Source organism: Lolium rigidum, chromosome 3 (genome assembly GCF_022539505.1).
Source record: "Lolium rigidum isolate FL_2022 chromosome 3, APGP_CSIRO_Lrig_0.1, whole genome shotgun sequence".
NCBI lineage: Eukaryota > Viridiplantae > Streptophyta > Magnoliopsida > Poales > Poaceae > Lolium > Lolium rigidum.
The window spans coordinates 64235504-64306816 of NC_061510.1; the positions used below are offsets into that span (position 1 = coordinate 64235504).

General features: G+C 46.7%; 3 protein-coding genes across 5 annotated transcripts; all 3 read right to left on the reverse strand.

Moving 5' to 3' along the window:
* Positions 1-30132: 30132 nt before the first annotated feature.
* LOC124696471 (BTB/POZ domain-containing protein NPY4-like) lies at positions 30133-33636 on the reverse strand. The gene is made up of 5 exons (XM_047229199.1): positions 33575-33636; positions 32393-32462; positions 31106-32078; positions 30921-31069; positions 30133-30664 (listed from the first exon to the last, which is right to left on the reverse strand). The coding sequence occupies exons 1-5, from the start codon at positions 33634-33636 to the stop codon at positions 30140-30142; spliced, it is 1779 nt and encodes a 592-aa protein (XP_047085155.1). The 3' UTR covers positions 30133-30139.
* Positions 33637-44086: 10450 nt separating this feature from the next.
* LOC124696472 (membrane-associated progesterone-binding protein 4-like) lies at positions 44087-48859 on the reverse strand. Of its 3 annotated transcripts, XM_047229200.1 has the most exons (8): positions 48590-48859; positions 48121-48197; positions 47810-47881; positions 47338-47375; positions 46313-46356; positions 45666-45712; positions 45160-45334; positions 44087-44483 (listed from the first exon to the last, which is right to left on the reverse strand). In XM_047229200.1, the coding sequence occupies exons 1-8, from the start codon at positions 48677-48679 to the stop codon at positions 44307-44309; spliced, it is 720 nt and encodes a 239-aa protein (XP_047085156.1). In that variant the 5' UTR covers positions 48680-48859; the 3' UTR covers positions 44087-44306. The 3 variants fall into 3 exon arrangements, 2 of the variants coding, with proteins under 2 accessions (XP_047085156.1, XP_047085157.1); XR_007000689.1 differs by lacking the exon at positions 44087-44483 and having other exon boundaries at positions 45267-45334; positions 47338-47389; XM_047229201.1 differs by lacking the exons at positions 44087-44483; positions 45666-45712 and having other exon boundaries at positions 45231-45298; positions 47338-47389.
* A 614-nt stretch (positions 48860-49473) lies between these two features.
* On the reverse strand, positions 49474-57535 carry LOC124701705 (DNA repair protein UVH3-like). The gene is made up of 14 exons (XM_047233798.1): positions 57197-57535; positions 56207-56403; positions 55991-56126; positions 55762-55839; positions 55590-55643; positions 55151-55335; positions 53441-55046; positions 53110-53304; positions 52842-52927; positions 52001-52274; positions 51748-51884; positions 51215-51299; positions 50181-50681; positions 49474-49977 (listed from the first exon to the last, which is right to left on the reverse strand). Exons 1-14 carry the CDS (start codon positions 57533-57535, stop codon positions 49474-49476), a joined length of 4377 nt encoding a protein of 1458 aa, XP_047089754.1.
* Between the last annotated feature and the right edge of the window lie 13778 nt (positions 57536-71313).

Genomic DNA, 71313 nt, shown 5'->3' on the forward strand with positions numbered 1-71313 from the left:
CATGAGCTGCCTTACATGATTGAGATCCATATGATGTAATCCGTGTTGTGTTTGTTGGGATCTGATAAATTATGGAATTGTGATCAGATTGTTCATCATATTATCATACTACTATTATTTAAGATCTTGCATGCTCTCTGGTACTTGTAGTTACCATGATCAAGTAGTTGTTTGTATCTTCAAGAGGGAGTATTTATGCTCGACAGTGGGTTCATGCCTCTAGTTTCCTGGGAGACTGACTTTATAACTTCTAAGGTTGTAGATGTGTTGTTGCTACTAGGGAGAAAAAGTCAATGTTTTATCCGAGGGTAATTCTATTGTTTACTTTACACACATTGCTTAATGCGATAGTCTGTTGCTTGCAACTTAATACTGGAAGTGGTTCGGATGATAACCTGAAGGTGGATTATTAGTCATAGAAGCAGTTGGATTACGGTCTATGTATTATGTTGTAATGCCCAATTAAATACTACAGTAACCTTTATCTATCGCCGCATGCATTGTCATGCCCCCACATTATCAATTGCCCAACTGTAATTTGTTCACCCAACACTTGTTATTTGGAGTTACCACTAGTGTAGATAGCTAGGAACCCCGGTCCTTCTGTCATCATCATTGCTCTACAGTCAACTATGCACTGGAATATTTTCCGATTCCATATCCTCTGTGTTACTACTACTGCTGTTGTGTTACTCTTGCTCTCATATTACTGCTGCTTTCACATCATCCATGTTACTAGTGTTTTTCCAGGTGCAGCTGAATTGACAGCTCCGTTGTTAAGGCTTATAAGTATTCTTTACCTCCCCTTGTGTCGAGTCAATAAATTTGGGTTTTACTTCCCTCGAAGACTGTTGCGATCCCCTATACTTGTGGGTCATCATATTGTCATAGCATGAACTAGAGATATACATCGGACTACATGTCTAGCTCGAGGCTAAAAGCCCTAATGATCTCCTGGGAAAAGCGGTATGTCGAAACCGAGCTCGTCACGGTTGAACTGAGGCGTAGAAGGGCGATATTGCGCTGCAGTAGAAGCTGCAGAAGAACCATCAGGAGAAGTACCGGGAGAAGCACCAATAGAATAGCCAGGAGAAGGACCACCATGATGAGCCGGTGTGATATCACGCCCACCCTCCGAGGCATGACCAAAACCCTGGTTCCCGTAACATCCCGTTCCCTACATACATGTTCCCTAGATGTTACCAACTTGTGAGGCAAAGGAAAGCCGTAACCAATGGTTTGACGAAGAACTTACCGGTGTCGCTTCGTAGTATGTCACAGTGAAATTTTACCTCGAAGGCATCAATGGCGTCTGATACACCTCAAACGTATCTATATTTTTTGATGCTCCGAGCTTGTTTTACAGCAATTCATATGTATTTTGTTTACACTTCATTGCACTTTTACATGATTTCCGGCACTAACCTATTAACAAGATGCCACAGTGTCAGTTCCCTGTTTTCTGTTATTTTTGTATTTTAGAAAAGTTGTACAGGAAATATTCTCAAACTTAGACGAAACAAAAGCCAAAGTCAATATTTTACCGAAATGAAGACGAAGTCCAGAGGGGGGGTCGAAGAGACGCAGCAGGTCGGCCAGACCTACCCTAGGCGCGGCCTGGACCTGGCCCACGCCTAGGAGTGGTCTGGGCCCACCAGGCGCCCCACCGACCTAAATCCTCCGCCTATTTATACATCTTCTCGGGAAAACCCTGGATACCCGAGCCTCCATCCACGAAAAGTTCCGTCGTGGCCGCCATCGCAGAACCCATCTCGAGGGTTCTGAAGCTCTTCCCAGCACCCTACCGGAGGGGGAAATCATCACTTGAGGCATCTACATCGCCATGCCCGTCTCCAGAGTGATGCGTGAGTAGTTCATCCCTGGATTATGGGTCCATAGCAGTAGCTAGATGGTTGTCTTCTCCACTTTGTGCTTCATGTATCGATCTTGTGAGCTTCCCTACATGATCATGATCATCTTTATGTAATCTTATATGTTTACTTTGCTGGGATCCGATGAATATTTAATACTATGTTGAGATTGATTATATATTCATTTCATATGTAATTTCTGATCTTGCATGCTCTCCGTTGCTAGTAGAAACTCTGGCCAAGTGGACACATGTGACTCCAAGAGGGGGTATTTATGCTCGATAGTAGGTTCATGCCTCTAGTTTTCTAGGAGAGTGACTTTATAACTTCTAAGATTGTAGATGTGTTGTTGCTACTAGGGAGAAAACAACAATGTTTTATCCAAGGGTGATTCTATTGTTACTTTACACACATTGCTTAATGTGATAGTATGTGATGTCTACGTGTGCTTCTATTCTTGTAGACAGTGTTGGGCCTCCAAGAGCAGAGGTTTGTAGAACAGCAGCAAGTTTCCCTTAAGTGAATCACCCAAGGTTTATCGAACTCAGGGAGGTAGTGGTCAAAGATAGTCCTCTCAAGCAACCCTGCAATTAAGATACAAGAAGTCTCTTGTGTCCCCAACACACCTAATACACTTGTCAGATGTATAGGTGCACTAGTTCGGCGAAGAGATAGTGAAATACAAGTAATATGGATGATTGTAAGTAGCAATTGCAATCTGAAATAAATATGGCAGCAAGCAAACATGTAGCAGAACTTGTTGGAAACGGTGTTTCAATACTTAGAAACAAGGCCTAGGGATCATACTTTCACTAGTGGACACTCTCAACATTGCAATCATAATTGAATATAAATATAAGCACTTCACTATGCTATTCTGAATTACTCTCCGGCGGGATAACGAACACTAATTCACCGTGTAGGGCTGCAAAAGCAAACCTTAAAGATGTATTCCCAAGTACTAATAAACACCCCACGCTGTCACTGTGAGCATTCATAGGAGGTACTAACACACCACAATTTCATAGAGACATCCAACTCAAATCATAACCCGGTGAACAAGTATTCGTGAAATATAGCCTAAGAGACCCACACGGTGCACACACCTGTCACCTTTACACACGTGGGACAAGGAGTCTCCGGAGATCACATAAGTAAAATCCACTTGAATAGCATAACGACATCTAGATTACAAAGCTCATCATATGGATCTCAATCATGTAAGGCAGCTCATGAGATCATTGTATTGAAGTACATGGGAGAGAGAGATTAACCACATAGCTACCGGTAAAGCCCTCAGCCTCGGGGGAGAACTACTCCCTCCTCATCATGGGAGACAACAGCGGCGATGAAGATGGCGGTGGTGTCGATGGAGATGGCTTCCGGGGGCAATTCCCCATCCCGGTGGCGTGCCGGAACAGAGACTTCTGTCCCCCGAACTTGGCTTCGCGATGGCGGCGGCTGCGTAACTTTTCTCGTCTCGTGGCTTATCTTTTTAGGGTTTTCGCGACGCAGGTAATATATAGGCGGAAGGGCAGCCTCGGAGGGGTCCCGAGGGACCCACACCATAGGGGGCGCCCCCCCCCTTGGCCGCGCCGCCATGTGGGGTGGGGCCCCTTGGCTCCCCTCTGGCCCCTCTTCGGTGCTCTGGAACCTTCCGTGAAATTTAAGATCGTGGGCTTTTGTTTCGTCCAATTCCGAGAATATTTCCTGTGTAAGATTTCTGAAACCAAAAACAGCAGAAAACAGGAACTGGCGCTTCGGCATCTTGTTAATAGGTTAGTTCCGGAAAATGCATAGAAATGATATAAAGTATGAATAAAACATGTAGGTATTGTCATAAAACTAGCATGGAACATCAGAAATTATAGATACGTTGGAGACGTATCAAGCATCCCCAAGCTTAGTTCCTACTCGCCCTCGAGTAGGTAAACGATAACAAGGATAATTTCTGAAGTCACATGCTACTATCATAATCTTGATCAATACTATTGTAAAGCATATGAGATGAATGAAGTGATTCGAAGCAATGGTAAAGACAATGACTAAACAACTGAATCATATAGCAAAGACTTTTCATGAATAGTACTTTCAAGACAAGCATCAATAAGACTTGCATAGGAGTTAACTCATAAAGCAATAAATTCTTAATAGAAGGTTTTGAAGCAACACAAAGGATGATTAAGTTTCAGCAATTGCTTTCAACTTGTAACATGTATATCTCATGGATAGTTGTCAACATAAAGCAATATAACAAGTGCAATAGGTAAACATGTAAGAATCAATGCACACAGTTGCCACAAGTGTTTGCTTCTAAGATAGAAGGAAGTAGGTAAACTGACTCAACATAAAGTAAAAGAAAGGCCCTTCGCAGAGGGAAGCATGGATTACTATTTTTGTGCTAGAGCTTTTATTTTGAAAACATAGAAACAATTTTGTCAACGGTAGTAATAATTCATATGTGTTATGCATAAGACATCCTATAAGTTGCAAGCCTCATGCATAGAATACCAATAGTGCTCGCACCTTGTCCTAATTAGCTTGGATTTACATGGATTATCATTGCATAACATATGTTTCAACCAAGTGTCACAAAGGGGTACCTCTATGCCGCCTGTACAAAGGTCCAAGGAGATAAATCGCATTTGATTTCTCGTTTTTGATAGATCTCAACTAAGGATATCCATACTGGGACAACATAGAAAACAGATAATGGATTCCTCTTTAATGCATAAGCATTCAACAACGAGATAATATTCTCATAAGAGATTGAGGATTAGTGTCCAAACTGAAACTTCCACCATGATTCATGGCTTTAGTTAGCGGCCCAATGTTCTTCTCTAACAATATGCATACTCAAACCATTTGATCATGATAAATCGCCCTTACTTCAGACAAGACGAACATGCATAGAAACTCACATGATATTCAACAAAGGTGTAACAGTTGATGGCATCCCCAGAAACATGGTTACCGCTCAACAAGCAACTTATAAGAAATAAGATACATAAGCGACATATTCAATACCACAATAGTTTTTAAGGCTATTTTCCCATGAGCTATATATTGCAAAGACAAGGAATGAAATTTTAAAGGTAGCACTCAAGTAATTTACTTTGCAATGGCAGAGAAATACCACATAGTAGGTAGGTATGGTGGATACAAATGGCATAGATTTTGGCTCAAGGATTTGGATGCACGAGAAGTATTCCCTCTCAGTACAAGGCTTTGGCTAGCAAGGTTGTTTGAAGCAAACACAAGTATGAACCGGTACAGCAAAACTTACATAAGAACATATTGCAAGCATTATAAGACTCTACACTGTCTTCCTTGTTGTTCAAACACTTCACCAGAAAATATCTAGACTTTAGAGAGACCAATCATGCAAACCAAATTTCAACAAGCTCTATGGTAGTTCTTCATTAATAGGTGCAAAGTACATGATGCAAGAGCTTAAACATGATCTATTTGAGCACAACAATTGCCAAGTATCAAATTATTCAAGACAATATACCAATTACCACATGAAGCATTTTCTGTTTCCAACCAAATAACAATGAACGAAGCAGTTTCAACCTTCGCCATGAACATTAAAAGTAAAGCTAAGAACACCAGTGTTCATATGAAACAGCGGAGCGTGTCTTTCTCCCACACAAAGAATGCTAGGATCCGAGTTTATTCAAACAAAAACAAAAACAAAAACAAACAGACGCTCCAAGTAAAGCACATAAGATGTGACTGAATAAAAATATAGTTTCACTAGAGGTGACCTGATAAGTTGTCGATGAAGAAGGGGATGTCTTGGGCATCCCCAAGCTTAGATGCTTGAGTCTTCTTGAAATATGCAGGGATGAACCACGGGGGCATCCCCAAGCTTAGACTTTTCACTCTTCTTGATCATATTGTATCATCCTCCTCTCTTGATCCTTGAAAACTTCCTCCACACCGAACTCCAAACAAACTCATTAGAGGGTTAGTGCATAATCAAAAATTCACATATTCAGAGGTGACATAATCATTCTTAACACTTCTGGACATCACGCAAAGCTACTGAAAGTTAATGGAACAAAGAAATCCATTCAACATAGCAAAAGAGGCAATGTGAAATAAAAGGCAGAATCTGTCAAAACAGAACAGTCCGTAAAGACGAATTTTTTAGAGGCACTTAACATGCTCAGATGAAAAAGCTCAAAACTAATAAAAGTTGCGTACATATCTGAGGATCACGCATGTAAATTGGCAGATTTTTTTTTATTCTTCTACAGAGAGATCTATTCAAATTCGTGACAGGTAGAAATATGTTTCTGCGCAGCAATCCAAATCTAGTATCAACTTTACTATTAGAGACTTTACTTGGCACAACAATGTAATAAAATAAAGATAAGGAGAGGTTGCTACAGTAGTAACAACTTCCAAGACACAACAAAACAGTAGTAAAATAAAAACATGGGTTATCTCCCAAGAAGTGCTTTCTTTATAGCCATTAAGATGGGCTCAGTGATTTTAATGCTCGCGCAAGAAATAAGAGTTGAAGCAAAAGAGAGCATCAAAAGCAAATAAGAAACACTTTTAAGCCTAACCCACTTCCTATGAAAAGGAATCTTGTAAATAAACAAGTCATGTAAGCACAATGCAACAAGCATAGAAAGGCAACACAAGCGCAACTTCAAGATTCTCAACATAAAGAGGGGAACTTAATATTATTAAGATGCATATAACCATGTTTCCCTCTCTCATAATAACTTTCAGTAGCAGCATGAACAAACTCAACAATATAACTATCACATAAAGCATTCTTATTCACATGCATAAAAGTATCATTACTCTCCACATAAGCATAATCAATTTTATTAGTAATAGTGGGAGTAAAACTATCACAACCATCATTGTAATCATCATAAATTGCAGGCATGGTATAATCATAATAAACTTTATCCTCCATAGTAGGTGGCACCAAAATACCACTATCATTATAATCATCATAAATGGGAGGCAAAGTATCATCAAAGAAAATTTTCTCCTCAAAACTTGGGGGACTAAAAATATCACAACCAGCTTCCCCAAGCTTAAATTCTTCCATAGCATTAGCAATAATAGTATTCAAAGTGTTCATGCTAATAACATTGCCACAACTATTTTGCAAACAAAGTTCCATGGGTTTTTTAATTCTCTCTTCAAAGTTCAAACACATCATGTCCTAATTCAATATAAATACTATAAAGATCTCTAACATTTTTGTTGTTTTCCATTAAGCCTAACTAGTGAAAAATAAAAACAAGAAACAAAAAGATGCAATTGCAGGATCTAAAGGAAATAGCTTCGAGCACTCACACACCGGCAACAGTGCTAGGAAATAGCTTAGTAGTCGGAGGATGTGAATACCTTTTACCTTACCTCCCCGGCAACGGCGCCAGAAAATAGCTTGATGTCTACGTGGGCTTCTATTCTTGTAGAAAGTGTTGGGCCTCCAAGAGCAGAGGTTTGTAGAATAGCAGCAAGTTTCCCTTAAGTGAATCACCCAAGGTTTATCGAACTCAGGGAGGTAGAGGTCAAAGATAGTCCTCTCAAGCAACCCTGCAATTAAGATACAAGAAGTCTCTTGTGTCCCCAACACACCTAATACACTTGTCAGATGTATAGGTGCACTAGTTCGGCGAAGAGATAGTGAAATACAAGTAATATGGATGATTGTAAGTAGCAATTGCAATCTGAAATAAATATGGCAGCAAGCAAACATGTAGCAGAACTTGTTGGAAACGGTGTTTCAATGCTTAGAAACAAGGCCTAGGGATCATACTTTCACTAGTGGACACTCTCAACATTGCAATCATAATTGAATATAAATATAAGCACTTCACTATGCTATTCTGAATTACTCTCTGGCAGGATAACGAACACTAATTCACCGTGTAGGGCTGCAAAAACAAACCTTAAAGATGTATTCCCAAGTACTAATAAACACCCCACGCTATCACTGTGAGCATTCATAGGAGGTACTAACACACCACAATTTCATAGAGACATCCAACTCAAATCATAACCCGGTGAACAAGTATTCGTGAAATATAGCCTAAGAGACCCACACGGTGCACACACTCGTCACCTTTACACACGTGGGACAAGGAGTCTCCGGAGATCACATAAGTAAAATCCACTTGAATAGCATAACGACATCTAGATTACAAAGCTCATCATATGGATCTCAATCATGTAAGGCAGCTCATGAGATCATTGTATTGAAGTACATGGGAGAGAGAGATTAACCACATAGCTACCGGTAAAGCCCTCAGCCTCGGGGGAGAACTACTCCCTCCTCATCATGGGAGACAACAGCGGCGATAAAGATGGCGGTGGTGTCGATGGAGATGGCTTCCGGGGGCAATTCCCCGTCCCGGCGGCGTGCCGGAACAGAGACTTCTGTCCCCCGAACTTGGCTTCGCGATGGCGGCGGCTGCGTAACTTTTCTCGTCTCGTGGCTTATCTTTTTAGGGTTTTCGCGACGCAGGTAATATATAGGCGGAAGGGCAGCCTCGGAGGGGTCCCGAGGGACCCACACCATAGGGCCCCCCCCCTTGGCCGCGCCGCCATGTGGGGTGGGGCCCCCTTGGCTCCCCTCTGGCCCCTCTTCGGTGCTCTGGAACCTTCCGTGAAATTTAAGATCGTGGGCTTTTGTTTCGTCCAATTCCAAGAATATTTCCTGTGTAAGATTTCTGAAACCAAAAACAGCAGAAAACAGGAACTGGCGCTTCGGCATCTTGTTAATAGGTTAGTTCCGGAAAATGCATAGAAATGATATAAAGTATGAATAAAACATGTAGGTATTGTCATAAAACTAGCATGGAACATCAGAAATTATAGATACGTTGGAGACGTATCAAGCATCCCCAAGCTTAGTTCCTACTCGCCCTCGAGTAGGTAAACGATAACAAGGATAATTTCTGAAGTCACATGCTACTATCATAATCTTGATCAATACTATTGTAAAGCATATGAGATGAATGAAGTGATTCGAAGCAATGGTAAAGACAATGACTAAACAAGCTGAATCATATAGCAAAGACTTTTCATGAATAGTACTTTCAAGACAAGCATCAATAAGACTTGCATAGGAGTTAACTCATAAAGCAATAAATTCTTAATAGAAGGTTTTGAAGCAACACAAAGGATGATTAAGTTTCAGCAATTGCTTTCAACTTGTAACATGTATATCTCATGGATAGTTGTCAACATAAAGCAATATAACAAGTGCAATAGGTAAACATGTAAGAATCAATGCACACAGTTGCCACAAGTGTTTGCTTCTAAGATAGAAGGAAGTAGGTAAACTGACTCAACATAAAGTAAAAGAAAGGCCCTTCGCAGAGGGAAGCATGGATTACTATTTTTGTGCTAGAGCTTTTATTTTGTAAACATAGAAACAATTTTGTCAACGGTAGTAATAATTCATATGTGTTATGCATAAGACATCCTATAAGTTGCAAGCCTCATGCAAAGAATACCAATAGTGCTCGCACCTTGTCCTAATTAGCTTGGATTTACATGGATTATCATTGCATAACATATGTTTCAACCAAGTGTCACAAAGGGGTACCTCTATGCCGCTCTGTACAAAGGTCCAAGGAGATAAATCGCATTTGATTTCTCGTTTTTGATAGATCTCAACTAAGGACATCCATACCGGGACAACATAGAAAACAGATAATGGACTCCTCTTTAATGCATAAGCATTCAACAACGAGATAATATTCTCATAAGAGATTGAGGATTAGTGTCCAAACTGAAACTTCCACCATGATTCATGGCTTTAGTTAGCGGCCCAATGTTCTTCTCTAACAATATGCATACTCAAACCATTTGATCATGATAAATCGCCCTTACTTCAGACAAGACGAACATGCATAGAAACTCACATGATATTCAACAAAGGTGTAACAGTTGATGGCGTCCCCAGAAACATGGTTACCGCTCAACAAGCAACTTATAAGAAATAAGATACATAAGCGACATATTCAATACCACAATAGTTTTTAAGGCTATTTTCCCATGAGCTATATATTGCAAAGACAAGGAATGAAATTTTAAAGGTAGCACTCAAGTAATTTACTTTGCAATGGCAGAGAAATACCACATAGTAGGTAGGTATGGTGGACACAAATGGCATAGATTTTGGCTCAAGGATTTGGATGCACGAGAAGTATTCCCTCTCAGTACAAGGCTTTGGCTAGCAAGGTTGTTTGAAGCAAACACAAGTATAAACCGGTATAGCAAAACTTACATAAGAACATATTGCAAGCATTATAAGACTCTACATTGTCTTCCTTGTTGTTCAAACACTTCACCAGAAAATATCTAGACTTTAGAGAGACCAATCATGCAAACCAAATTTCAACAAGCTCTATGGTAGTTCTTCATTAATAGGTGCAAAGTACATGATGCAAGAGCTTAAACATGATCCCCTTGGCTCCCCTCTGGCCCCTCTTCGGTGCTCTGGAACCTTCCGTGAAATATAAGATCGTGGGCTTTTGTTTCGTCCAATTCCGAGAATATTTCCTGTGTAAGATTTCTAAAACCAAAAACAGCAGAAAACAGGAACTGACGCTTCGGCATCTTATTAATAGGTTAGTTCCGGAAAATGCATAAAAATGATATAAAGTATGAATAAAACATGTAGGTATTGTCATAAAACTAGCATGGAACATCAGAAATTATAGATACGTTGGAGAACTAGCAAGTCATGCTAAAGGAATTTATTGGTAAACAAACTGCTTTCTATAAAATTGTTGAGGAAAAGCTTGGCAAAATTGATATTCTTGCTTCTAAAGTTGATAGCCTTGCTCATGATGTTGATTTTCTCAAATTAAAAGTGTTACCTCATGATGTTAAAGAAAGTAAAACTTTGAATGCCATTCAAGTTATAATTGATGAAAATGTTAGGATGTTGGCGGAATTGCATGCTAGGTGGGAAAGAGAAGACGAAATTGCTAGAAACAATAATTTGACTAAAGTTTATACCATCCCCACCACCAGTAGTAATGAAGTTTCAAATGCTAGTCACTCTCCTACTATTAATGGTAAAGTAAATGGTGTAGTAAAAGTTTCCGCTCCTTCTACAAAAGTGCCTAGTACAACTGAAACTGCTCCTGATAAGTGTGCTGAAATTTTTTGGAGTATGGGAGACAAGATTCCTTTTACCTTTGATAATAATGAGTTTGATTTTCATGATTGCAATATCTCTGAAGTAATTAAATTGTTCCAAAATCTTGCTAGAAGTTCTAATGCTAGTGCTATAAATATGGCTTTTACAAAGCACATTACAAATGCTCTTATGCAAATGAGAGAGGACAAATGAAAACACGAAGCCTCTATTCCTAAAAAGTTAGAAGATGGCTGGGATCCCATCATTAAGATGAAAATAGATGGTTTTGATTGCAATGCTTTATGCGATCTTGGTGCAAGTATTTCTGTTATGCCTAGAAAAATTTATGATATGCTTGAATTGCCACCGTTGGAAAAATGTTATTTGGATGTTCATCTTGTATATATTGCTGCAAAGAAGTCTTTGGAAAAAGTTGATAATGTTTTTACTATGGTTAACAATAACCTGGTCCCCATTGATTTTGTTGTTTTTGATATTGAATGAAATGCTTTTTTGTCCAATTATTTTGGGAAGACCGTTCCTTAGAACTGTTGGTGCTGCTATTGATATGAGAGATGTGATTATTAAATATCAATTCCCACTCAAGAAAGGTATGGAACACTTCCTTAGAAAGGGAAAGAAGTTATCTTATGACTCTATCATTAGAATAAATTATGATCTTGATGCTTCTTCATTTGATAATACTTGATGCTTGCATTTTTTACTGCGTCTAGCTGAAAGGCGTTAAAGAAAAGCGCTTACGGGATACAACTCATGTTTTATTTACAGTAATTTTTTTTGTTGGGTATTGGAAGTTATTACTACTGTAATGACCGCTCCTTATCATTTTTATTTCGTTTTTTGTGCAAGAATAGCCTCTAATAGGAAGATAGTAATGTTTGGGGAAGTTGTTGTCCTGAAAAAATAGATTTTGTTCTGTTACCATAAAAATTCGTAAAAATAACTAGAGCGTAATTTTGAGCTGTCGTTTTTTATGCATATGACCCAGGTTATTATATAACTTTCGTTAGTTGACCACTTTTCGAGATGAGCAACAGAGGATTTTAAAAAAAATGACGTTTACCTGTTGTTCTGTTTTGACAGATTTGCATTTGTATTTGCCTCTTAAATCTCTTTATTTTTGAGTTCTTTTGATCAGAGAACTATTTAAAAGGTTGCTACATTAGCTTATGATTTAATAGATGTTTGATATATGTTAGTACTGAATATAAGTGAATTTGTTTATTTTGATTGTACTAATGATGCTAATGAAGAATTGTGTTAAGTTTTTGTATGGAGGAAGTTTTCAAGTGTAGGGAAAGAAGAATGATGTGATGGGATGAAGAATGAACAAAAGCTCAAACTTGGGGATGCCCCTGCACCCCAAGACATATTCAAGAGTTACAAGCGTCACCCTCTTCATCAACAAAGCAACATGTCATCTCTTTATATATGCGCTATATTTTTATTGCTTCATACGCTATGTGTTATTCTTGGAGCGTGTTTATTTTTATTTTTTGTTTTGTTTTGTTTTGTTTGTTGTAGCATATGTTGGATACCTACACATTTTTTTATAGAAAGACCTGCTCCTTTTTACTTACATAGAACGCTCTAGTTTTCGCTATTATTGTTCTGTGAGTGTTCTAGTTTTTTGGTATTGCGTTTAGCTCTTGTTCTTTCACTTGAATTTTGTTCAGAGAATGTTAGTATTCGTTATTTGTGTATGATTAGCTCTCTGGTCCATAATGCATTTCATCTCTGATATTTATTTCAAATAGGTTGATTGGTGTTGGATACAAGTAAAATATTTCATGACTATAGTGATGCAAAAGGAAGCTTGTCTAGACTGTGGCATAGACTTTGGCATGTAATGTTGGATGTTATTTTTGTCATATGCTTAGTATTTATTGTTTTATCATAACTTATTTCAAATAGCTGAGAGTGCATAATGTGTCATTGAAATAATCATGTGTTGTTTCTATCATAAAAGCATAGTATTGTGGTATTCTCCTTTGATGCTTTATTGGGTTGACTTGGCACATGCTTATACCATGTTATGACTATAACCAGTCAACTAAAGCCTCTATGATCATTTAGTTTTTGATTTGTAATATCACTTTATGCTTTGATTGATAATATTTTGTCGCTATGCATGATTATGGTCATTATTGCTCTCTTAGTTGGTCGCTTCCAGTCTTTTTTGCTAGCCTTCACCTGTACCACCAAAAAACCAAAGTTGCCAATTGTGTTCACCATATCTACCTATATGTAGTATTTCACTGCCACTTCAAAGTAAATTAATTGTGTGCTAACTTTAAACCTTCAAAAATTATCACCTGTTTTGTGTAAATTATAGCTCATGGGAAAGTAGTCTAAAAACTATTTTGGTAGTCATTATGTCCTATGAATTTTTAGTTCTTATAAGTTGCTTGTTGTGTGATAACCATGCTGTCATGGGGAACACCATCAATACGCTTTTGTTGAATATCATGTGAAATACTATGCATGCTCATCTTGTTTGAAGTAAGGGAAATTTACCATGAGTTTAAAAGATTGGAGTATGCATATTGTTAGAGAGGAACATTGGGCCGCCAACTAAAGCCATGTTCACATGGTGGAAGTTTCAGCTGGGCAAAAGTCCAAATATCTGTTGTACTTGTTTTCCCGGTATGGATGTCCAAAAAGTTGAGATACATCAAAATTGAGAAATAAAATGAGATTCATCTCCTAGGACCTTTGTACAGGAGGCAAGGAGGTACCCCTTTGTGACACTTGGTTAAAACATATGTATGTGATAAAAATCCATGAAAGTCCAAGCTAATTAGGACAAGGTGTGAGAACTATTGATATATTATGCATGAGGCAAGCAAACTTATAGGAAGTAATTATGCATAAGCCATACTATTTATCACTACCGTTGACATAAGTAGCACCTCTCAAAATAAATATTTTCAGCGTTCCTATTGCTTTCAAAATAAAAAGTTCTAGCACATGGGTAATCCTTGCTTCCCTCTACGAAGGACCTTTCTTTTACTTTCATGTTGAGTCTTCATCTTCTACTTTATGCACCGATTAAGAGAGCATATTTTTCATTCTTAGTGCAATGTGCATAGTCCCAAAATTATTATTGATTGATTCATGATTGTGCTATTGCTTGCTCTTAATTTTTTTATCTAGTCACCCTTTGAACTTTGAAGGTGTCCTTGCATTTCTGTTTTGCTATTCCATAAGGACATGTTGAGTACCACTTTATTATGTTTACTCTATGATCATAAACACACAGTTGCTTTCAATGCACTATTATTCATGATCCTTTATTTGAGTTACTCTTCATGTTATAACATAGTTGCTAAGTTTTATTGAATCATATCTATCATGCCTATGTTAGAGTACTGATATCCCAACTCACAATGCTTTACATGCTTGATCAAGATTGTGTTGGCTTCATGTCACCTCAAAAATTATTTTGTTATCACTTACCTACTCGACGACGAGTAGGAGTTAAGCTTGGGGATACTGATACGTCTCAAACGTATCTATAATTTTTGATGATCCATACTTGTTTTACACTAATTCATATGTGTTTTGTTTACACTTCGTTGCACTTTTATATGATTTCTGGCACTAACCTATTAACAACATGCCACTGTGACAGTTCCCTGTTTTCTGTTGTTTTTGTATTTCTGAAAAGCTGTATAGGAAATATTCTCGGAATTGGACGAAACAAAAACCGAAGTCAATATTTTACCGAAACAAAGACGAAGTCCAGAGGGGGTCGAAGAGACGCAGCAGGTCGGCCAGACCTACCCTACGCGCGGCCTGGACCTAGCCCGCGCCTAGGGGTGGTCTGGGCCCACCAGACGCCCCACCGACCTAAATCCTCTACCTATTTATACATCTTCTCGGGAAAACTCTGGATACCCGAGCCTCCATCTACGAAAAGTTCCGTCGTGGCCGCCATCGTAGAACCCATCTCGGGGGGTTCTGAAGCTCTTCCCGGAAATCATCGTCGGAAGCATCTACATCACCATGCCCGCCTTCGAAGTGATGCGTGAGTAGTTCATCCCTGGACTATCGGTCCATAGCAGTAGCTAGATGGTTGTCTTCTCCACTTTGTGCTTCAAGTATCGATCTTGTGAATTGCCCTACATGATCAAGATCATCTTTATGTAATCCTATATGTTTGGTTTGTAGGGATCAGATGAATATTGAATACTAGGTTGAGATTGATTATATATTCATGTTATATGTTATTTGTGATCTTGCACGCTCTTTGTTGCTAGTAGAAACTCTGGCCAAGTGAACACTTGTGACTCCAAGAGGGGGTATTTATGCTCGATAGTAGGTTCATGCCTCTAGTTTTCTCGGAGAGTGACTTTATAACTTTTAAGATTGTAGATGTGTTATTGCTACTAGAGAGAAAACGACAATGTTTTATCCATGGGTAATTCTATTGTTTATTTTACACACATTGCTTAATGTGATAGTCTGTTGCGTGCAACTTTATACTGGAAGGGGTGCGGACAACCTGAAGGTGGATTATTAGTCATAGACGGAGTTGGATTACGGTCTATGTATTATATTGTAATGCCCAATACCAAATCTCATAGTAATCATCTTGTCATGTATGGTCGATATTCTGCCAATTGCCCAGCTATAATTTGTTTATCCAACATGCTATTTTATTTATGGAGAGACGCCTCTAGTGAACTGTGGACCTGGTCCTATTTCCTTTACTGATAAATTGAACTGCAATCCTGCTATGTTTACTTTCTGCAAACATCTCCTTTCATTCGATACGTCTAATCCTTTGTGTTCAACAAACCGGTGAGATTGACAACCTCACTGTAAGTTGGGGCAAAGTACTTCGGTTGTGTTGTGTGCATGTTCCATGTTGTTGCTGACGCCAGTAGTGCGCCCTGCCACTAGTCAACCAGCAACACCTTCAGAAGTCACGCCTTTCTCCCACTGGTCGATTAAACCTTTGTTTCGTACTGATGGAAAATTTGTTGTTGTACTCATCACACCTTCCTCTTGGGGTTCCCCAACAGCCTGTCTGCGTATTACGAGCACACGCCATCAACGTCGGCGCTTACTCCACTCTCTGTCCAGTTTGAACGGCCATCATCGTCGCATCCAAGCTAGTTTACATGTCACGCTTTGCAGAAATAAATCATCAAACTAGGGAAAAGTGAGACTTATCATCATTTGCGAAAAGAAAGGTTCAAACTTACATTTACATCCATCATGTTGTCCTGGAACACCGACTGGTGCTGCTGAAAGGACACATGATATTCTTCATAAACGGCCGCGAAGGCCGCCTTGAAGTCAGGCTACAATTTCACAAACAATGAACCTCGTCAGTACTTAGCCATGCATGAATGGAAGTCGGAAAGAGGATGAAAATGAGGAAAACTTACATCGTATGTGGGTCGCAGAGGCGGGATAGGGGCTGTCTTTGGTGAGGCCCGCCTTGAGACGCGTGAAGGTCGTGGTGAGGGGTATGCTTGACCTTTGTGTTAAGCACCTTGAAACGGCCATGCGGCAACCCTCGGACGGCAGGACCAACGACTTGTCGTCGATCTCCACGCTCATGGGGTCATCCACCTCCGGGTGACGATGCTTCACCATCGTGCGGTAGTTCTCGGCGTCCTCGGCGTAGGTGTCGAAGTACTTGGGGAGCGAGGGCTGAGGCTTCGAGAGATCGGGCTTCTTCATATGCATCTTGTTACATACCTGGATGTCAAGAATATCCTCCCAGGTTCTGCCTTGGCCCTCTGCATCGCGAAAAGAAATGTTATGCGTATCAAGTATGAACATGATGGAATAAATGTATACATATAGTCTTTCCCTCGTAGCCCTCATAGTTGCGGTTTCCCGTGCAGTGTGCGCCATTGTCGTCTCGGTTCTCCGCGTTCCGCCTCACCATGGCTGCAAAGTCCTCGTCCTGCCTGAGCCACCTCGTCCTAACCACCTCCTCCCATGCGTCGGCATGCTGCTCAACCCACTCGGGGGTAATTTGAAAATGCAATGCTCAACTCAATATAATGCAATTGCAACTTAGCAGCAATGTAGAATCTCATTGACATTTTACTCACCGACATGTAGTCATCCACCAGCATCGCGTATTGGGGCTTAGGATTCTTACCGACAGTGTCTTCCTTGTGGATCCTCTCGCCTCTCTCAGCCATGGCTAGCGGCCGTGACCTTTTGGTTGTACCACACCTGCGGTGTCAACTTCTGACAAGCCCGCCGCAAAGTCATCTTCTCTCTGTCTCCTCATCCTCGGCATAGACCTTGGTTGTGACGTCATATGGCGGGAGGAAAAAGAAAAAAATAGGGTGGCTACGCCGTCGGTGGTCCTCGGCGTAGGCTTGGCGCCGTTACAGGGACCTGAGGGCACGGTTGGGCTGGGCTGCGTGCTCAGGCCTACGCCGACGGCCAGGCTTATGCCGAGGACCACCGTCGGCTTCTGTACGCCGAGAGGTGGGCTGAAGGGCTTGGCTGACCAGCCCGTACGCCGGCGGCCTCGATATTTAGCCTTTGGCGTATGGCACGGCCGTCGGTACCTCGTGCCATTCCTGTAGTGGTTTGCTTGTTAGGGAAGGCTCTACAGTTACGCTCGTTCCAAATCTCACCTCCCGACATCATATGGTCCACCAACTCGAAATGGCGAGGCTCGTCCATTGACCCCGACATTCACCCAAGGCAATGGACGGGGCTCTAGAGCATGTAGTTGCGGCAACTCATCTAGAGCATGAATACGGGGATCTGGATGACATAGTAATATTTTTACGGGGAGATCGTTGTAGCTGAGATTGATCTCACGGAAAGTAGTAGCTAGTGACGGTAGGCACAAGTTCTTGCGGTTACGGGACAAAAGAGAATCAACAATAGGCGGGCTGGGAATAGCTGCCTAGTGGCATCAGTGTACAAGTCGTGCAGAAGAAAGACCACGCGCATTATCGATCGCAAATGGGATGGATATCGGCGCGTTGACTCAATATAAGCCTGAAAAGAAGCGAGCTGCATGCCGTCTCGACAAGGATACGACAAAGCGAACAACCGTTCCCTTTCGTGTCCCCGGCCGACGACTTCCAGTTCCAGCACCATAGTCGCGTGGCGCTCGCTGCGTACTTGATAGAAAAGATTAGAAATACTTCAACACTTCCCGTTATACCTCTAGACCATTTTAGTTCTTAGACGTAGAAATGGTGTAGTTCTCGAGTACTTCTTGTGGCTTGTGGATCTGGATCATTATAGAACTTCATTGGCGGTTATTTTTTCTACTTCGTCTCTGAAACGGATGTGGTTTTTTTTTACTTGTCCGGTGACTTTTCGTTCGCAACCAACAACATCAGTCTGGCCGACTCACGAGTAGCGGTAACATGCTGTTGACACGGTCTAAAAGTTGAAGACGAAGAATATCTCAAGAATTTCGTTGTAATTTTATTTTTTTATTGTGGTGCTTTATACTGTTCCATGTTTCTCTTAGTGCTAAGGTCCATTTCGCAAAAAAGGTGAAACGTGGAATAATGTGTTGGCAAAGTCTTAAACTCAAGTTTTCTTTAGCTCTAATAATATACTCCCTCTCACCAAAAGTGTCTCAACTTTGTTAAAAATTAGATGCATCTAGACTTTAATACTACATACATACAAATTTTAACTAAGTGGAGACACTTTTAATAAAACAAAGGGTCAGGTGAATCAAAAGTGGTCTGAGGACTGAGGCTATGCAATACTCCATATGTCAGCGACATCTAGCACCTTGCGCCGCCAAAACCGACTAAAGGAAGAAACAGCACGAGCGTCACGGTTAGTTTGACCCTGAACCGTATGTACGTCCGGCCCGGGCAACCGCATATCCGTAGTGCCGCCGTGAATGATGTACGTGCACGGGTTGCATTGCTCTGCCTCGCCCGACGTACACTACCAACGGTGCGAAACGAACCAGTGCGTACGTGTACCTACACCCGCTGCTTTTGTGATTCATCTTATCCACTCGGTTTTAGAGCATCTTCAGTCGCGTCCCTCAAACCGTCATCCAAACCGTGTCGGATTGAGCGTTTGGGGGACGTGTTTTGTTCGTGTCACGTTTGGGGGACGTCGCTCCCCAGTCGCGTCCCCGAAATTTTTTTTCGAAAATTTTGAAGTTAAGCGAGATTCGATTAAATTTATCCAAACTTGGCATATATTATATAGATTCTCGAACAAGATTCGACTAAATTTAAACTAAACCTAATCTAGAAGTATTTGCGGTGGCCGGAGGCGTCGTACTACTGGTGGAAGTTGTACGTGTCGTCGGTGACGACCTCCTGGTTGACGCGCTCGTCGGGCTCGTTGACGGGCTCGTCCTTCACAAGGCCGCTTGGCCCTGCCTCGCCGTCGTCGGTGAGGTCCACGAGCGGCTTGCCGGAGTCGCGGATGGATAAGGCGATCGCCATCTCGAGGTCGCCCCTCCAGGCGTCCTTGTCGTTCAGCGATGCCAAGCATGCCGCTCGCAGCCCTAGGCAGTCCTCGGGGTCGTCGCTACTGGCGATGAGGCGCTGTTCCGCCCTGCGACGCTTCCTCCGGTTCCTCCTTCACCTCCGGCTTCAGGATGAGGAGGGCGTCGCCCCGCCTCTCTTGCTGGCGTCGGCTGCCGCTGCCGCCGCGCCTCGGATTGACGGGCGTCGCCGGCTCCTCCTTCACGCGATTGGGGACGGTGTAGGGCGCCGAGCGGTACGACGAGGATGGCGTCGATCGGGCCGGTCCTGAGGAAGAAGAGTTCGAGGAGGACGAGTACGTGGTCCTCCTCAGCTGCCATTGCGTTGCGGGAGACGGTGGCGGTGAGGACGTTGCCTCCAACCTTGGAGCGCCGTTGTGGATGCCGCGGATGACGCTCTCGAGGGTGCGCCCCGGAACGCCCCAGAACAGGGCGCGCCCGTCCCTGTTCCAGCTGTTCGGTCCGCCGATGAGGCCGGTGGTGCTGCGCATCTCCACGTCGTACTTGGCCTTGAAGTACGTGGCCCACCAGTCGTCGTTGTTCTTGGCCGCCCAGGTCGGATCCGCCCGCTCCTCGGCGTCGAGTTCAGCCCGCCGGGCCACGATGGCGTCCTTCCGGCGCTCCGTGCCGGCGTCGGCGGCGGCGGGACGCCAATGCTGTTCATGGCCATCTTCCGGCTGCCGGCCGCAGCGAGCGCATGTCCGGCGGGACATGATATCCCGCGTGGTACAGCGCCCACGCCTCCTTCACGGTTAGGCTGCCGCGGCCGAAGCCGTTCGCCGCGGCGATCTTGCGGGAGGACGACATTGCTTGGAGCGGCGAGGAGAAGATCTGGGGGCGGCGAGGAGAAGGTTTGGGAGCGGTGAGAGATTGGGACGAACCGCATGGCCTCTTGATGTACAGCGGCGGCAGCGGGTGGTTGCACGCAATAACGCCGGCGTGGACGGCCACGCGACCATGCACGACGAGACGCGTCCCTACGTCGCCTGGGAAATCTGGGACACCATTAACGTCGCTTGACCAAAGGTAGGCGACGGGGTTTTAGGATCTGTTTGTTTGGGATGCGGTGTTGAAAGCATGTGTGGGCGAGTGAGTTGTGAAAAAGCAGCTGCGGGAAGCAGCTGTTGGAATCTGAGATTTGATGTTTGGTAGGAGTGTTTTTCATAGCTGTTGCTGCTAATATTAAGGATGAAACGTCTAAAATGCCCCTAAATGCTGAGGAAGATGTACAAATGCTGATTTGATACAAATTAGCTAATTCTAAATGTTTTTACATAATTGACATGTTTAAGGGGAATAATTCCACAAAAATAACATGTTTAAGATTTATATTACATTTTTTTTTCTCAAAAATTTCTCTGTCAAAAATATGTGCTATCACGCGGCATCGAAATTCAGAAACAATACATCCATGTAGCATATACTCAATAATTACAGAGGCTAACCATGAGTACATACATGACAAAATTCACAAAATCAAGAGCTGACAGTAGTAGCGGAAGAGTCGATTCGAGCTATGGCGCACGGCGGCGGGGCCGCTCAGGCGCTGATGGCAGAGAACGTGGCGGCGGCGGGGGCCAAGCTTGGGCGCTGGCGGCGGAGAACGTGGCGGCGGCGGGGGCCGAGCTCGGGCGGCGCGGCAGGAACTGCAGTGGGGACGAGTTCAACCCGGCGGCGGTCAGGGAAAACGGTGATTCGCGGCGGCCGGCGCGGTCGGTTGGAGGTCTGGCGAGGCGGCGCGGCTCGAGTCTCCGGCAGCCGATGGGGACGAGGCCGACCCGACCTGTTCTCCTCACCGATGGGGATGGGGACGACGCGAGTAGGGAATGGCGGCGCTGGCGGAGGGGAAGGGAGACGGGAGGGGAGCTAGGACGACTGGGACGGCGAACGGTGGCACTAACTCGGGGTCGAGGTGTGTTCACGCGGTGGCAGTTTTTTCGTAATTCATCCGAAGCCACGGGGACATTTCCGTGCAGTGTATTTCAGGAAGCTCGGGAAGCAGGGAAAAGCACCCCTAGCTCTGCTTTCGCTCGACAGCAGCTCGGTAGGCCATTTTCGCACAGCGCTTCTGTCAAGTGCTTTTCAGTTTTCAGGTGTTTGTTTGGGCTTGTGTTTTTTTATCCAAAAGCAGAAGCAGAAGCCCAAACAAACGGAGCCTTAGGCTTCCGAGCCGCTGATGGGTCGGGCCCGCGTCGCTTCATCTCGCTTTTCGTTGTGTTCGGCGTGCCCAGAACGTTCCCTGTGGGGCGGGGACGGGCTCGAGACGCTGGACACTGTATCGGGCCGCCCCGGACAAAAAGAGGCTTCGGGGGACGTGGATGAGAACGTCTTTTTGTCCGACGCGCCCCAAATCCCTTTGGGGGATGTTTTAGAGGACGCGACTGGAGATGCTCTTAGCTTATTTTCTTTTTTTCTTTTGCTGTAAATGAGATTAGCCAACTACTGTAAGAAGGGTCACGTGAAGTTAATCAACATGCGCCTCCTTCTTTGTGGGCTAGCTCTACGGCACATAAGATTTTAAGGTGGGATCCTCGTGGGATCTCACTTTTAGTGTATTTTGCCTATTCTTATTTATTTTTCTGTGTTAAAATTTACAGTAGAAAAAACAAAATATACTATAAAAGAAAACTTAGGTGGAATCCCACTTAACATCCTACGAGCACATGCATGAGCTGTTTTTTTTTAACAAGGGGAAGGGTCTAGGAGGACCCCAAAACGCTGCATTAATTCATATGCGGTGGGTACATGTTACAAATAGGACCTTTAAAGAACATAAATTCCACACTATCCTAAAAATTTACAAAAATGACCCATAAGATAAAAAGCTGAACGCAATCAAGTCCCTGGTCCTCTTCTCCATCACCGCCGAGATCCCGTCGCCGGCCATCTTGCCTCCACCAGGGACAAACCACATGGTTATGGTAAGAGGAAGAACTCCAGCCGGAATCTTCATAGAGGGCCTCCAACAAGGAGGTTGAAAGAACGCAGGTTGCAGCGCTTGGAGGGGCCGCTTCTTCGGCCAGAAATCATGGAGGCGAAGGCCACCATATATGACACTCCATCTTGCAGCACAAGAACTCCCCACCATCTTTCCGATGTCCCCGTAGAGACGTCAAGGCGCCGCTTCCCCTCGCCACCAAGGCCGGCCAGAAGCTGCTTCAAGGCGTAACTACAGCGCACCAAAAGATGGACCAAAACCATGGCCTTATTCCAGGAGACGGCGCACTTCCTCATCGCCCTCATCTCCAACCATTGGAGCCGGAGCAAGCTGAAGAAGAGCAGAAGAACGCACCAGATCTGGCCAAACCAATCCATCACACCGCTCCAAACAGCCAGCATAACGCCAAACAGCCACGAGGGTAACACAAACCCTAGACTACTATGTACATCATGTACTCTCCACTCTCTCTACCACGCCCACCACATGAGCTGCTTCATTGGTAGATTTGTTTACATGAGTAATATCAAAGCTAGCGAAAAAATCCTAAGCTCTTCAATTTACTGACAAATGCTAGTAATTTTTTATCTACCAGTTCTTGCTTCCTTGACGAGATTGATAACTTGCAGAGCATGCGCTAGCCGAATCCCCTCACGCACTGCTTCCGTTCCATGACCAATGCATTCCCTGCTCGGTCAAACTACCTTGCCTGGGCTCTCCGTTGTTTACCGGAGTGGTCACGAATCACCACACCATCAGTGGTAGCACCGTCCATAGAATCCGATCTAAAGCCAGCGTCGACATTGATATTGACTGTATCAAGGTTCGGTGGTCTCCAAAGTGCAACCTCTTTTGTGGGTTGAAACTTCTTTTCCTTCCCACTCGCTCTTTTCCTTAGCTTCCGTGTACCAGCGTGCAACTCCCTGTTTTCTTCTCACCTGGAACATTGCTAGGCCTGGATAAGCATCAGGCCGGTGAAGTTTGGCATCGGTAAACAGGTTGTCGTCCAAGAATACGATTCGATCTGGCCGCTTCTTTCACGGCCGGGCCGTCTTGTCTTTCCATCCACCGTCCAGGTTCGAATTGCCTCAACTGTCACCACACATTGCACACACTGCCATTTCCATCTTGGAAATTGGAATGGGTGGCTCTCCAATTTCCCCTGGCAAGATGAGTGTGAGGCTGATGCCATCCATTCGTTTCCCAGATGCCCAGAACTTATGCTGTTTCCGCCAAGAAGCTTCCTTGCTGGCTGCTGCACAGTGCACACATTCCGGGTTCTTCTATCTTCTCCGGCGAGGCGACCGTTCTGGACGTCGTCATGGGGAATATAACGAAGCCGAATCAACTGTGCCGTTTCTACAGGCTCCGGCCCACAAAGGCACCAACTAAGCGCGCACGGCCTGTTGCGCCTTTACCAGGCCGGATCGATGCGCCAACTCCTATCTCCCGGCCCATTGAGCCGGAGGGTTAATCCTATATGGGCTCCTGGGAGCTCCTATTGAGCGCTCGTTGCGTACGTTAGGGGTGCAACGCTCGAAGCGCCGTTTCGCGTGGGCCGGCCTATTAAACCTAGCTAACTCGCCCCGATCGGTTCCTACTATGCTTTATTCATTTTCCTTCGTAAAACATCATGTCTTCTGTCCGATCGTTATGAATAATTTTGAAATATTTCGTGTAACTAAAATATTAGGATTTCAAAATGTTCAGATTTTAAACATGTTTACATTTAGAAAAATTGTTCAGATTTAAAAACGTCTAGATTTTAAAATTGTTCGAATTTAAAATGTTTATATTTAAAAAAAATGTTCGGATTAGAAAAAATCAGATTTAAAAACATCTACATTGCAAAAATTGTTCAGATTTACTAAATGTTATTATTCAAAAAATATTTAGATTTTAAAATTGTTCAATTTGAAAAATGTTAAGATTAAAAACATCTAGATTTTGGAAATTATTCAGATTTAAAAGATGTTTTTATTTTCAAAAACATTTATATTTTTAAAAATTATTTGGAATTGAAAAATGTTCAAATTTAAAACTTTCATATTTTGAAAAATTGTTCTGATTTGAAAGTGCTCATATTTTAAAGTACATTCATATTATAAAAAATTGTTCTGATTTGAAAATGTTCACTTTAAAAAAGCTAATATTTTGAAAAACTTTGAAATTTTTTCATATGTTTAAAAAATTCATATTGAGAAAAAAACAAGAAAAGAAAACATCACAAATTGAAAAAGAAAACAGAAAAACGAAAAATCGAAAATCTAGAAAATCAGAAAAAATAGGGAAAACGGTCTCAGAAAAACTAGAAGAAACCCCACCAGAAAATTCTAGAACATTCCTACAAGAGGAATAAACCAGGATGTCGGGTTCCTACGGGGCTACGCGTTTGCTCGCTAATGGATACAAAGAGCGTTAAATAGGGATTGCCTCCTATATGATGCTCACTACTGGGTCGGCACAGACGGGTGCCGCACACCCTCTAACCTAATGAATGTTAATTGGGCCCATCTGGTAAACATCTTTTTCTTTTTTTTCTTTTTTCTATTTACAGTACTATTTTTAAAAACTAATGTTTCTCTGTTTCTTTTTATGATTTCAAAATTGTTCAAAATTTTATGTATATAGAATTTAGCAATGTAGCTTTTTTCTATGCTCTGATTTCTGAGGCCTGGTTTAGCTTGGATACCCCTTTATTTAAATTGAATTTCTTTTTTCCAAAATATAATTTACCAAATTTTTCATGACTCTGAGGTTCAACCCAATTCATCTTTTATTTCTTTTTCCTTCCGATACTAAGTAAAAGGATTGAAAAGGGTCAAATTTGGGCATGTCACAAAGAATTCTATTCCTCGCATAGCAATAATTAAAAAAAAGGGAATGACAAAGCATCTGGAAATAAACGATTAATTTCTATCAATAAACCTGCTAAAGCACCAAACCATAGAGTACTTAGCACGGGTGCTACAGAGAGATATGCAAAATATGAAAATTGTTCAAAATTTAAAATTTATTTAAAATTCGAAAATCGTCCAAAATCTGTTCGAAAATTCGGAAATCGTTCAAATTTTGAAATCCGTTCAAATCTCGAAATTCGTTCAAATCTGGAAATGCTTTCAAATTTCGAGATTCGTTTAACTTCTAAATTATATCAAATTCTAAAAAAATCAAATTTAAAAAATCGGAAAAGTATTTTTAAACACAAAAATAAAACCAGAAAACAAAAAAACATAGAATAAGAAAACAAAAAAGGAATCATAAAAGAATAGGACAAAAGAAGAAAAAAAAGAATGGGAAGGCACCCCATATATCTTTCCTGTTTGTTATTGTTGGTTTCTTCGTTTTTTTAGTTTTCTGTTGGTTTTTTTTTTGGCTTTTCTTTTCTATTTTCCTCTTTTTTTCATTTTTTGTGTTTTCTTTCTCGTTTTATTTTTCTGTTTAAAATAATTTTTGAAAATTTTCAAATTTGAAAAATGCTCAAGTTTGAAAAAATGTTCCCACTCAAAATCTGAACGAATTTTGAACAATTTGAAAAATAATCGAATTTTGAACGGGTTTTTTCAAAATTTGAATGAATTTCGAATTTCAACGAATTTTGAGTTTTGAACGAATTTTCCTCAAAATTTGAACGATTTCCAAATTTCGAACATATTTTGAATTTTGAACAATTTTCGAATTTTAAACAAATTTTGAATTTTGAATGATTTTTCTAAGCGGGGCGCGAAGTGAAACAACCAGGGGTGTGGACGCGAAACTGGAACACCACTATGGCCAAGCGCACAAAACAAACGGGGGGTGTGCGGGACCTAGTCGGCACCGACGAGGTCAGCATATAGCACCTCCCTTCAGCGCTACCCTATTGCGTCCCTTAACGTGCTGACGCGTGCAGGGAGGCGATTGCGGGCCGCCCCAACCACAACGCTAGCCTTCCCGGCGCTAGCCTTCTTTCGACCGCGCGGACCTACTCGATCCCCCGCCCACTGCAGGTCTAACATGCTTGAACCAGGATTGCATCATTCATGGTGGAGAACATTGCAGAGTTCATGGCGAATCAAAGGAAGGGTTGCATCATCCATTAGAAACGTAAATAACTATTAGCATCCTTCGGGTGCATCATGAGAGGCTTCATCGCGTCGCCGGGTGCCTGTGCAGGCGGAAGCTCCTATGCTTCTTCGTTGTCGGTGTTGAGGTTGACGATGCTAGTCACTTCTCTAGCGGCAGGTGTGAAAGTGCATGGAGCCCCCATGTGTGGTTCTGGTAATTAATGATAATCCCTATGGACTAATGTTTGCATTGAGTTATATTTGTAGGAGTTGTCCATAGGTAATGCTTGAACCATATGTTGGCCTCAACGTTGCAATAAGAAGAAATTGATGAAGAATATTAAGTGTCAAGTATGTATTGAAGATGAAGATGAAGTGATCCCTCGAGTTTAACTTCAATATATCAACATGATGAAGAATGAAGAAATGAAGTGCAAGTTCAAGATGAGCCAACTCGAAGAGATCATTTTCTTGAAGCTTGCCATCCATATGATATTCATGGATATGTGAAGTTACGGCCAAGAAGAAGCTCTCCCATGGTGGATTATGGGGGAGCAATCCACAAGACTCCGTCAACCAAGCACAATCAAGAAAGGCGTTCCATCTTGTTGCGGTCAAGATCGTCATCATCGAGCTCAAGTGGAACGCGCAAGGTGAAGGTTTGCTCTTGATAGGGTCTCTTTCTTACCGGTATCATGGTGTAGTTGGAGACCGGTTTATAGTTTAGTTTCCGTACTATCAAGAGGGCTCTCGAGTGAGTAACTCGATCGTGTTCTTCGGAGAGCTCAAATATTTGCATCCTTGCATCATCTTTCTTGGTTGTTATTTGGATTTTATCCATGTGATGTTTTAGAGTTTGTGTTTATTCTCATGACAAGCTCTAGTTCATCGAGAATGGTTTTTTGCACGAGCAACTTCTTGCATTTTCGAGGTTGGAGGTTTTACCGGTATGTCTTTTTTAGATAGTTCAAACCTTTCATCATTTTTTCCATACTCCCTTGCTGGACTATGATGGTTCCCCGCATGATCTTGTAGAGCTTGTTACTAGCTTCGAAACGAGCCCAAGATCATCGAAACGAGCCCAAGATCATCGAAATCGGAATCCGGATGTGCAAGTTATGCTCATTCTTGTTTTGCTGTTTTTGCCAGCTTTCAGGGGGGCGGATAATCCGGCCCTCGAAAAACTGCTAAGGACTTTTGGGCGTGAGCCCCAGTATTGGACCCGGATTTTTGGCCGGATATTTCTTGCCGAGAGCCGGATAATCCGGCCTGGTAACCCCCAACGGTCATATTTCGTGGGGGGCTATATATAGCCTTCTTATTCCCCAAAATCTGGTTGCTTCTCTCACTCTCTCTCTCTCCTCCATTGTTAACCTTAAGAAGCTTGCTCTATCTCTCAATCCCTCCATAATTTTTGTCCTTATTTGAGGGAAAAGAGAGAGGAGATCGAGATCTACATCTTGACCAATCAAATCCCTCTCTTTGTGAGGGGAATCCACTAGATCTAGATCTTGGAAAAATTTGGTGTTCCTCCTCTTATTTGTTCTTCCTCTCTTATTCCCCCAATAGTTTTTGTAGCTTTGTTGGAATTTGAGAGAGAAGGACTTGAGAATATTTGTGGTGTTCTTGCCATTGCATTTGGTGCATCAGTTTGAGTTCTCCACGGTGATTCGTGGAAGTGAAATCAAGAAAGTTGTTACTCTTGGGTCCTTGGAACCCTAGATGGATCTGAGGCCTTTGTGGCGATTTCTTGGGAGCCTCCAATTAAGTTGTGGATGTGTACCCCAAGCTTTGTGTAAGACCCGATTTCCGCCTCGAAGGAAATCCCTTAATTAGTGGAACCGTGACCTAGGCCTTTGTGACGAGGGTCACCGGAGAATAAGGTGAGGCGCCTTCGTGGCGCTCGGTGTGTGGTGTGACTACCGCATCTTGGGGTGAGGCCTTTGTGGCGTTGTTGTGAATTGAGCAACCACACCTCAAGGTGAGGCCATTTGTGGCGTTCGGGAGAGCTAAGCCACCGCACCTCTCCAACGGAGATTAGCACTTGCAAGAGTGTGAACTTCGGGATAAATCATCGTCTCCCGCGTGTCTCGGTTATCTCTATACCCAAGCTATTTACTTATGCACTTTATTTTGTGATAGCCATCGTGCTTGAAGTTATATATCTTGCTATCACATAGTTGCTTGTAGTGCTTACCATAAGTTGTTGGTGCACATAGGTAAATCATAGTATATAGGCTTTGGGTTTGACAAAGTAAACGCTAGTTTTATTCCGCATTTGTTAAGCTCATCTCGTAAAAGTTTTAAACCGCTTATTCACCTCCCCCTCTAGGCGACATATGTGTCCTTTGAAGGTGCTCGTCAACAAAGTGGTTCAACGCGGCCTCTTGCTACTCAAGAAAGAGGCCGGCCTGTAGGTGCTCATCAACAAAGTGGTTCAACGCGGCCTCTTGCTATTCAAGAAAGAGGGCCGGCCTGTAGGCTCTACCGGCGTCGTATTGTAGCCACATCGCCTCCCGGTGCCTCCTCCGGAAGACTTCGTAGCCGATTTCTTTGCCCTTGGGAAGCCGCAACACCGAAACCCTATCCAAGATGATGCCCAAACCCTTTGGCACCGTTACGTTGGGCGACATGAGGATGCCATACTTGGCGAGTTGGGTAGCCTAGTTCCAGTCCACCCATTCCGAGTCCATTGTGTCGGCTGGACATAGGGTTCCAACTACTGGTGGTTTGTGGAGCAAGCATGCCAGGGAACGGCAGTGGCGATGGATGTGTGAGCACGGGTGTGTGGGGTTGCTTGGATATAAAAGGACCGTATAAGCATATTGATGGCGCCATAGAAGGCCAGCCGTCGACACTTTGGCGCAGCCATGAGTCGAAGCGACGTAAAGGGGAAGTGGTGCAGGCGTCGAAGCGGTACAGAAACGTAAACCGGGCAGGTGGGCGAAGCGGCACAGGATTGGAAGGGAATGAATGCGCTAACCGGCCACCATGCGGGCCCGAGGAGACAGAACACAGACACGCGCAGACACAATTCGAACCCAAATTTGGGCCACGACAATCCAGTTATTTTGCGTCAGGCCCTTGTCCGCCCATTTACATCGCCGATGGTAATGCCCTAACTATGATATTGACTGGGACGTTTTGTAGATGCTAGAGGAATATGATTGGTTTTGTTTGTAGTAAACATTCATATTAGGTTTGACAAACCTAAATTGTCTTACTGTCATATTTTGCAGAAGGCTTCATCTGGTTCAGTTAGATGTCAGTAGCTTACTGCTCAACAAACTGCTCCTTGATTTATTTTTTATAACCTAGACCTATTATTCTTAATTCAGAATCATTCCCAGAACTTCAGGTACAACTTATTAGAGATCTAAATCACGTCGACACAGTGAAAAAAAACTATTATGGTTCTAACACAGTAGGCCTGTTATAACTACTAGGAGGGAATGGCATAAAACCTCATAGTAGCACTAAAGGTCTCACAGGTTTCATGGCAAGCCCACATGCTAATAAGATCCTCCTAAAAGCAGACCTGACATTATAACATCCCTACAGACTGCTTGTGAAACATTAGTTCTTGCATCTATGCAACATTCATAAGGAAGAAGAGACAACAGAAGCTAAAACCTAGCACCACTCTTTGGTGAAATGCAGGGACTATGCAGCAGCCGGCTTCGTGCTCCTGGAGGGAGTCCTCTTTGGATGATCCTGGCTCCGCAAGATGGCGCTGTCGGATGAGTCCGAGCTGCTCCGCTCCCCGGTCAGCCCTTTGCTCGACAGCATCTTCCCGAGAACCTTCTTTGGTGTCGCGCCGCCTTTCACCTTGCCATTGGTGGTGCTCTTGCTGCTGCCGTGGCTCTTTTCAGCGCTGTCACATTTGTCTAGCTTTGTAGTCTTCGACAGACTGAGTTCTTCCACCGCTATGACTCCATCCCACTCATCTTCAGTGTTCGTTGTGGCTCCTGACCTTGAGCTTTCGTAGGAGCCGATGCAGATGCTGTCAGCTCGGACGGTTGCTGCTGCGGAAGCCCTTGTCTGCTCATGGTATAGAACCTGAACCACAGTTCTCAGAGGCAGACGCTCGTTCTGGACAGCGTGAGCGCATGCATCAGGTGACAACTTCTTGCAGTCCATGAGGCAGCAAAGTTTCTTTTTGTCGCTCTTGCTTAAGCTTGGGTGCTCCTGCTCAAAATTCGAAAGGGATTATGTTATTTATCAAACAATACTAGAACCGTGAGAAATAAGAAATCTATATGACATTTATATATTATAATTGCTATGACAAACATGAACACGGAAGATTTTCAAAACCAAAACCAGAACAGCAGTTCAAACGCATTGGGATTATATGATGAACGAAGCACAAGAAAGTACTTCAGTGTGCAAAGTACATTCATGTGATGAACGTGTGACATTTGGTTGCTAGTTATAAGAGTACCTTCAGATACATGTCAATGGCTCGGTATAGCCCATCATGGAACGGCCTTGAATTGCCTGAAACTGCTTCAGCAAGATGAATGAACTTCAAAACAGGGGTATTTGGGTCCTTTGCAACCTCGGTGAGATATCCATCAACAACTTTTGCTACTGTAATCATAGATGCGCTAGGTGCTTGGACATGACCGTTCACTTCAGCATTATGTTTCTGGGCATTTTTGCAGTCTTGCCTGACATACTCTTCAACAATGCTAAGGATCATGTCAATGTCATAAACAGTTGTCTCTCCATCGACTGTAGGAATGAGAAGATCTGACACGGATGTTTCATCCAGTTGTCGCCCAATGCGCTTCACAAGCTCTTTCCTGCACATCTCTCCACACTTAAGCAAATTGGTTGCCCTGAGTAGCTTCAGCAGGAAGCTGCATGAGACTGAGCCTTTCTCTGATGGCAGCAAGCATGTGATGGTAACTAGCATCGCTCGGACCTTTGCATCACCATGTATCATTGAGACCTTACTTAACGATGGGAGCTTCTTGTATGTGTATGCCTTGATTGCCTCACCAATAGCCTCCTTTGGCACCATACCCATTGTCTTGATTGCTGTTATGACTTGCTTGTAGGAATCAATGTCGAGATCTGTGAGATCCTCAACCCACCAATCCTTTGGCACAGACTGCTGCTTCTTGACTCCGTTCCATTGCGAATCGAGGTCATTCTCAGTTGGGAGCTTCTTGCGATTGTACGTATACGACCATTCAACCTTGGAAGTGTCAGCAGAGGCTTTTGAAGCAATGGAGTCAATGCAATGGCTAACCAGCTTGAGATCCTCTGACCATGGTAAATGAGCCTTTGTAGTTCCAAGAACAATAATAGAGTCTTTCCAACTCCTGAATATGCATGAGCTGAGGAAGACGTCAATCTTGTAAATTAGATTACCCTTGTCGACGGTTTCATTCATCTCCAAGTACTCCGCAGCACAGCGAGCAGCAATAACATTGTAGGCATTAAGTGTGACAACCATGCCATAGCAAAACTTGGCACATAACTCAAAAGCTTTTGGGCCACCAGGAATGTCATGGATGTGGATATCAATATTTTCATCACCGGTAGTTGGGATCAACTTCTGAAAGCGAGCACACTTGGATAGAAGTGGAAACTGCATGGATGGATCATGTAAGTCAGAAAAAACATAGCTGCACAGTATGTGAGAAAAGATAACAGCACATTTAATACTAAAATAAAATAACATCATAAATGCAATTGAACAATACATTGCGAGAACTCCTAACCATAAACAGAAATATTACTTGAGAGCCGCGGTAGCAAATAAACCAGAACACATGATGTGATTAAAAAAATGCACTTGCTCTTGTTATAAGGGTTTTCATCATCAACACAGGCAAATAAGTTGGTACCAAACATCAAAAAAGTACTAGGCCATGACCTTCTGAAGAGAAGTGACTTGCTTACCTTGTGAAGGTGAAACTTTGTAGTCCCCAGACGAACAGTGATATCGCTCACCAATTCAGAATCCACAATACTGCAAGAACAAATAATTCTAATATGAGAATAACCAAAACAAACAACTAAAAATATTTGATTTCTTGGAAGGAGCACTTGATCCACATTTGTGCTGCAGACTTCTTTTATGCGACAAATGGATGGCATACTTGTCTATTTCATTGAGACCACGTTTAACAAGATGGCCTATCATAAGATGGGAAGTACACAAAATGAAAAATCATGAATATTATTGGATGAAAACTAGCCATCTATACATTTTTGGGAAGGGATATACTCAACATTGCACTGAGAAATAACAGTGTACACTTAGAATATGCTCTAAATGAAGAAAGAATAGCTCAAAAAGGAGAAACTTTAAATGAAGCGCCATTGTAATATCACTTTAATGTTAGAGTGTACGCATTTAGATGCCAAAGAGTATGGATCTCTTTAGGCGGGCACTTTCAAATCATGCAGTTGTATCTTCACACAGACTCTACAAATCATGAGCATTCCACTCTAACACAGGCTGAAGTAGACAGCATTGAACTTGGGGTAGTCTAAGATTATATTAAAGGTACTAGTGTGGATCCCACAAACAAACTATGCACATATCATGGATAAGATAGGTTACACTACCCATATGAACATGCAAAAGAAAATAAGTAGTAGTTTGAACCGGCAAGGAGCTTAGAAGCTGGAGAAATATAGAACTATCCAAACTAAACAAGTGACTGAGCTGTTTGCACTTTGTTTTCATTTTATTAGCATTTTATGGTCTCAAAAAAAGGGACTAATTCATATGTGCAAAACAGAACTTTCAGAGATGGAGAAATGAAGAAAACTGACATAAAACCGGTTACTTTTTGGATCATACTCTTACGTAAGAGTAGTACAAACCGTAAGATGGTGGTATGCAGATCAGAAAGGCAGGAAAAAACAGAAACAATGCACAATAACAAGGTAAACTTTCAGAGATGGAGAATGAGGAATAAACTGGCATAAATCCGGTTACTGTTTGAAATCGTGGTCTCGCTTAAAAGTAGGGAGCAGTAAGATGGTGGTATGCAGATCATAAAGGCAGAGAAACAAAAGCAATGCAGAACAACAAGGTAAAGGAACATGCAAGAGAAGAGATGGATGAATCACCTGACTTGGCTCCCATCATCCTGAAAGGTGTCCGGATTCGATCCAAGCTTCATGAACTTCATCCTGAACCAAAGACTTGAAGGACGACCAGCTTAGAGCAGCTTGTCTCACTTGTCACAGAGGCCAATGCGGTCACACAGAGACCAGAGCACCACTAGAAGAAGAAGAACAGCAACGGGTCCAGAGGGCAAACAGCAAGTACAAGGAACAGAAGCAAGTTGACAGACACCCTCTAGGCAAGGCCGGTGGGCGGTGGCTGCTGCTGGCAACGGCGGAAGGAAGATGGAATATTGCAACGTGCCCTGGCCGGCCCGGGAGAGATCGTTGGTACAACGGAAACAAAACACAAAAGAAATAGGGCAGGGCAGGGGCAGGGGCCGGCCGGTCCTTGAGGCACACTCCACCCCGAGCCTACTTATGCGGGCCGGTGTTTGCCGCTGCCGTAGACGGTGGAGGAGCACAGGCACCTCAGGGGGAGTAAACAATGGAGCTGGGGAAGGGAAGGGACACCCACAAAGCACAAAGCTGACACAGCCCCACCTCCCCCCGATTTGTTAATCCGCCTGTCCTAGCTCTTTGATCTGATGGAGGATTTGTTTATACAACGGGAAGAAGATGGTGGTTTCTTCAGTTCACGCCGGTAAGGTAAACCGAGAAAGGGAGAAAATCAAGCAGGCAGGATCTTGTGTCGAACGCGCGCGGCATCGATCAGCATAAACAAGCAGTCCACATTCCTCCCCCGCGCCGTATCTTATCTTCTCCCCTTGCAAATCTCTGCAGAAACAACGGGAGAAACAGGGTGGGGTTAGTAGTTTTATAAGCTTCGGAGCAGGAGTCGACACCGCGCGCGCGCGCGTGGTTTTCTAATGCAAATGGGGAGGCAATGATGCAGAGACCGGTAAACCACTTGCTCGCTCCGGTCTAGCTTGTGTTTGTGTGGGGAGAGAGAATCTTACCAAGATGCCAAGATCTCGCAATGTTGTGCTTGGGAGAAGCTTAGAGAGATACTCCTACTATGCAAGAGGGAGGAAGAAACTGATTAAAAAGCCATCAAGCCCACCAACACAAAGTGACAGCGGCCATGAGGGAGCATGTGGAGACCTCTCTTATAGCAACCAGTGGGAAGGCGACGAGACGAAACAGGGGTGCTCTACCTCTACTACCCAACAAAGCGCGCAAGAACAAACGGCGAGGCAATCAAATTAAGGCGGGCACCAGTCATGACCCGAGAAAGAGGAACAGTGCGGGACAGACCCACCCCCACTCACCCCAAAGAAAATCAAAAACCGCCACCACCAAGAACCGCTCTGGCTCTGCTCTGCCCGGGAAGAAGAGCGAGCGGGTGCGGCCAAGATTCAGCAACAACAAGTGTGCGCGCGCATGTGCCCGTGTCTTTCTGTCGAGCACCTCGCCCTGCTGCCGTGGTGCGTGTGCGCGTGAAGGTGTTGGGAGTGAGAAAAGAGAGACCTTGCTTTGCTCTCTGCTTGCAGGTGTCCTTCTCCTCCTCCTCCAATGGCAGCGCCGAGGAGCGAGTCGGCCCGGCGTGCCTCCTCAAGTACCCACACCACCACCACCACCACTACTCTCTTTCCCCTCACAATGCAGCAGCAGCGCTACTGTGAAACGAAGTGATGCAGCAGCAGCAACAGCGAAAGCGGAGGAGAGGAGGAGGAAGAGGCTCACCGCAAGTGTCCAAGGAAGAGAGAGGCAAGGGAGCAGCGGGTGCTCGGACGGAATGCTTTCCTGCCGGCCTCGCCTTTGAGGGAGCCGAGCTGATCGATCGATCGATCGCTTTTGGGGTTTTCTCTGTTGGTTCGTTGCGCCCACACTACAAACTTCACCCAGCTGTGCTGCTTTCAACAGAGGAGGGAGATCAGGGGGAATAGAAAGCTCTCTTGCCCTGCTCCTGCTGCCTCGGCGCCTTTTTCGCAACGCTGCTTTTTTTGGCAATACAGTACATACGTATTTATGGTACAGTATGGGCCTTCGTCTTTTACAGCGTAGACTGCGAGCATAGCCCATGCAGAAATTGTTACTCGTAGACGTTGCCAAGCACCAAGCTGGTAGTATGAGCCATTAATTTTGGATATCGGCTCATAACTATAGGTAAGAGCATCCAAGGACTATGCTATGGCAAATATGAACTTCAAATATAAGTATAGGCCAAATGAGGAAATAGATATTAGTGTATTGTCATTTGTAAGATAAGACATCTATTAAATCACATTGGAAAATAGGATAACTTTAATGTTGTATACTTTTTTTTGTAATTTTATTCCAATCTTTTTGGTAGGTTACATTACATGTCAAAGGCAAGGTATCGATTGTAACTAAAAATATGCGTATATTCTATGTACAGTGATGATTCTCTGATTGTTTTGAACCAATACACTCATTATGATTAAAAAAGATTATTGCATAGCTGAAATGGTTTGGTTCATATCCGATTTTATAGTGAAGATGCATATCAAGTGCGCCATTAAGGTGGAGGCTGTGCTCGGCCATGTGGCGTATGAGGCCATTAGATCATCTCCACGACGCTCCCGAAAATGTGTCAGGCAACCCCAATACGGTGGTCGCTTTGGGGGTCTATGGACACTAGTCCGAACTGATGGTGGCAGTTGCCCCAACCGGCCTCCCTCTTTCATATTTTGCGCCTATTTCAATATGTCCATGTTTCTATCTACATGAGTTGCATAATTCTTAACACATGAATTAGTTCAACAATAATTCAAACGTAGAAATAATACAGTTCATTCAAAAACTGAAAATATTTTTAATAGATAGCTCATATAGCTAGTCGACATGACACTTAGGTTCCTTTGAGCACTCACAACTGCTCAATTGGATCATCTTGTGCGAGGTGGTATTGGTTGATGGTTGTAGAAGTGTTGTTTTTGTGTTTACGATCTACATCTAGGTAAATAAACAATAGCAATGATGAATAGTTCTGATTTTATTCGAATGGGGATTTTTTTTTTCCTAGTACATCTTCAATATGTTGTGTGCGCGTGGTGATAATACCAATCTTCCAATCAATAATCCTTTAAAAAAATCAAACTATGTAAAGTTTGATCAAGGTTTTAGAATAGATTATAAACATATGCATTACAAAATCAATAGCGTCAGATACATCATGATGTATATTTAAACCATATATATAATATTGTATTTTCAATAGTTTTTTTAAAACATTTGTGAAAGTTTATTTAGCTTGAGTTTACCAAAAGAAAGTCTTATTAATTGGAACGGAGGGAGTACAAGTACAACGAAGAGACCGTTGTAAATGAATGTACTGAAATAATACTCTTAAGTGTTTATGAAAGAAGAGAATATGATGTCTTGAACACGGTCAAAATACCCAGCATGCAGCTTTGGCAGGGAGGGATGATGTATGGCATCGTAGTACGTACTCCATCACCATGGCAGATTCACCAAACGGCATGCAGTCATCCATGTACTCCCTCCCACACCTAGGATTCGCTCGCATGCACACCCACAGACACGAAACAGGGAGAAAAGCGAACATGTCACTAAAAAATGCAACCCAAAGCTGACGCTTTGTCAAGGTTAATTAATCCGGTCCCGGATCGCACAAAACCAGGGTAGGACATGACTAAGACTAATCAATCATCCCTTCGATCGCCGCGTGTGCGCATCCGATCGATAAAGCTCGCTCGCCTTTCCGATCCAGCTCGCCTGCATGCACGCGACGCGAGTACCCTGGCCAGGCAAACCTCCATCGTTTTTGATTAATCCAACAAAAAGCCGACGAGGTTTGAGCGTTGCACGCCCGTGCCGCCGGCGCTCTCTTTGCTTTGCTTTGCTTTGGCTTGGACGGCCGCTTCGCTTTGGAACGGCCCAATGCCGTGGCCGGCGCGTGCGCGTGCGCCGCGCGACGACGCCGGCGGCGACGCAAAGTTCTGTCACGCGCCGTGCATGCATGCCGTCCATGGTTCGCACACAGAATCTGGTGTTATTTTTTTCTTTTGACAAACACAATACAAGCGCAGAAGTATGTATTGCGCACATAAATCTTCACTAGCTAGTTAAGAAATTCCGGGTACGCAGTGAGGTGATGCTTTATGTGAGCATCTCCAGTAACGCGAAGTGGCAAATTCTCGTTGGAAAGCTTGTAAGCGATGAACTCGAAGTTTAGTTGTCGGTGGTCGTACTTCACATCCTTGCCATAAAACTTATTGCCTCGCCATATGGGAGTTGCTATATAACTAGTTATGTACCAAGTAGACCCTCCCTTCAAAGGTTAACAACGCATAACCCATGTACATCCACCCTCTACACATTTAACCATGTAGCGCTTCTCGACATTCCAGTGAACCACGGTGTACGGGCGATGATGTTTAACCAAGAACTCCTTCATCCATACCTTAAATTCCAACAAGGAGACACAAAGAGAGAGGGGTGTGGGGCTTCTAGCCTCGAGCTCCTTTGTTCCTTGGAGGGGGAAATGAGAGCCTGCAGGGGGTCAGGCTATGCTAGGCAAAACCCAAAATGGAAGTGTAGCGTCGATAGGAAGGCCGCCCTATACTCCATAGGATAGCGCATATGGAAGTGGTGCTACATAATTGGAGGTGGGCCCTTACCTAGCCCCGCCATGCTAGCATGGAGTGTAGGGCACGTTAGAATGGCGCTACCTACATAGTCTACTATAGCGCCATTGACATCAGCGCTACACCTAAAAAGATAAGATCGGTTAAATAGTTTTCCCTATGAGTTCATTTTGTGAATTAGTTGCTCATGGCCGTCAGTTTTATTTATTTATTGGGTTAGGAGAGGTTACGGTTACTCCAAAAGAAATAGGAGAGGCTACGGTACCAAGGTAAAAAAATCTTAAACGAGTACGCATGACGGCCTTGAATGTCCTATCTCTCTCATCTCTACAGTAACTTGAGAGTCTCCCGTGTGACTCCGGGCCGAACCGAGGCTCCTCCTGCCGGCACCGTCGATCGGAGATGGCTAAGGGGACGCGCCGGAGCCTGTAGTGTAGATACTAGGTGTAGTTGTTGTACCGTTGTGGCAACTACGAGTAGGGTGCTTGATCTTTTCTGTCGGATCTGGTGCATCCTGGTGCTGATCTTCGCTACTCCTCTGCTCTGGTGGTGGGAGCTGAGGCAAGCAGCGGAGCTCGAGCCAGAGATCTCCGCCAATAAGACCATGTCTTCGGGTGCAACGTTTGGTGGTTGCTGCCGGGTTCCTTCACCAGGTTCGATGGAGGAAGATAGAGGTGAGGATCCTCGGTGCAAGCTCTTCCAATAAGAGCCTATCCTTCCATCTCCACAAGATCCAGTTTTCTCTGCGACTCTTGGTCGGACGCGGTGGCGAGGGAGACGAGGAGAGAAGTCTGGATATGGTTGGTTGTGGGGGAACCTGCATCAGGCGGGTCTTGACTCTGCGTTCGATGAGGCGATTCATCAGCACTGGCGTCGACTGACCAGTGCTATCTCCGGCCATGGGATTGGCCTCGCGTGCTTAAGCTCTCAAGCTCAACTTATTTCTTCCTCCGATGTGGGAGGATCTTCAACTGCCATGGTGCGGCGCTCGTCATCTCTGCTGACCCAAGTGGTCTCGTCCCCGGAGTTGGAAGAGACGGCCGTGTGTGGTGGCAGATCGTCGACGGCGTGCGTGAACTCGATCGCGTTTTTGCGGCCGCTTTTAGGGTTCTTTGTGTTAAAATCTTAGACCTGGTTGTAATGTTTTTTCTTTGAGGTTCTTTCTGTAAAACTATACCCACGGCCTGAAATTTAATGCAGAATCTGGTTCTTCGGACACTATCCCAGTTTAAAAAAAAATATACCGCAGCCTTGCGCCTAAGCTGTGTCGCTCGAGCACGGTCAGATCGATCACCCGTCTCCGTCTGGCTAATCCATCACACATGCACGGTCGTTTTTTACCCTCTCGTCTACTCCATCCATTCACAAATAAATATACATACGGGTTTTACAAGATAAATTATCAAGTGAAGTGAAAAATGCATCTTTCCTCTTTAATTCTTTAATCTCCAATGAGCTAGTAGGAGAGGTAAAGAAAAGATAGGTGGTATTTACCGTGTCCGGTGTAGGGCGATGATAGCCGGCCTGTGACCGCGCGCAGTTCTTTTGAGGCGTGCCGTGCTCTCTCTGACGGCGACAAACCATGATGATGTTGCGCTTCACGAAGCACGCATACACACACGCATACAACATCCGCTGCCTTTTTCTTTACCCTTTTCCCGTACTGTACCTAGGTGAACTCGAGCGCAGCACGGCAGCAGAGCAGGCCGGCGACCAGCTACGCTACGCACGCTAGCTACATACCCCTGTAGTCCTGTACTTTCGTGCGGTTTTGTTTCTCTGTCCACACGCACAGTACAGAGGCCAGCACCATTTCCTGCTCCACTCCACTCCACTCGGCCCGTATCTTCTGGGCCTCTGTTTCTCAGGGACTCGGTGTATTAATTTTCCGGTTTCGTGCTACGGGTTTGCTGGGTCGTGGTCGATCGGAATGGGGAAGTAGGCTAGCCGCCATCATGAGCTCCGACGTGTTGGATGCCGGAGACATCAATCATGCATGCGCGCCCAACGTTCTAATCCGACGCCAGGATCCCGATCTGACTTGTCAAGGGCAAAGCATGGCGTCTACGGTTTCATGCATGGCGTCATTTTTGTTTTTCATGTAAAAAAGGCACCCTTATTTTTGCTTTGTTTTGACAAACATGCATGCGTTTTAGTCGAGCCAAATGTATGTGCTTGTAAGCCAACGGTGCAATTCATAATACAAAGAAAATCAAAGATCTCCCTCAAATCAGTGATTTAGTGCGACATGAAGTTGTACTGAACCACCCACACTTAATATAGATCCGAGAGAGTACTGCCTTACGCGAATCCAAAGAGTAGTCGTGAGGCAATGGTAATGTGGCGGCGCCACAGAGGAACGGAGGTTCAAGGCGAGAAATGTATTTCTCCCGTGCATGTATAACTCAACTTTTTTGAGCGCCAATGGGGGCAATAGGTGACGGAAACAAAGCGAAAGATGGTCGTTGAATGCATGAGCCCGCAAGCCACATCGACACCGATCGATGTTCTATGGTCATTCCTCTTCCCGAAGGTGTTGTTTTGGGGTGGTGGATATACATGCGAGTGGCATCCTTCGCTCGCTCTATCGGCACATTCTGTTTCGCAATCCACCATGACTGTGTCTTTTTTTTTGTCAAGTTATTTTAACTTAATAATAATGTGATTATACGCGGCAATGGAATTTCTATTTCTAATGAGATAACTAAGTACACCAAATGGCGTGCACAGATTTGTGTAGCTATTAGTTTTCAAACTTCTTTTACACCTAAATGAATACCAAATCTCTCTCTCTTTTTTCAGTTGAAATCACTCTGAAACTTGGGCATCTTCTTTTTCCCACTGTGTTTTGCAACCCACTATGACATGTCCTTTTTGTTGATTTACAGTATTTTTAGACCTACATAAATAAGTAGCAAACATTCTTTTGCATGGAAATCCCTCTCAAACTGGAGCATCGACTTTTGTTCAGGACGGATCAGAGAGAGCGAGTAATGGCAACAACATGCCTTGCTTTTGTTCCTCGAAGGAGAAGAGGATCCAAATCCCATCATCACCGCTGCCTGAATCTGACGACCGGGCAAGCCATTGAAAGCTTTGGCAAGCAAGAACCCTGGGCATATGCGCATCTACATATGTTTCCTTCCACGGGAGAATCATGCAGTCGCACGGACCACGTACCATCTTTTTTCTCCTCCGCAACAACGGAGCGTGAAGACTGGACAATTTTTACTACGTGGAACCAGCATCTCTGCAAAAGCCAAGATATTCGACGAGATTCGACGCGCGCCATTATAGCACATTCTGAAAGCAGAAGGCGAGACTCATGCAACTCCGCTCGTAAATACGGCGACACAGAGACATGCCGATCCAAACGCCGTCGTCGCTTGCAGCACAGACGAAGAGTCGTCACATCACCGCACACCGTTGTCTCTGCGCGCGCGTAGACGCATCCATGATAGCCTCGCAAAGAAGCATTGCGTCCCCGTCCTCTTCCGTGTGGTATGATCAGGCGAGGGGACGGCAGAACGGTGGGAAGGAAGACATGATTCGCAGGCGCCGTGTAGAAAAGAGATGCATGGATACCCTACCCATCATCATGCCATGGGGAATGGAACGCAAGCTCTGCACCCGGCTGCCCCCATGGTGTGACGCATCATGCACTCTCCTCTCCTTCGAAGAAAGCCGATGCGTGCAGTGATGCAGGTGCCACACACACACACATCCCTCTGAATAATTCGGTCCTGCGCTGCGGACAGGAGGTAATGGGATGACGACAGCCTGCGGTAATGGCCGGCCGGGGCGTGCACCTGCAGACCTTGCAGTGCAGGGGAACTGTTTTTTGTTTACTATATTGGCTGCCCGATTTCATGGGGAAGCAGCAGTGTCAAGCGGGAATATGTGTGAGGCTGGTGCCAACGCGGGCTGGAGCGGCAGCGGTACCGCCCGCGTAGGGGCGAGAGGCGGGCGAGACGGCAGCGCGGGGCCGGCGGTAGCGCCCGTTACCGCCCGGCGCTGGGGGCGAGAGGGGGGCGACAGCGTTGGCAGGTCGGGGCGAGAGGCGGGGCGAGAGGGAGGGGGTAACGGCTAGCTGACGTGGCGCGATCTGATTCGTCCACGTCAGCCTAGCTGTTGGGTAGCCGTTGCTGGCTCAAAAAATTCGAAAAAAAAGCCAAAAACCCCAAAATTTCATCCCCACCCCCTATAAATACCCCCCATATGGTTTCACTCATTCCACACCTCACTTCATCTCCTCCACTCTCCATTTCCACTCCTCTCAACGCCATGTCTTCGTCTAGCAGCAGTTCGAGCGACGGAATGGAGGGTGATATGATCGGTGCATTCCAGGCGGAGTATGAGGAGGCGATGCTCAACCTCGAGGCGGACCCAAGACGGCCGCGACGCCGCCGAGAGTTCATCAGGCGTGATCGTCTGGGTGCAATGGTCATGAAGGCGGCAATGGAGAGGTACGCGAATGACAAAAGAGTGACTCAGCCGTTCAGACGGCACCACTGGTGGGAAGCTGTTCGCAATAAAGCGAAGTGGAAAGGACAACATGGTCCTGGTAGTGGAACCGATTCCACTGCCAAGAGAAGCCGTCTAGGAGTTTCTGGTGAGTACAGCTCTAGCGAGGCGACGACGGAGGAGGAGCGTCCAACGGGCCGCGATAGGGCTAAGGCCGTGGCACGTAAGGATAGGAGGAAGGGGAAGGAATCCTCATCAAGCAGTGAGGTAGCAAGTAAATCCTTCGCGATGAAGAACATGTGGAATAGTTTAGTGAAGGCTAAGCTACTCAAGCAATGGAACAAAATGGAAGACCGATCAACCGCCGACATGAACGAAGCAGAAAAGCGCAAACATGCGAAGGCCATCCAGATGGTGGAAAAAGAGCTTGGTCTGGAAGATGATGACGACGAGGAGGAGGAGGAGGAGGAGGAAGAAGAGGATTAGAATTTATTTTTTATTTATTATGTAACTTTTAAAATTTATTATGCAATTTTATTAATTATTATGTAATCGGTAAAATTTTGAGTTGAATAAAATAATTTTCTTGCGTTATTTTGAATGTCTAAAAAAAATCGAGTGAAATAACTTAATCTGAAAAAGAAATGATGATGTGGAGGAGAGAGAAGTGAGAGCAGGCACTATAGCCCGTGCACTGGCACCGTGGGGTGAGAGTGAGGATAAAAACTGACGTGGCGAGGCTATAGGCAGTGATGCATTGGCACCAGCCTGAGAAAGAGGCTATAGGCAGTGATGCATTGGCACCAGCCTGAGAAAGATCATGGTAGCGAGAGCAGAGTCAACAGTCTGCGTACTGGTGTTTGACATTACAAGCAAAAAAAAAAATCAAGTAATTAACATGCACTTTTGTTTCCGAACATGTCGTGTCCATGTTTTGGCCTAAGAGCATCCCCACTCGTTGGCGCTCCCCACGTCCAAATCCGGCGAAATTTTCGTCCGGATTGGAGGAAGATTTGACGTGGGGAGGAGTAGTTTCCCAGTCGTGTGCTCCCCAAGCGGCGTTTTCGGGGAAAAAGAGGATGGCTCGGGGAATCCGGACGAAAGAGGAGACACGTGGGCGTGGGCGGTTGGTTTAGCTTCATCCGGAGTCCCCGGGAGACCCCCGGGAAACCGAGGATGGCATGGGGAGTCCGGACGAAAATAGGCTCAAATCCGGACCAAAACGAGGAACCGGGGGACTGACTGGGCCGTTTTTCGCCGTCCGGATGAAAAAAAGTGGCCGTGGGGGGCTCTGTGGGGAGACGAGTGGAGATGCTCTAACAAACTGAATAACCTACTAGTAATTGAGGTTCATGGATCAAGATGAAATACGTAGTACACGTGAATCGACTGAATCGGTGAATACAGCCAACAGCGTCTACACCGTCTACATACCCAAGGTCCCATGACAGTTGGGAGTATCATGAACATCGATACATCATGGACATCCCCTGGCTCGAAATGATTTGATCGCAAGTAAAATTCCCAATCGATTGCAGATCTTCACTTCAGAAGCAACACCACCGCGCTAGATACTCCCAAGGATTGGCGATCCACTACTCTCAGGAGAATGAGAGATCATCATGTGATGTACTAGTACTGTTACAACTCTAGCAATGAGTAAGAGGCCATTGCAAGCGTACATTCTACTACTACTACTACTTCACTTTGCAAGACGTGGAGAGATAATCACAGCCTTCGTACACCACTAGCCCCGGCCTGCCCAGCTCCGCTTCCTGGAAACAGGCGCACCGCTGGCTCACCTTTCCCGTCAGGGCTATGTCGCCTGGCCTCCTCACCAGCCTTGGATAGCCTGCTCCTGCTTCGCACCATACCTGCATACACACCATCAGGAGGTTTCGTTAAATCCCCTAGGTTCCACATCTTACTGATCTGCATACATAGTATGTCGAATTTATGGACCTATCAACCACACAGGAAAGAGAAAGACACACACAACTCGTAGGTTCTACATCTACAGCGGAGTACCCGCACTAGGTTCATCAAATGTGCGGTATACCGCTGCACACATCAAAGATATGGCCGCTACAGTAGGTCTAAACCTCTAAGAAGAGATCAGTAGACAGTAGCCACCACATGCACCCGGTTTGTAAGCTACTACTCATTCTCATCAATACAAGTAATTCCTTGTGCTATTTTATCTGCAATATACATTGCTCCATGACTCATTTTGGAGCCAGCTTATGGAAGCTCAGTCATTTTCAGGCAGAACAATCAATGGGTGTTAAACCACGAACAACAGACCTGAAATCGATGTGTAAGCCCTAAAAAACTACTACCCCACCCAGGCAAAATATGTTTCTACGCACAACTGCCGGCACTTAGCAGTTAGCATGCTCCCACTAGCGTAAATTTCATGAGCTCGGTCAGTAACTTGTTTTCAAACTTATTAAGCTGAGGACTATCAGTTCAGTCAGTAATTTGCCATTTAAGAAAAATCAGGTGAACCGACAACAGCAACAGTAGAAACCAATTAAATGGGTTACTTACTTCTCCACCCTCTGCCTGACTCCATTTTGAATTACAGTTGGGTATTTTGTCTTCCTCGCTCTTCTGCTTCTCAAGAAGCTGAGCACCTCTTTTTGCCTTCATCTCTACACCCTTCAGATATTTTGTAGGATTGCCCTGGCTGTCGTAGTAGCGTCCGACAATTTTACCAGAAAATCTGCAACATGCATTTATATGATATCAAGAAAAGCTTTTGTAAAATGATTCAATATTTCCGTAATAACATAACATGTTTCACATAGCATAGGCATATAGATATAGGTACTACTATCGTAAGCAATACAGACAAGTAACAGGTTTGAGCAATGCCTTTGAACATTGACAGAATAGAGAGATCAGATGAGTCTCTTGTGATGTACAGTTTGCTACAATGGAAGGTACATAACACCACATGCATCATGTTGTCGTTTAAATGAGTTCTTCAAATCCATAAATAGGTAATACGAAATAAAAATAACTTTGATCAGCCAACTAAGAGAAAAACTCACATGTATTTGTCAAAGTAAAGTTTCCTCCAGTCAACAATGCTATTTACCTGAAACAAAGCGACAAAACTAACAATAAACAATTTGGAAACAAGGGGAGAGGAGGCGTCACAAACTTTGCATGCGCTTTCAAGCTAGAAAAGTATACATGTTACCATATAAGGAACTCCTCTAATTTTAGTTTTCTTCTAAATGTTAGTGATTTACTGTGTTAACGTAAATATTACTACACATGTTGGCACTACTGGATTATGTCCATCCAACTAGAAGCAGATTCTTAAGTAAGAAAAAATATTTAATTCTTATATGAAATTAAAAAGAAACAGGGTCAGAAATTGGTATGTTGACACGTGGAGCAAAAGACAAAACAACTCCATTGTACATGCATTATAATTGAAGTTAACAAAATTTTACACCGATACTTCTTAACTGTAGCAGTTCTTAACAATTTCTCTCTGGTCATCTAGTTCCATAGAGAAATTTTAAGATTTAATGTTTTATGGAATATAAATAAATAATTAGTAGTATATGCTTGACTTGTAGTAGCTCTGTGACAATATTTCTCTGGCCATGTAGCTTAGTACCTCTATAGAGAAATTGTAAGCCATATAAAATTACGAATACAAATCATTGGTACAGTATGCTTGTACCTCCATGCTAGATAAGCCCTGTAATGAATCTGTCAGCCCGTCACCTGTTGAATCACAGAAGTGGTTACTCTATTGTATTGTCGCTATGATGTCTGATTTCTATGTTTGATGAATGAACACAGCATTCACTCACAGTAACATTTCAAAGCAAAACATCTTAAAAAGGAAGTCTGAGCATGTATCCTATTCGGCAAATCGCTATGAGAGCTGAAATTTACCTAACGGCCAAGAAAATCAACAAGGAAACAAGTTGATTCTGAGTTATCTACAAATAGTGATATCTAACAAGACCACCCATTTAATTTTATGAATAATTAACTACTGATCCAAGCCCTTTACTCTCAGCTTGGATCCAAATACGAAATCTCAATGATGCAGCTTTTTATTTAGTTGAGCGTTGAGACAGGAAGGTGTAATTAGACAGTTAAATCAAGAATTGGTCTGGAGACAACACATGGGTAAGATCCTTGATTCAATGATGGGGCTAATGCAGAAATAAATACAATGTCTGTTGATTATATATTTAAAAAGTGGTTTCGCTCTGAGAGGCTAGAAACTCTCATGTCAATGGGAGAAAAAAATAATGATCTAAACACTTATCTTAGTGGGTCGAACTATAATGATGCAGGTCAATCAAACATGTGCTAGATTATCCAAGAGTGAATATATATAAAAGCATAATCAGTAGTGTTGTATTACGTCAAGCTACACATGATTACACAGATGACTGCTGGTTTGATCCTAATATAGAAGTACTTTTCAGTGATATATTGCTCCATCAGCGCCAGCCACAAGTCCATAATATACCCCTTCCCCATATGTAGTTGGATGAACTATTGTCGCTTAGCTAGCATAATACATCAAATAGATTGTATTTTATGATGTTTGTAGTTAATATTGATTGTACAGTAAATTTTATGAACTTAACAGAGGCCCTAAAATCTATCTGAATACAGCCAACATGTCATGATCACATAACAGATTTATTAGATGCGATTCACTAGCAATAAGATGAACAATCTTACCTGTAAAATTTCCAGAAACAAACGCTCGTGATGCGTCCCTGTTAAGAAAATGCTACTTCAGTATCAGCATGGAAAATGAGATGAGCTCTTCGAAATTTAACAAAACTCAATGTAACCATAGAATGGCCTAAGATTCTCAGTATTTCTGTCTCCCACTGTGCACCCCTTAAATTTAAATTACCATCAACTGGGTTAAAACTGCTCATACTACTAGTGGAAACTGTTCGACCCAAAAAAAATCCCAATAATGCTTTCAGGCTCATTACAATATCTTGGAATCTAGTGATCTCACAGAACTAAAACTTTTTTGTGTGAATTCATAGAAGTAGAACTTTTTTTTTCACGAATTCATAGAATTAGAACCACTTCAAGTTTAGAGCAAGAAATTCTGAAATTATACATATATGATTACAACGAGGTAACAACAAAGCATAGCTCAGAATCCAGAACACAATAGAAGTACAAACGTTACCTGCCAGAGAAGTGATGATAACCTCCTCCGGGACCATAATGTGACCTTCCTTTTGTGACGTCAAACACCGAGCTGAATTATCAGATGAAAGGGCGAAATAAGCTCATACATAGTCCAGGAAGTTGGGTGTGGAGTTAAGGGAATAGAGCGTCCATAGAATTAAGCAATGTAAGTCTATAACATGCATTTACGAGCAAATAAGTTGGACCTAAGCAAACTCAGGTTTCCTTGTATATGAGTGAGGCAGATTAAAAGGTCCCAGTCTATAACACATGCAACAGAAATATAAGGAGCGAAAGAAGCACAAATACCCCAAAATCCCAAGTAGTATGGGTAACCCCTCATCCGTTCCATTGTATACCGACAGTTCCTCCGGTGTCCACAACCTCTGCAAATTGCGGCAGATACGAGAAGAGAAAAAGGTGTTACAACAGGAATTTATATCCCCAAATGGAAATTTCCCTTAAATCCTTACTTCTTAAATCTAAAGCTATAGGTCAGGAGAGCAACAATCACAAGTCCACTGCACAGCTACTACACAGAATCACATTGATTTTGCTTCCACTATAAGCACATATAAGTTGCAGTTGTAATATAATAACATAGATGTCTAGCGTCTGGATCAAGCCCTTGACCGGCTGACACATCGAACCAGCAGACCAGGATTTAGTCTGTAATTTTGTATCTGAAGCAGTTGCAAGTGCCAACGCAGCTACCGTCGAACAAGCGAGGTTTATTAGAGCGTGGGAATTTCTGGGTGGAAACGAACAGAGAACGCACCGGTTTCCTGAGGCGGTAGAGCTGGAGGAGGACCCCGATTAGGGCCGCGAGCAGCGCGAGACCCAGGAGGAGGCGGGCGCCGAGCGCCATCCTTGTAGCTCCGAGAGATCCACCAGCCAGTCCACCAATACAAGCACCGCCGCGAACCGCCTCCGCGAGGTGGAACTGGCTTCGGGACGCGGCGACGGAGCCTGTTGGGTTTGGGAGCGGACGGGAGACCTCCCGAGTCGTCGGAGTGCACAACGGAGCGGCGGGTTGACGGAGGCGCGACGGCGACGGCGACGCGGGGGTTTGGTTGGGTCAGGAACCACTGGAACCAGTTTGCCGTGTCTGAAGAGAAACTACGCCCAAACATACGGATAGCGCAGCGCAGAAACAAAAACGAAGAACAAAAGTAGATCACGGAGAAATATTGCATTTGCATCAGCCTACCATGATTTCGAATGTAGAAATCTGGAGAAACTTTTGTATCGTTGTTCTGTTTAAATTTTATTATGAAAACTTTGACCCTCCACCAAATTGAGTCAAGTGAGATCAGGTCAAAAAAAAAAAAAAATCGAGTCAAGTGAGATGAAAGTATTTGACCCATTCAGTCGTGATTTCAGTTTACCGATAAAAGCACCAACTTGGCTTGGCCTTATCTTGCAATCGGAATACAGCAAATGCAGCGAGTTGGATCTAAATGTTCACAACAGGCGATTATTTGCCTGTCACTAGCAAAAAGTTGGCCCTGAACATTTTCTCAACAACATTTTAGACTACAAGCTCTGAGCTACAGAGCAGTAGCAAACAAACTAACTACAAAGTTAGCAAACTATCAAAACGTGAGCTACACCAACTTGAACGGAAGAGGCTATAATGACAAGAGGCGTGATACACTGCCGCTATTTTCTTCTACGTTTGATAGGCGTTGGCAAACCACGGCTGGGATTATGTCTCTTTGATGAAGATGCAGCTGGGGCCTCCGTAATTTTACCACCGTCTGAAACCACGCCAATATCCTCACAGGCATCACTTATTCCATCCACCGTCTCCCCACCAGATCGATCAATTGATGTACCTTGTTCATCCTCCTCTTCCATACAGAATCCACCTCCAGTGAAGAGGTATTCTTTTGGTGCAGACTCTGACTGGTCCTCTCCTAACTCAAAGCCCAAGGGGTCTTCATTTATATCTTCAGCGATGTGTGGATCCTCATGCATCTGATCGCTGTTCAGTTCACCTGTATCCTGACGGAGCATATTGAATTGGGCGTCTCGTCCAGCCATGTCACCGTCTGTGGCAGTTTGGCTTGGGTCATTGCTATCGACTTGATGCAAGGGAACATCGTTGTCATCGGCTTCATGTTCATCTTCCATGTATGTTACTTGTTTCCTCTTCCTATTTGACTGCAGAAACAACAAAAGCATGCAAATATAGTAAGGTCCACACATTCATTCTGATTCATAATGAAGCGCATATTTGTTGCAGGCAGGGCTAAGAAGGTATATTGGATATGGCAGAAGTTTTCTGTCCACATGGCAGTACTTAGTTTAAAGTAGTGAGATAAGCACCACACAAAAGAGAAGGCAAGAAAATGATAGCAACTTACCCTACGAACTGTGGTTCCTTCTGGTTTGTAGTTGTCTGTGTGCCTTTTATGTGAATCCTCATCTGGGGGCAAAGTAGACCCTTTAATTTCTGAATCTTCCTGATTCCTACTGGTCTCTTGTCCAACATTCATCCTTTTTCGACCTCTTCCTCTAGAACGACCAGAAGGGACTGCAGACTTTTTCTTACTTGCACTTCTATGTTCTTTTACGAGTTCATCTGCACCTGCATCTGCAAAGCTATTAGGATCACCAATTTTGTCATCTTCATGACTTCCCATCTGTCTAGGTCCAGCACTAGTGTTCTGTTTCCCTCTCGGTTTAGAGGGGTCTGCCTCTTTCTTCTTGGATGCACTACTAGTACTGGGACTATCCTCATTGAGTTCATCCGTTTCTGAAAAGGTTTTCCCAGTAATACCCTTGATAGCTTTCTGAACCCTTTTGCTACGTATTTTGGCAAATCTCTCATTGAATGAATAAAATGCCTCCATGCGCAGCTGAGTCTGCATTTAAGTAAAAGCTCTCCCCATTAACATGTACCCATTTCAAATAACCAATACTTTTTGTTAGATAGCCATAATTTCCAGATAAACTACTCCCTCCGTGCACAAATGTAAGACGTTTTAGCCATCTTATAGGTGCACTCACTTTTGTTTGTATCTAGTCTACTTTTAGTGTGTAGGTTCACTCTTTTTAGTTCGTATCTAGTCTACTTCAAAAATATTTAAAACATCTTATATTAATGCACGGAGGGAGTATCTCCTTAAAGCTAAATGAAAACCATGCACTGAAGACCACAAGTATTGAAGTATTGAAATAACAGACACCGTGTCTAACAAATTTATATTACTCACTCCGATACATAATAAGTGGGTTTTAGATGTTTCAAACTTTTGGTATTATGTTTCCGAAATGACCAAACCGGAGTTAAAAGTTCTGAAAATCAACATTAGGCATAAACCGGCCATAATCAATATTGAACTATCCTAGGATACAGCACATATTGTTGACGATATTCCTGAGATCGACGAGAAACCTCATGCTTATTATACTCTTTCAAGACTGGAAGCAGTAGTTCATCAGCTTTCTCCTTGTTCCAGCCAAACCTTTCCCAGCATAACCTAAAGAAAGTCAACATTGCAGTTTCTGTTACTGCACCAAAATATATTGATGAAATAGGAGAAAAATGCATATGTATTACTATTGTGTTCTTTTCAATTACATTTTTCGTCCTTACAAAGAACTTCCAAGGACAAACTTCCACAATTTTGAAAAAATAACCCACACAGAGGCCATGTGTAATTTTGAAATGAAACCTAACCCCACAAAAGGCACAACCATGTGTTCTACCATTGAGTTACCTCATGACTCCCATTCAACTATAAATAAAATACAGACAATATTTGTCAACAATCTCTTAGACCAGTACAAGCAAGCAGGCCCTCTGTCCCTAAAAAGATATGATCAAAAATAGAGGGAACAGAGTGTAATTCACAGGACGAGTCAAGGCTATATTTGATCGCTTGAGTGTATTCATAGGAAAATTTTGTTCGCTTAAAGAAAACTTACTTGCGTAGCAAGCTTAAGTCTGGTCTTCCCCAGGAAAAACGTTCTGTTGAATCATCCACTTGTGGAGAAATGTATGCACTGATAACTGTCTCACTAGGAAAAGTGGAAGGAATATGCCAGTTCTTGCTTACGTTCCTCTGATAAATACAGATATAGTAATCAGTGTATTAGAAATATTAGAGAAGCATGTATCAGATATAACCAAGCAACTAAAGCAGTTCAGAAGTTACTCCCTAAAATAAAACATACTTACATGCTTACTCATAAATACTTCCTTGACATGTTGCTTCTCGTTAGAAGATTGGTTATCATCAGGTCCTTCAACACATTCAGGTTGCAGGCTATTTCCCTTTTCACACGATTCATTTGCACCAGGTTTTCTTCTCTTTGAACTGCCACTGGTCTCCATATCAAGTTTCCCCAATATTGCTGGATCGGGTGATTCAATCCATTCTCTGAACTTCTGGAGGCCATCTTCCTCCGGAAATGCGTTTACAACTTCAATAGCATTCACAATGCCAATACCACTGCACGTCCAGTATATAAAAGTGTAAGAACACCATAGAAAATTTTAAATAACAGCAAGATGATTGCTTAAGGATTTCTTGCTCGTTGTAAGCTAAATAACCAAGACAGCAATTTCTTCATGCAAAGCCTTATAGATTTGTGTATTTCATTAATCATTAGACGGGCTTTCAAAATAGAAGAAATATTGCGACAACCCTTTCCTACAAAATAGAACTTGCTTTTGATTTCTGGAACAACAAATTTGTCTGATCTTCCTAGTACACAACTCAGGGAGAAAATCGAGATTTGTGTATTTCATTAATCATTAGATAGGCTTTCAAAATAGAAGAAATATTGCGACAACCCTTTCCTACAAAATAAAACTTGCTTTTGATTTCTGGAACAACAAATTTGTCTGATCTTCCTACTACACAACTCAGGGAGAAAATCAATTTTGCATATACTTTTATATAAATGATATAGCTCACAAATTGTGAGCATACAATATCCCCACTAACAAGTAACATATAGTTCCAATTCTTTTCAAGATCTAATAAAACGTGAGAGATATTATTGCCAGTTATTACCTAATTCCTTCAGTGTAGTCACTCCCAAGAAGCAAAGCCATACGTATTAATTGTTCCCTTGTTAGCCCAAGCTCAGATTCGATGTCCTGAAATAGAATTATAATAGTAATTGAAAAGCATGATCCGGCTCAGATAAGCTGTTTTTCATTATTGCTTTAACTGGAAAAGCTGATCCAGCTCAGATAAGCTGACTTTCACTAGTGCTTTAGCTGGAAAAGTAATGCAAGTAATCGGGACTAGAAAGCAGAGAGAGGATAGACCGGTATACCTTCATAAGGTATGTTTCCACATACTTCCTTTCATCAAATATATTTTTATAAACATTCCTTGCCCCAAACAGGAAGACATCTGAATCATCAGTAACAACTCCATCAACAAGGTTGTTAATTTCCATGTATGCACACTGTGCTTCAGCTTCCATGGGTGCAATTATATATGGCAAGCCAAACATTTGGAGCAATTCCTGTATCAAGCAAAGGTATATCCAGCTTAACACACTGTACTAATAAACACAATTAAGTACATCACAGTTTAGCGATAATAACTCTCGGCAAAAAGTTCTTAGCTAGTTAAAAGAGGTAAAGTGGATTTCAACAAACCTGGCATTCAGCAAACATCTCACTGCTGACGGACTCTGCATGGCTTTCAAACTTACGCCTTTCATTTCCAAGATCTACCTGTTCTTGTCTAAGAAAGGATATTTCCTCCTCTAGATTATTTTCTGATATGATATTGCTATCATAATTCTCACTCAATTTGGTAATGTTTATATCTTCCTGGACAACATTTTCCTTCTGTATAGCAGTGTTGGCTACTAATTCATCCATCAAAAGCTCCTTCTGGGGTGCCTTGGAGGTTTCTCCGATATAAGGATCATTTGTGTTGCATTCTGATTTATGAGAATTTGAAGTGTTGTACTTGATAACTTCATCGCTATCATCCTTAGGCCATTCGTGAGTTGTTGGTGCAGATATGATTGTATCATTTTCCTTTGAGCTGGGAGATGGTCTTGCAGCAGGAGTACTGGTGGATAGATTATACAGATTATACGGAGGAAGAGACCCCGGCGAATAATCTTTGTTCGTACCAGTTTGTCCATCATTGCTCTCCCTTTGAGCTTGGTTTTTATTTTCTTGTCCATCAGCTTCAAGCACTTCAGGATCAGGCATAACACCATCCTCACCAGCATTGCTTTCTACTCCTAATTCTTTGATTGTTTCTTTACAAAAAGAAGCTTCAAAGTTGTAATCAGTTGTACCAGGAGCTTCAGATGGTTCAGGAACATCAGATGTTTGTAAATCTTTAGGGACCCCATTCTCAAATTCCTGCTTCTCAGAATCCTCTAAACTTCTCCTTATTGCTTCTTGTATGAGAGCCTCTTCTTCTATATCCCCTCTTGGTAATTTAAACTGATTGTATTCACTACTGGAAGGAACATCGAAGCCACCTTCCTCCCATTCCACCTCATCGTCGGCAGAACAGTTATCAGGCAGTGACGATTGATAGTCCTTCTCACCAACCTTCTTTGGAAGTATTTCTTCTTCTATGACACCTTCTTCCCAAATGCCCTCAGAGTTGTCAGATTCTTCTGCATTCTTAGCCAAACGATCATCATCAGTGAAGAAGCTGGATGAAGTTCCAGAAACTAAATGCAAAAACAGCTCATCATCGTTGTCCTTCGCTCCAATTTGATCATCAACAAAAGATATCTCTATTGTTTCTTTGCTTCCATGATCAGAATCCTCACAAATGTCATCAGATCCTCCTACCAGTGATGAGGTGTTATCATCGACGCCAATAGTTTCAGCAAGATCTTCAGTGAGTCCAATGGAACTCTGCAGCCTATCATTTTCAAAAAGATGTTCTGGAAAATCTGGAGGTTCTTCATTGCTAGTTGATCCTTTGCTTACATTGGCGTGTCCCATGATTTTTGCCTGCTCGTGCTCTTTGATAAAATCCAAATTCCTTTGAATATCACGAGTCATACGAATTCCCATTGCTCTGACCCTACTTACTCTCATCCTTCCTCTCTCATCACGGTACGTCTCAACATCAGGCCCAAAATCCGTCGAAGGCTCACTATTGTGAGGGTTAATTGATCTAGAAGTACTTGAGGGACTGGATTTGAAGACAGCAGAACCAATTCCCCTTTTTGATTTAACGCTATCAACAATATGCTCATCTACACCTCTTTGTGCTAACGTCCTGATTCAGAAAAGTATAATCTAATAAGTGATATCGGTACAGGTTGGTAAGTTTGAGGACACTCCCTAAATGCACACACATTCAGACATAAATACATCACTTACTGTTTATCCCCAGTGAATGATGATGAGAAAATGAACTCTCTGTTGGCTTCTGACGCTATTTTCGATGTCTGGATGCCCCCAACATCCTTACCTGCAGCACCCCTCTGAACTTCTTCTATTTCTCGACGGAAAGCAACAGTTTTCAGATAGGACTGTATTTGAAGCTCCGAAAATTTTGCTGGCTCCTGCAAGGAGGCAAGGCACTGTAAGACCATATGTACAAACCCCAACCCTAACATTAACCATTACTGAAACAGGGACAAGTTTTGAAAATTCATTCATCTAATAAAAGTGTAAGGGTTGATTGATGCTTAAAACAATTAACTTACTAAAGGAGTCCAAAATCCATAGAATTACTGAACCACATTTGGAAGGTATCAACAGTGCAACACTAGTGATATATTTAGCCATGCATATGATCGAAAAGTACATCTGGTACCTTTTTTATTTTCTGATACTTCTGCCTGTTTTCAGCCATCACCCTCTCCCTCATCTAAAGCAAACACAAATAATAAAATAAGATACATTTCTCAATAGTCTGTGATCATATACATAAAGAGTTGAAGGTAGTACAAATGACAGACAGACGAATACTAGTTTGGCCCCATTACCTGGACAAGTAGATCTAACTGCATTGATGGAGGGAGAGAAGCTAATACCGCAGGGTCAAGGTCACCAGTTGTCATAGGCTGAAATTGCGTTACAAAATCCAGTGTCTTTCAAACAGACTTAACACATAAAACACTCAACCATTGTGCCATGAGAAGATAAAGAAACTCTTTTGTGAACAAGAAGATAGCCAGTTAAAAATGACTTTTCATTGACTTAGCTGTGACTTACAAATATCATCTCTTCGTCGTCATCGTTCTCATCCTCATCAATGCCAATTCCTTCTTGCAATGTAACACTTGCAGAATTGTGTTCCCCTTTTCCTATGAAATCTGCCTCGTCCTCTGCAGCAAGTGACGCGGCCAGCCTTAACACATGCAACGAAAGTATCAACTTACTGACCTTAACCAGCAAGAAAACATGTGAAAATTACAGAAAGACACACACAGTTCGTCCAGTTTTTCCTGGTTGATTGGTGCAACTGTTCCCCTGCTGCTCTCGCCATCGTCATTTCGGTTTTGATCTCCATTTGTTATCTCAGTTTCTTCTACTCTAGTGCTCTCAACTTGCTTGCCCTTGGCATCATGCTTAGCCCTGTCACTTTTGATTTGTGCTGCCAATTCTTCAAGCCTACTTGCCTTGAGCTGATAACCACAGGTTAAAACCATCAATATCTTGGTAGTGGCTTTACTAACCCAGTTTAGAAAACTGGTACACCTAAGAGATGGCATATCCTCCCTAATCGGTCATTGGAAAGCGTGCAGTTCAGGAAGAAAAGGCGCATTTACGATGGATAGATGATTTGGGAAGACAAAGTGGAAGGGTTTAAACAGCCCTTCTTCCTCCAAGCACAATTTATCACCACCAATTAACTTTATGGCCCAAACAACTCCCACAATGCCTAGTTGCATACTAGGCTTTGAAGATAAGTATCTTACATGCGTTCTTAGAATAAGAATTGTTCTGGAAGTGCTATAGGGGAAAAGTTGTGAGATTAGTTAACCCCTTACCTCGTGGCAAATGCTGAATTAATTATTCTTTTAACAGGATAAAACCCGGATTCCATTATAAGATAAGCAAAGTGAAATAACTTAGTTAAAAGAAAATTTAATTGCCACATTTTAGCACAGAAACTCAACTTAACATCTCCAGGGAGAGTAATATATGCATCCCAGTATAACTAGAACATCTTCAAGTCCACTGATCAAAGCTTACTCTTTTTTTTTGTGAAGTAAAGCTTACTCGGTTCTATATATTTATTAAGATCGAAACAGGGTCCAATGTGCAAACACTATGTACATTTATTGGACGATTCGGAATAGCAAGTATTTCGCCTGTAAATGCAGCAGCACCATTCACAAGCATCATCAAACTGTGGGAGAGGATTGCCCAAATTAAGCACGAACTCACGCGGAGGGAAGGGGGGAGGTGACTCACATGGGAGATTAGGAGCTTCTCGGCGGTCTTGCGGACCTTGGCCTGAGCGGCGTCGCGGTGGCGGCGGCGGGCGGCGAGGGTGCGCCGCTTGAGTGCCGGCGTGGCGCCGTCGAAGACGAAGACCGGGCGGGCCCGGAGGAAGAGGAGCTTGCAGATGCGGCGGAGGAAGCCGAGGATGTGGGCGTCGCGGATCATGTCGCCCTTGTCGTCCCGCATCGCCCGCATGAACTGCACCATCCAGATGCTGGCGTCCACCGCCAGCCGCTTCCCCGCGAGGGTCTCCACCGACACGCGCCGCCCCACCGGGGCCAGCAGCCCCCACAGGCCGTGCACGCCCATCTCCCCGGTCACCCCGCGGCGGCGGACGAAGCAGGCGGCGGTTCGGCCGCGGCGGTCGGCCGGGCGCCGAGGAGACGGAAGTTAGGAGTTATGAGTTCCCCCTCGCCACGAGAGATGTCGCGAGCTGGGAGGCCGTCGAGGCCTGCGCAGGAAAGGTCAAAGGCGGTTTGGTTAAGGGTAGTGCTGAGCGTCCCCGGGGGATCGAATCCCGGATCCCCCGGGTCGCTAGCCGTCCGATCGGCTAATCTAAACCGTTTAATATGGTCGACGCTTCCTTGGCAGCTGGAAAACGAAAAGGAAAAACTCATCGCGAGCAGCTCTCGGAACTCCCACCGCCCAGGCCTACTTGGTAGCAAAATCTATCGCTCCTTGGTATGCTTAGAAGCACCTCCCTTAAGTCCCTCCGCAGCACCTCTATCCTCCCACTGGCAGCATCCCTTCCCTCCCTCAGCGGACTCGCGACCTCTCATCGGCGACACCGCCGTCGCCGGCGAAGATTCCGGCATGATCGTTTGTAGCAACGTCGCCGGCCTTTGGCGAGCAACACCGTTGCCCTCCGGCGAGCAACCTTGCCCGACCTTTAGTAGCAACGCCGCCACTGCTTGAAGAAGCGTCGCCGACCTATGGTAGCAAAGCCGGCGGCCGCGGGAGCACAACATGGCCTCTGGCAGCAACACCGGCCGCCACTGGAGCAGCGCTGCTAGCCGCTGATAGCAACGCCGCATCTTGATGGGAGCACCACCGCGTCGTCGTTGATAGCAACGCCGCATGCCGATGGGAGCATCGCCGGCCGGCACCGGAGCAACGCCGCATCGTCGATGGGAGCACCACCGTGTGCCGCTGATAGCAACAACGCATGCCGATGGGAGCAACGCTGTCGCACGCCTTGTAGCACCGGGAACGCCAAATCGGGCAAAAAGCATCGGAGTTCGCCGGTGCGCCGCCACTCGTTACTGCACGGAGTGGAACGGTCGCCCATGGCCGGAGATGGCCGAGTCGTGGCAGCGCGCGGCCATGGTGGAGGCAAAACAGCCGAAGGTAGGAAGGTCGGATCACGGGAGGATAAGACCGGGGCCGAGTGGCGGAGGTCGGTCGGTGGTCGGCCGGCGAGGTGGAGGTAGAACGGCCGGCGAGCTGGAGCGGTGGTTGGGCGGAGTGTTTTTGCGACGACACGGACTAGAAGGAACGAGAAGAATGGGGAATTGGATGGACGAGAACGCCTCCAGAGGTGAAAGATGTGGTGGGTCCTACCATCGACCGATGTCTCCTAGTGCGTGCCAGCTAGGCGGACGATCGCTCCTCGCGATCCCCCGGGGGATTGAGAGCGTTTTCCTTTGGTTAAACGTGTGCTTTGGGTTCATGGATCATATTTTGTGGGCAAAAGTCTGAAACAACCCTTCAACTCATACGTGAAGTCTGAATCGAACCCTAACCTCTAAATCCCTGATTTTTGAACCCTGATATCTCAAATCCTGGTCGTCCTGGTAATCTTCTGGCTATCCTCAGTTTGTGCGCTGGGATTAGTGACATGGTAGGGGTTAGGGGTACATCTGGGTGCAGTTGACCCACGGTGGGTGATAACGCGTGAAGCACACGTTTGTTGGGAACCTCAAGAGGAATGTGTGATGCGTACAGCAGCAAGTTTTCTCTCAGTAAGAAACCAAGGTTATCGAACCAGTAGGAGATGAAGGCCACGTGAATGTTGTTGGTGGAGGAGTGTAGTGCGGCGCAACACCAGGGATTCCGGCGCCAACGTGGAACCTGCACAACACAATCAAAATACTTTGTCCCAACTTAACAGTGAGGTTGTCAATCTCACCGGCTTGTTGTAAACAAAGGATTAAACGTATGGTGTGGAGAATGATGTTTGTTTGCAAACAACAGCAGAGAACAATGATTGCAGTAGATTGTATTTCAGATGTAAAAGAATGGACCGGGGTCCACAGTTCACTAGTGGTGTCTCTCCAATAAGATAAATAGCATGTTGGGTGAATAAATTACAGTTGGGCAATTGACAAATAGAGAGGGCATAACAATGCACATACATATCATGATGACTACTATGAGATTTACTTAGGGCATTACGACAAATAACATAGACCGCTATCCAGCATGCATCTATGCCTAAAAAGTCCACCTTCGGGTTAGCATCCGCACCCCTTCCAGTATTAAGTTGCAAACAATAGACAATTGCATTAAGTATGGTGCGTAATGTAATCAACACAAATATCCTTAGACAAAGCATTGATGTTTTATCCCTAGTGGCAACAGCACATCCACAACCTTAGAACTTTACGTCACTTGTCCAGATTCAATGGAGGCATGAACTCACTATCGAGCATAAATACTCCCTCTTGGAGTCACAAGTATCAACTTGGCCAGAGCCTCTACTAGCAACGGAGAGCATGCAAGATCATAAACAACACATATATGATAGATCAATAATCAACTTGACATAGTATTCCATATTCATCGGATCCCAACAAACACAACATGTAGCATTACAAATAGACGATCTTGATCATGATAGGCAGCTCACAAGATCTAAACATGATAGCACAAGAGGAGAAGACAACCATCTAGCTACTGCTATGGACCCATAGTCCAAGGATGAACTACTCACGCATCAATCCGGAGGCGGGCATGATGATGTAGAGCCCTCCGGTGATGATTCCCCTCTCCGGCAGGGTGCCGGAGGCGATCTCCTGAATCCCCCGAGATGGGATTGGCGGTGACGGCGTCACAGTATGTTTTCTCGTATCGTGGCTCTCGGTACTAGGGTTTTCACGACGGAGAGAATAAATAGGCGAAGGGGCAGAGTCGGAGGGTGCCCGAGGGGCCCACCCCACAGGCCGGCGCGCCCCCCCTCCAGGCCGCGCCGCCCTAGGGTGTGGGGCCACCTTGGCCCCTCTCCGTCTCTCCTTCGGTGTTCTGGAAGGCTCCGTGGAAAATAAGACCGTGGGCTTTTGTTTCGTCCAATTCCGAGAATATTTCCTGTGTAAGATTTCTGAAACCAAAAACAGCAGAAAACAGGAACTGGCGCTTCGGCATCTTGTTAATAGGTTAGTGCCGGAAAATGCATCAAAATGATGTAAAGTGTATATAAAACATGTGAGTATTGTCATAAAACTAGCATGGAACATAAGAAATTATAGATACGTTTGAGACGTATCAAGCATCCCCAAGCTTAGTTCCTACTCGCCCTCGAGTAGGTAAACGATAACAAGGATAATTTCTGAAGTGACATGCTGCTATCATAATCTTGATCAATACTATTGTAAAGCATATGAGATGAATGAAGTGATTCAAAGCAATGGTAAAGATAATGACTAAACAACTGATCATATAGCAAAGACTTTTCATGAATAGTACTTTCAAGACAAGCATCAATAAGTCTTGCATAGGAGTTAACTCATAAAGCAATAGATTCTTAATAGAAGGTTTTGAAGCAACACAAAGGAAGATATAAGTTTCAGCAGCTTGCTTTCAACTTCAACATGTTTATCTCATGGATAATTGTCAACACAAAGTAATATGATGAATGCAAATAAGCAAGTATGTAAGAATCAATGCACACAGTTGACACAAGTGTTTGCTTCTAAGATAGAAAGAAGTAGGTAAACTGACTCAACATAAAGTAAAAGAAAGGCCCCTTCGCAGAGGGAAGCAGGGATTACTCTTGTGCTAGAGCTTTTTATTTTGGAAACATAGAAACAATTTTGTCAACGGTAGTAATAATTCATATGTGTTATGCATAAAACATCCTATAAGTTGCAAGCCTCATGCATAGAATACCAATAGTGCTCGCACCTTGTCCTAATTAGCTCGGATTTCCATGGATTATCATTGCATTACATATGTTTCAACCAAGTGTCACAAAGGGGTACCTCTATGTCACCTGTACAAAGGTCCAAGGAGATAGATCGCATTTGATTTCTCGTTTTTGATAGATCTCAACTTGAGGACATCCGTACCGGGACAACATAGAAAACAGATAATGGACTCCTCTTTAATGCTTAAGCATTCAACAACAGATAATATTCTCATAAGAGATTGAGGATTAATGTCCAAACTGAAACTTCCACCATGATACATGGCTTTAGTTGGCGGCCCAATGTTCTTCTCTAACAATATGCATACTCAAACCATTTAATCATGATAAATCACCCTTACTCCAGACATGTCGGGGGAATGACCCCCGGTATGACAAAGTCCTCGAGTTTACGAGCGCGCAGCACTTCGCGGATCAAGAAAATATGCATCACAGCAAAAGAAGATAAAGGAAGAACTGCACTGGGCTGGCTTCCGGATCCTCTCCGGGCCGACTGCCCCCATACGGCCCGTTCGACTTCTGGCTGGCGCCCCGCTGGGCCGGCTTCATCCCGCGTCGGTCCGACTTGGCCACGCCAGCTCCTGGGCCTGCTTCGCCCCGGGCCGCCTTCACCCTTCTGGGCCGCGGCCGACTGCGCCCCATCCTGGGCCGCCTCCGCTCGCTCTGTTCGGCTGCCGCGAGCCGCTTGGCCGCGCCATCGATCGCTTGGTCGCGGTCCTGCCGACAGCTCTCAATCGCCAGCTTCCCAGGCCGGCCCCGTACGTACGTGCATGCGTGGCCAGCTTCCCCATGCATGCTTATATGGCCGGCTCCCATGCACTCGCGTGGCCGGCTCCGTACATGCATGGCCGGCTGATGAAGGCCACGCACGAGCCAGCTTCACCATCCAAGGAACGATCAAGTCATTGGATCCCTCTGCCAGGAGTACGATCAAGCATTGCTACGTACAGCGACGAGACAAGCGATCGTGCTACTCCTGCCAGGCTATCGATAGGGCCAGCTCTAGTCCCTGTAGCGAACAGTGGTGCTGTGGTGTACAGTTGATAAGACCCCAGTAGTCATATCATGTACAGTACATGCGGGCCACCACTTGTCCCCTGGGTGCCAGCCTTTATAAGGCACACCAGGGAGAGCCCTTCAGGCAAAAAAGGGCCAAAGGGCCATCGCTGCCCTCCCTGTCTCTCAGCTCACATACGAGCAGCCGGCCAGGCTCTCTCCAAGCCGGCCAGGCTCCCTCTTAGCTCACAGTAGCTTCTTCCTTATCAGGACAAACAGCTCAAGGAGCAACTATGTAACACCATATACTGTCATATACATCAGACATGCAGGAGTAGGGGTTTTACCTCCACCGCGAGGGCCCTGAACCTGGGTACATCACCGCGTGCTGTGTACCAATCCCGCATCTGGATACCGTCGACGTCCATACAGGAACCACCTCTCTTTAGCTACCCCGTAGCATATGCCGTGACGATACCACGACATTTGGCGCCCACCGTGGGGCCTGCAGTGGCGCCGGCCGGAGTTCGTCCGGACGGGACCCTTCCTCATCATCGTCACCGCCGCGGCCTTCAACGCCGCCGGCATCGCCGCCCTCTTCGGGCACGTCCTCACCGCCGCGGCCTTCAACGCAGCGAGCTTCGTCTCCGCCCCGGCCCTCGCCGCCGCGAGCTTCTTCACCATCATCATCGTGGGCGACACCGTGGCCACCTTCTCCACCTACGCTGCCGCGGGCTGCACGCCCCGGCTGGCTGCGGCCGTGACCGCCGCGCCACCAGCTCTCCAAGAAAATCCCGGGGGCTTGGCCCAGGGGAAACCGCCGCGTGCCCGGCTGGCAGCGGCCGCACCATCTCCGCCTCCTGGTCGCCGCGCCTTCAGCAGCAAGCCAAGCCACACATATGCATGCACGCATGAGCTGCGGCGTACCGCGCGTGCGCATGCGGCGCAGAGAAGCATAGCCAAAGCGCATGGACCGCCTCCGCGTTCGCCCGCACCATTCCTGCGCCGTCGCTGTCGGCTGCGCCCGTGCCCTCAAGCCCGGCGCCGCCCACGTCGACCTCCGGCTCACCGCACCGTCTCGGGCGCCATCCCAGGAGCGCGCACAGCGTCAGGCAGCAGCGCCGCCGAGCGCGCAAACGCGAACCAGCACGCGTGCGTGAGCAGAGCAGTGCGCGCATGCAGCAGGCGCCATGCAGCGGCGACGACCACATCCGCAATAGCCGGCTGTTGGAGCTAAGTCTCTTAGAGCATCTCCACTCGTCCCCCCGACGAGGCCCCCGAGCGACGTTTTTTCCATCCGGACGGCGAAATTCGGCCCAGTCGCGCCCCCGGATCCTCGTTTTCGTCCGGATTTGGCCCTTCATCCATCCGGCGAGCCCACGCCATCCCCGGCCCCGAGGCGCGCTCGGGGACTCCGGACGAAAGATTTTGGCGCGAAACGTCGTGTGGACCCGCGTAGTCGGCGATCGGAAAACCAAATCCTGTCGATTTTCCCTCCAATTTGCTTGCATATCCCCATTCCCTCCAATTTGCTTGCATATCTCCATTCTCTCCCGCCGAAATTCCCCAATCTCCTCGTCTTCCAGCTCCAGTTCCCGGTGGCGTCTTCTCGTCCACCACCACTCTCCTCCTCGTCTTCTCGTCCACCACAATGCCGCCGAAGGTGCCGGCGAGGAAGATGCGGGCGAAGAAGACGAAGCCGCCGGGCATGTCGAACAGCCGAGTGGGCGGCGGACGAGAAGCGAGCGCGAGGTGGAAACAAGCGCCGGGCGGAGAGGGTGAAAAGAGCCGCCGTCAGAGGGCGGCGGCGGCCCAGGACGAACAAGCGAGGATGATCAGCATGGCCCTGAGCGGCGGCAGCGTGTTCCCCGGCCAATGGCCGACGCAAGGTACAACCAGTTCCCCGTCGTCCTTCTCCCCTTCGCTGTACTCGCCGTCGCCGACTGCCGTGTTCCAAGAGGGCACCTACGTCCAACCGTCCGGGTCCACGACGTCGCCGCCCGAGCTTGACGTCGGCGGCGGCGGCTCTGTTCGAGGACACCTCGCCGGCCCTGCGGCGAGGGCCGCTCCCGTTCGGTGCGATGGCGGCGCCGAACGAAGAGGAGATCCACGAGATGATCACCTCCGGCTCCATGGCCGCCGCTGCGAGCCCGGGGTTCTTCATGGCCGCCGCCGCTGCGTGCCGGGGTTCTTCACGCAAGAGGAGACGAGGGCGACGGCGGCAGTGGCGGCGCGCAACGGGCATCGGGAGGATGTTGCCGACGGAAGCCAAGCCGTCGAAGAAGAAGACGAGGAAGAAGAAGAGCCAACTCAAGCCGCCGCCAACCTGTCGAAGGGGAAGAAGAAGAGGAAGAAGGACTCGCCGCCTGCCGAACCGCGTATCAAATGGACGCCAAAGGAAGAGGAGTGCCTCGCCGAAGCTTGGATGACCGTGTCCACGAACGGCATAATCGGGGCCAATCGGTCGTTCGACACATGCCGGCTTCGAGTGAGGCAGGCGTACGAGGAACGCAAACTCGTCGATCCCTACTTCAACAAGACGAACATGAACGTGTACCGGGGAGACAAGGCAATGGTCACCCATTGGGGGATCATGCAGACGGCGTGCAGCAAATGGCACGGCATACAGGAGGAGGTCCTGAACTCGGCCAGAAGAAGCTGAAAGAGCTCAAACGGACGGACAGTCCCGCCGACAGGCTGCAGGCGTCGATCGACAAGTGCTGGGCCGACTTGAGGTCGCACGCCGACGGGAGGAACGACAAGTTCGACGGCAGGTGGCGGGAGATGCTCGCCAACCAAGGCGTCCGGATCGCCCTGCTGAAGACGACGGCGGCGGCGAAGAAGAGGAACACAGACTTGGCGTTCCTCATGGGCGACGGCAACATGGAAGCGATGGACGAGGAGACGAGGATGGTACCGGGGGCCACCGCGGCGACATCCTCCGAGCCACTCCGGCCGGTCCTTCGTCGTCTCCGCCGGCTACTACCTCGTCTACCTCACCATCTACCTCGTCGGCCGCGGCTGCTTCGACGTCCACTGCCGCTGCTTCCTCGTCGCCCGCCGCAGCCGCTTCGGCCACGGCGTGTGAGGGAACTGGTCCGTCGGACACCGCCGTGCCGGCCGGGACTGCCGACGAGCTCGTCTCCGTGTAATTTCTCTCCGATCGCCGATCTGTGGCTGATCTTTTTGCTTCTTTTGCCGATCAACTGGCCGTACTTGTAGCGCGGGACGGCGATTTGTTTGAATTTAAACTCTATCCGCCGAACTCCGGGTGAACGACTGGAAATACGGTACTCCCCACGACTCAATTTCGTCTAATCCGGCGGTTGTTTCGTCCGGATTTGGACGTGAGGAGCGCCAACGAGTGGGGATGCTCTTAGTTCCCTCTATCTTCTACCTCACATAAGCAAAGCTAGAGTAGAGCGGCAGCTAACTTTACGCCTGCATCGCTCCATGTCAAACTAAAAGAGTCGCAGTATATTATTTCCTGTACTCTCACGGCTGTCTGTTCTCTCTACTATAGCAAGCAAGCAACAACGAGCTTGGCCAAGCAGCAGCACACACGCGCATACGCGCGCATACGTGCATCGCCAGCAGGAAACCAGGAGACGGCCGCGATAGCACTCGCTCCGCCCTGAGCCGGCCGACCGCGCAGCAAGAGCACAACAGCAGCGAATCAGCCCGCCACGGCCATCACCGGCTTCCGGGCGCCACGGCCGCTTGCCGCTCGCCGGCGTCGACCTCCGCCACGTCCGCCCGCCGGTCAGCGCTGCTCAGGCCACCTCCGGCTGCCGCGCAGCTGCGCCGGGCGGCCAGCGACCACCTCACCAACGGCCATCACCAGCTCCGGCTTCCGCTTCAGGCTCGCATGCCTGGCCACGCCACGGTCGGCTCCGTCGCCAACACCTCCGGCTGCTGCGCACCTGCGCCCGTCCGGCTTCGCCGCGGCCATCTCCGGCTTCCGCCACGGCCACCTCTGGCTGCTACTGCCTCCGTGCCCATCTCCGACTTCTACCGCGCCCCTCAGCGCGCCCTCCGGCCTGCAACGGCTGCGCCCGAGCACGCCCTGGTTCATCTCCGGCTGCGCGTTGCCTCCACCGGGCCGGCTTCCGCCAACATCGACCTCGCCATGGCCGACTCCCGCTTGCCACGGCCACCACCGCTTGCATGCGCGCGAGCAGCAGCGAAAGAAAATATCAAGGCCCAGGCAAGCATCCACGCGTGCGCACGTTTGCAGCGTCAGCTGGGCACCAGCAGAGCCGCAGCACCATCACCAAGCAGGCTCCCGCGCGAACTCCGTCGCCGTGGCCGGCTCCGGCTGCCGCGCACTCAAGGCCGTTGCTCCGGCTGCGCGCCCTGCAGCGTCGCCGGCTCCGCCCAACCTCATCGCGGCCGGCTCCCGCGTGGTCTCCAAGTCCGGCTTCCGCGCCATCTCCAGCTTCCGCAGCCGCATCCTCTCGAGCACGCCAGCCCCTCGACCGCACCAGCTGCGACCTTCGGCTGCATGCACCATCAGCGCCCGGTCCTCTCCAAGCAGCAGTAGCGCCGCGCCCACTGCCGGCTCGCGCCATGGCCGGCTCACCGCTGTGTCAATTGTCATACGGCTGCGCCATCTCCGGCTTCGGCCGCGCCTAGCGCGCCCTTCGGCTGCTCCACGTAGCCCCGGCCGGCTTCGTCTTCAACTCCGACTCGCGGCTCCGGCTCTTCCCGCGCGCCACCGCGCCAAGCTCCACTACCGGCTGCGCCTGGCTCATGTTCGTCGTCGGCTCGCCGCGGCCGGCTTGCCCCGGCGATGCTCCGCCCGCCGCGCCTGTACCGGCTGCCGCGTGAGCCTATCGCTCCCCTGCCAAAGAGTGCATGGGTGAAAAGAAAAGAAACGTGGGGCCGGCTGGACTGACATGGCCGGCTGAAAAGAAAAAAAAAAAAAGAGAATAAGTGGCCGGTTGAAATTAGAAAATACTTCGTCGGCTCAAAAAGAAAAAAAAAAGGGGTTGCCGGCTGAAAAGAAGTTGCTTGCCGGCTGAGAAAAAAAAAATGATGATCCGGCTGAAAATAGCTCACCGGCTGAAAAATAAAAATATCTGTCCGGCTGAAAACATGCCGCCGACTGAATCCGCTCGATGTTCAATCGATTGAGCCGGCTGTGCCAGTGCCGGCTGGGCGGGCTGTCCCGACTGGGGCTGGGTCTGTTTGGTTGGTCGCTCGACTCCGCTCGTACCGGTTCCGCCTGTCCAGGCCGGCTGGGAATGGGATGAGTGGAGCCTGCACCGACTGAACCAGCCCGAGCGCGTTTGGTCGCCCGTCCGGCTGAATCTGGGCAGCCGGAATCTGCATCGACTCGTACATCTGCAGCGCGTTTGGTAGCTTGGCCGGCTGGAGTCAAGCCGGCTGAGGCCATCAGCCATCGACACTTCCCCGCGCGCGCGAATCGGCCACCCCGAGAGACACTCGGGGGCTGTCCCCTCTCACACCGGCTGCGCCTCCGCCCTCATCCGGCTGCGCCTTCGCCACCTTTCGGTTGCGCCCTCGCACTCTTCCGGCCGCGCTTGCACCGACTCGCCTACCGGCTGCGCCCCTCAGCGCCACCCGCAGCGCGTTTGATGGCTTGGCCGGCTGGAGCCAAGCCGGCTGAGGCCACCAGCCACTCCCTCGCCTCTACGGCTTCAACAACTCGTCATCACTATCGAGATCAACCCTACAACGAAAACAAAATGTAAGTACTGCTGAGTAACTCTCCGCACCGCTGCTCAGCCGGGTAACCCGAGTTACACTCGGGGGCTACCCCCTCTTCCGCCGCACTTCGCTGCTTAACCCCGGACCGACTCAACTCGTCCCGGGGGCTCGCCGGCTGGTCCACGATGCTCTATCCCAAAGACGGCTTAGTAGTGTGTACGGTACCAAAGGCCCACTCTTCGACTCAGCTGTTGTCCGCAACCCGGCTTCATGGCTAGCAAGAGCAAAAGCTGGAGGTCGCCTCACATGAACAACGTCCAAAGAGAGATCACCTTGGGCAATCCGGCCTTCGCCGATGTCAGCTCGAATGAGTCCGCCCCTCAAAGTCTAAGTACTGTGCGCTCCACTTTGCGGCCCACTCTTGACCTAGCTACAGACCGCAACCCGGCTGTATGGCTGGCAAGAGAAAAAGCCAAAGAGCGGGGGGACATGAAAATGACTCCAGGGGGCTCGGACAAAACCTAGCCGACATCCCTCTACATAAAGCTAGCACTGCTAAGGCTGCATATATTATATGTCTTTTACTGACTAACTTTGTCTCTTATATGACTATCTCCGATGGACTCCATCGAGCTGGCGGACCCCAGGGTCCACCTTCCGGGTGCTCTTCGACACGAGCCGGCGGACACCGCGTCCACCTTGCCAGCGGCCCAGAGCCTTCGAGCTGGCGGTCCTCAGCGACCACTTCCGGGTGCTCTTCGAGCACGAGCCGACGGACACCGCGTCCACCTTGCCGCCGGCCCGGAGCCTTCGAGCCGGCGGTCCTCGCCGACCACTTCCGGGTGCTCTTCGGCACGAGCCGGCGGACACCGCGTCCACCTTGCCGGCGGCCCGCAGCCTTCGAGCTGGCGGTCCTCGCCGACCACTTCCGGGTGCTCTTCGGCACGAGCCGGCGGACACCGCGTCCACCTTGCCGCCGGCCCAGAGCCTTCGAGCTGGCGGTCCTCGCCGACCACTTCCGGGTGCTCTTCAGCCACGAGCCGGCGGACACCGCGTCCACCTTGCCGGCGGCCCAGAGCCTTCGAGCCGGCGGTCCTCGCCGACCACTTCCGGGTGCTCTTCGGCACGAGCCGGCGGACACCGCGTCCACCTTGCCAGCGGCCCAGAGCCTTCGAGCTGGCGGTCCTCAGCGACCACTTCCGGGTGCTCTTCAGCACGAGCCGGCGGACACCGCGTCCACCTTGCCAGCGGCCCAGAGCCTTCGAGCTGGCGGTCCTCAGCGACCACTTCCGGGTGCTCTTCAGCACAAGCCGGCGGACACCGCGTCCACCTTGCCGGCTGCGCCTTCGCTGCCTCATCCGGCTGCGCCTCAGCCATCGTCCGGCTGCGCCTTCGCCGCCCCATCCGGCTGCGCCTCAGCCATCATCCGGCTGCGCCTTCGCCGCCTCGTCCGGCTGTGCCTTCGCCGCCCCGTCCGGCTTAGCCTCAGCCATCATCCGGCTGCTCCTTCGCCGCCATCGTCCGGCTGCGCCTCAGCCATCATCCGGCTGCGCCTTCCCGCCTCGTCCGGCTGCGACTCCGACATCATCCGGCTGCGCCTTCGCGCCTCCTCCGGCTGCGACTCCGACATCATCCGGCTGCGCCTTTGCTGCCTCGTCCGGCTGCGCCTCAGCCATCATCCGGCTGCGCCTTCGCCGCCCCATCCGGCTGCGCCTTCGCCGCCCCGTCCGGTTGCGCCTCAGCCATCACCCGGCTGCGCCTTTGCGCCTCGTCCGGCTGCGCCTTCGCCGTCTCGCCCGGCTGCGCCTCCGACATCATCCAACTGCGCCTTCGCCGCCATCGTCCTGCTGCGCCTTCGCCGCCATCGTCCTGCTGCGCCTTCGCCGCCTCGTCCGGCTGCGCCTCAGCCATCATCCGGCTGCGCCTTCGCGCCTCGTCCGGCTGCGCCTCAGCCATCGTCTGGCTCGCCGCCTCGTCCGGCTGCGCCTCAGCCATCACCCGGCTGCGCCTTCGCGCCTCGTCCGGCTGCGACTCCGACATCATCCGGTTGCGCCTTCGCGCCTCGTCCGGCTGCGACTCCGACATCATCCGGCTGCGCCTTCGCTGCCTCGTCCGGCTGCGCCTCAGCCATCATCCGGCTGCGCCTTCGCCGCCCCGTCCGGCTGCGCCTTCGCCGCCCCGTCCGGCTGCGCCTCAGCCATCACCCGGCTGCGCCTTTGCGCCTCGTCCGGCTGCGCCTTCGCCGCTCGCCCGGCTGCGCCTCCGACATCATCCGACTGCGCCTTCGCCACCATCGTCCTGCTGCGCCTTCGCCGCCTCGTCCGGCTGCGCCTCAGCCATCATCCGGCTGCGCCTTCGCGCCTCGTCCGGCTGCGCCTCAGCCATCATCCGGCTGCTCCTTCGCCGCCTCGTCCGGCTGCGCCTCGGCCATCACCCGGCTGCGCCTTCGCGCCTCGTCCGACTGCGCCTCCGACGCCATCGTCCGGCTGCGCCTTCGCGCCTCGTCCGGCTGCGCCTTCGCCGCACCACCCCGGCTGCGCCTCCGACATCATCCGGCTGCTCCTTCGCGCCTCGTCCGGCTGCGCCTTCGCCGCCCCGTCCGGCTGCGCCTTCGCGCCTCGGCCGGCTGCGCCTTCGGCGCACCGCCCGGCTGCGCCTCCGACATCATCCGACTGCGCCTTCGCCGCCATCATCCGGCCGCGCCTCAGCCATCATCCGGTTGCGCCTCCGACATCATCCGGCTGCGCCTTCGTCGCCTCGTCCGGCTGCGCCTTCGCCGCCCCGTCCGGCTGCCTCGCTCGACTGCGCCTTCGCGCCTCGTCCGGCTGCGCCTTCGCCGCCTTACGCATGGTTGAGATCAGCCTTGGCGACTCTGCGCATCTCACCCACGCCACGCCATGGGCTACATCGACATCGCCATCATCATCTACATCATCAACATCGCGTTCGGGACCCTCCCCGCGACTCGACTGCTATTCGAGTCCCACGTAGGCTCGGGGGCTAATGTCGGGGGAATGACCCCCGGTATGGCAAAGTCCTCGAGTTTACGAGCGCGCAGCACTTCGCGGATCAAGAAAATATGCATCACAACAAAAGATATGAAGGAAAGAAGAAAACAGAAGAAGGACCGCACACTAGGCCGACTTCCGGATCCTCTCCGGCCGGCTCGCTCCCGCACGGCCCGTTCGACTTCGGCCGGCGCCCCGCCGGGCCGGCTTCATCCCGCGTCGGCTCCGGCTCGGCCACGCCGGCCTCCGCGCCTGCTTCGCCCCGGGCC

Coding starts and splice junctions, on each gene's coding strand:
- LOC124696472 (XM_047229200.1), bottom strand. CDS start 48,679: ATGGCGCTCGGCGCCCGCCTCCTCCTGGGTCTCGCGCTGCTCGCGGCC. Junction 47,376..47,809: donor TATCATCACTTCTCTGGCAG/GTAACGTTTGTA, acceptor TTTTCTTAACAG/GGACGCATCACGAGCGTTTG. Junction 44,484..45,159: donor GTCAGGCAGAGGGTGGAGAA/GTAAGTAACCCA, acceptor GTGTGTATGCAG/GTATGGTGCGAAGCAGGAGC.
- LOC124701705 (XM_047233798.1), bottom strand. CDS start 57,535: ATGGGCGTGCACGGCCTGTGGGGGCTGCTGGCCCCGGTGGGGCGGCGC. Junction 56,127..56,206: donor CAGGAAAAACTGGACGAACT/GTGTGTGTCTTT, acceptor GCATGTGTTAAG/GCTGGCCGCGTCACTTGCTG. Junction 52,275..52,841: donor GACTACACTGAAGGAATTAG/GTAATAACTGGC, acceptor CTGGACGTGCAG/TGGTATTGGCATTGTGAATG.
- LOC124696471 (XM_047229199.1), bottom strand. CDS start 33,636: ATGAAGTTCATGAAGCTTGGATCGAATCCGGACACCTTTCAGGATGAT. Junction 32,079..32,392: donor CAAAGTTTCACCTTCACAAG/GTAAGCAAGTCA, acceptor CCATCCATGCAG/TTTCCACTTCTATCCAAGTG. Junction 30,665..30,920: donor CCATTGACATGTATCTGAAG/GTACTCTTATAA, acceptor AATTTTGAGCAG/GAGCACCCAAGCTTAAGCAA.